The following is a 72,089-nucleotide window of genomic DNA, read 5'->3' on the forward strand; positions in this document are numbered from 1 at the left end:
TGTGGCAAGTAGTTGAACAGTTTTTAACAAATTCATTTATTCAAAAATGAAGGAGCAGCAAGAGAGAGAGAGTGAGCTAGCTATATTTCCTTGTATTTTTTTTCTCTTTCACTTTCACTTGCAGTTAGCTAGTTTAGCCTACTGAAACACCCGGCTCAAACAAAGGGATGCTATGTTAGCTAGCTGGCTATGGCTATCCAACACTGGAACTCTTCCAAGTCAAGGTAAGCTTTTATGTTTTATGAATTTATTGCCACCGGGGTCACCGGTGTAACTGCTGAACTGCTACACTGTACTGCATGATTGTAGCGGGTTTACTAACACGTTAGTTCTGTTAGCTATGTTGATGATGACAACGATGTAGGCTGTGTGTAGACGTTAGCAGTTATGATATGAAGGTTTGGCTTGGAAAGGTTTTTCGCCTGGTCACAGACAGCTGATGTGTTGTGCACTGTGAAGTCCACAAGTGAAGGGAAATGGTGAGAGGAGGACAGCACGTAGATGCGAGAAGGAATTATATATACAATGAGCAAAGTGATCATGCTGTTTGTATGTGGCTGCTATGAAAGTGAACTGTGTTTGACTGTGATCAGGGGTGTATTCATTCTCCCGAATCTGTTGAAAAACATTTCTTAAACAGTCTCCATATATAATTCCATTAATTTTTTCAACTGGTACTGGGGGACCTTCAGAGGAGTCTTGTGAGGCCTGTGGGCGTCCTAGAGCAAAGAGTCTCACCTTTGCACAGAGGGGTCATATTAGTGTGTAGCCCAAATGGTTCGGACGCTACAGACGATTTTGTGAAAAGACTGATTTTAGGGACGTCTCATGGTCTGACAAACACAGCTCTAGCGCTGTCACCTTTCACCGCAGATGCGGAAGTGCGACCGACATAGGCAGATGCGGTGGATTGAGGCGCATCCAACAGATGTCTAGCTTAAACTGATGGATTTTGATGGGGATATTTTTATTATGCTCATTAGATTTCTGTGGGGAATAAAATCTGAACAATACCTGAATTTGTTCAACAGAAACTCTAATTTGCAACTTTTGGACTAATGATTACACCCTAGATCAGCTAGATGCAGGGCGGTATTGAACGTGTCACTGTCTGTACCTTGATTACTACACATTTTCTCTCGACCTGTGCACCGACATTGTAAACTTTTATTCATAGGCTAGGGTGTAGCATGGGTATAGGGAAAATGTGAGTATCATGTAGTAGCCTAAACCTATCGATGTTACATTGAGCTGGGTGAAGGGAATATGAATTATGAATGGCAGTCATCCAATATGCTGTAATAGAAATAAGGCCATGCTCATAAAAAAAAAATTTGTGCGCCCTCATCTTAAACGGCACCGACCACCACTGTTCTTGACCTCTACTGCACAACAATGTTTGGGATGCATTGTTTGTGTTTCTGCAGTGAAGTTGCCCCTAGACACTGATCTTGAGTCAGTTATGCATTTTCCCCACTAATTGTAAAGGTTAGGATTAGGGGAGGGGAAGCTGATCCTAGATCCATACATAGGGGAAACTTACCCCAGAGCTGTTTCTGCAGATAAACTGCTTGTTCGACAAAAGGCTACATTTATTTTTATCTTGGTATATTTGTGGGTTTGTGTGTTGAGAATTCATTACTGCAAAGTAAAATATATATATATATAGACCTTGTTAGGTATTTTGTTATTCCAAATATTCTAGTGACAAAATATCAACACATTACATTACATTATATTTATTCACAAACAGGCTGTAATAAAATGTCCAACAAATTCATATATTCATAAAATGTTTTACAATGTCAACCTCATGATATGTTATCAGATAACATTAATGGATAGGGAAAATATTTCAAGTTTACTCTTCTGAGTCCACTTTCTCGTAATGGAGTAATGAATAATATTGCTTTGTCCTTGTTTGTCCGTGAAGAAGTAATACAACATTATAGATTTCCCTGGAAGATCGATATATTTTCCGTGTTGACCTCAAAGGAAATAGTATACTGTATATGAGCTCCTCTTCCACCAGCAAATGTTCTGTTCCATAGGCATCTTGTCCTTGAGGCCTGAATGGGGACAACGCTGCAGCTGCGCCACAGAGCATTGAGGCCCCTTGGCGAGCTGCGCCTCAGTGACTTCACCCAGTTTTGCCCTCTCACAACAAGACCTCAGAGAATCTCCACTGTCCATCTTTGGTTGGGTTTGTTTGGATCAAACATGTTGAGAATCACCTGTTTTTTGTCGTAGTTTTGTCCACCTGTTAAGATAGACAAAAGGTTTGAGTTGGGCGTTATTCCATGACCATAAAATGCATCCTTCCTCCCTTCCTTGAGGCAATCACTTATCGGTCAAGGTTGGATCAGTGAAAGCAACAAAGTGGAAACCTTGCCTTCACTTATCCAATCACTTACAAATAAGTGATTACCTCAAGTAAGCGAGAAAGGAGGGCCACATTTTTAGGGTATTCAAACCCTTTCCGTCTCTAAACTTGACACAATACTGAATCCAGCTTTTTCAAGATCAAACGGGACAGGAGATATGCTTGTTCAAAGTTTGGAATTTCAGTTGATTACTATAGCTCCACCCTTGGGCCAATCAGTGTAATTTTGTAAATGCCAGATCTCTATGGCAAGATGCATAATTCACCCAAGTTTCGTGCCAGTGGTTTCTGAGATATCGTGTGTGACTAACTAACGTGCGTACATATTAACGTACGAATGGGCTGAGACAGATCCATAGTCCCCCCTCCGGTTTCATCGTGGGGGACAGTGAAATGAAACCAGTGAATAATAACTTACACTGACACACAAACTAGATTCTGTATTCCAAATGGACGCCTAGACCACTACAGCCTAGGCACTTTCTCTTGCCTTCTGATTGGCTGGGTGGAAATGTTGTCATATTGCTTCTACCTATCCAATCCTCTCAGATCTACAGGAGTGGCTGGGGAGTAAGGGCTGGGGGTCGATTTGGAATTCAGCAAACATGGGTCATATTCATCAGTGCACACTGTAGCCTAGTGAATATGACCCTGGTAATCCATGTCTGTTGTTGTTTCTGCCTCACCTTTGACCTCCAGGAGCAGGTTGGGTGTGGCGGTATAGCGGATGAGGCCGTCAGGAGTGATGTTCCAGCAGGAATGTTGTTTGGCAGGCTCAGGGGACACGCCCATGCGACTGCCTGCCATGGCCACGCTACTGCATGGAACCACACAGCAATACTCAAGCATCTGGACAAACAGGGACATAGACAGAGAGTAGATTAGATTGGAAAACTTGATTACGCTCTAAAGAGGAAATCATTTGTGCAGCATACATACCAAAACTACAGACAGTAAATCACACACTTAAAAAAATGGGCCTGCTCACTCAAAAGTTATTCTACACCCAAAAAATGGATGGATGCTGGATCCTGGTCCATAATCCATGATTATCCTGGTCAATAACTTCAATTTATGTGAAGTTACAAGGCCACGTTCTTCTCTGGAAGTATAAAGTATAAGGACTGAAGGTGCAACCCACGACCGAGACATAGACTACTAGATAGGTAGAATACTTAACAAATCTCCAAAGGGAAAATGTATTACCCAAGAACTGGGTCTGACACCCACTTTTGCGCAAACCCTACAGTGATGGTTCTAGTGCAGGGATATTCAAATCTGGACCTCGAATCAGGTTCCACTGCTGATTTTTATTCTTCCCCTCTAATCAAAGACTGATTAGACCTCGAATACCAGGTGGGTGCAATTAATTATCAGGTAGAACAGAAAACCAGCAGTACTCCAGCCTCAGATTGAAATACCCCTGCTCAAGTGCTTGTTATGCCACAGCACTAAATGTAGGGCTTTCCTGGCCTGTCCACCTGCACCTCTAAACACCCCGTTGCCATGACAATTGTCCCTAGCCATACCTTGCAGTGGAGATGTCCATCCTGATAGAACCAGATCTGTTCGACTCCGCCCGTCTCCTCCGTTGCCTGGATACGCATCAGCTTGACGTCGTCCATATCCCCGGTGACGGACATCAAAAGGCCCGCCTCCTGGCTCCTCAACCGGAAGTGCACCCGTCGCTGCTCAGGTAACACACACATGGACATGCATGGATACACACACATGCATATACACACACACACACACACACACACACACACACACACACACACACACACACACACACACACACACACACACACACACACACACACACACACACACACACACACACACACACACACACACACACACACACACACACACACACACACACAGACAGGCACACAGACAGGCACACACACACACAGACAGGCACACACACACTGGATTAGGGCCTCTGTTTACTGTCTATAAACCACAGATAGTTCTCAGTACAAAGTGCTCTCAATGTACACTAAATATACAAAAGTATGTGGACACCCCTTCAAATGTGTGGATTCGGTTATTTCAGCTACACCCATTGCTGACAGGTGTATAAAATTAAGCACACAGCCATGCAATCTTCATAGACAAACATTGGCAGTAGAATGGCCTTACTGAAGAGCTCAGTGACTTTCAACGTGGCACGTCATAGGATGCCACCTTTCCAACAAGTCAGTTCGTCAAATTTCTGCCCTGCTAGTGTGGCCCCGGTCAACTGTAAGTGCTGTTATTGTGAAGTGGAAACGTCTAGAAGCAACAACGGCTTAGCCGCGAAATGATAGGCCACACAAGCTCACAGAACGGGACCGCCGAGTGCTGAAGCGTGTAGTGCGGAAAAAACGTCTGTCCTCGGTTGCAACACTCACTACCGAGTTCCAAACTGCCTCTGGAAGCAACTTCAGCACAAGAACTGTTGGTCGGGAGATTAATTAAATGGGTTTTCATGGCTGAGCAGCCGCACACAAGCCTAAGATCACCATGCACAATGCCAAGCGTCGGCTGGAGTGGTGTAAAGCTTGCAGCCATTGGACTCTGGAGCAGTGGAAACTCGTTCTCTGGAGTGATGAATCACGCATCACCATCAGGCAGTCCGACGGACGAATCTGGTTTGACGGATGCCAGGAGAACGCTACCTGCCTGAATGCATAGTGCCAACTGTAAAGTTTGGTAGAGGAAGAATAATGGTCTGTTGCTGTTTTTCATGGATTGGGCAAGGCCCCTTAGTTCCAGTGAAGGGAAATCTTAACGCTACAGCAGAAAATGACATTCTAGACGATTATGTGCTTCCAACTTTGTGGCAAAAGTTTGGGGAAGGCCCTTTCCTGTTTCAGCATGACAAGGCCCCCGTGCACAAAGTGAGGTCCATACAGAAATGGTTTGTCGTGATTGGTGTGGAAGAACTTAACTGGCCTGCAGAGAGCCCTGACCTCAACCCCATCGAACACCTTTGGGCTTAGGCAGGGATTCAATCCTAGGCCTGTTACAGAGCAGTGCACTAGAGAGCTGAAAAAGCACCTTTAAAAATGCTTTTTCCCTGACTTGTAGAGCTCACATTTTGGCTCAAGTGTAAATTCCATTTAAAAGTCTGTTATAGTGCGCAGCTCTATTGACGTGCCTTGGATTGAATCCCGGCCTCAATCTCTGTGCGCCCACATAATCACGTAATCACATTTGAGATGGCTTTTCACCTGGATCAGTGGGCGCAGGGATCCGATTCGCTGCCAGCTACTGAACGTGCGCCAATCAGGCACCTCGCCGGGCTTCAGCAGAATCTGAGCACCACGGTAGTTGATCCCCTCATACAGCATCCACCTGTCAATCAAAGAAGTAAAGGGTCAATCAAAACCGAGTGTGACTCAAAACCCAAGTGTTAGTCATAGTCAAGTATCAATCAAAACCAAGTGTCAATTAAACTCACGTGTCAATAAAAAAGTAACAATACACCCTAGCAAAGCTTGGTATCTCACATATTACATTTGACTGAAATTATTTCTTACAGTGTCAATCAAAGACAAGGTAAAAACACAGTTACCAAACTAGGTGTCTCACATGTCATTTTAAGAAACTATTCCTTTGCCTTTTCACTCACTCAATCCCCATAAAAACACATCAACACAGTAACATGTGTCTGTGCGTTTGGGCCTTTGCTAATTTTATCGCTTTATCTGGAATCAAAAGCTCCATTCTCTCCCTGCAAGAATGTCCCACTCTTGAGTTATAGACCCTGCCGGGTCCCCTTGTGTTCCCGTGTGTTCCAGAGGTGAGTCCACACCTCCAGTCTGAATATCACACACAATCAATAATTTTCCACCGGTCCTGGACCAGACCTCATCTCACCGACATTTCCCTTCCCTCTTCCCATGATGCCTCGATTTGAGATTCCTACTTCCTGCTGACCTTGCGTTCGACACTAACCTCGTTCCCAGTCTAAATTGCTTCGGAGAGAGACGGCTGGTAGACAAGATTAGTTCTACACTAAACTTGATGCCCCATTTCCATAACTGTGAACTGTGCAATAATAGGTCTGTAGTCACCTCACTAAACTATCTATGCAATAATAGCTACAACTATAATTCCCACACAGGCACCTTGTGTGAAGTGCATTGTGTTCTATGTTTACAAAAGGTTGATGAACTGTTCTGGGGGTGTTAATGGCAAGTGACAGTGGCAGTGAAGTTGTGCTATGACATGAGATACCTTTGGGTTTGTTTAATACATTGATGAATTCCCAAATTTTCCCCAGACATGCCACTATGCAAATCTTATGCCGAACATGTAGTCCATATTGCTTTTTTAAATACCAATATTGAAATTATTTAAAACATTATGTTTTATTTCGCAGTCACAATTGGGACCAATGGGAACAAAGTGCTCTGCCTATAATACAATAAAATTACATTTACCTCCATTCCTTAGCCCCAAAATCTACATACAGTGCATTCGGAAAGTCTTCAGATCCTTTGACTTTCTGCACATTTTGTTATGTTACAGCCTTATTCTAAAATGGATTAAATCAGTGTTTTTTCTTCATCAATCTACACACAATACCCCATAATGACAAAGCAAAATCACATTTTTAGAAAGGTTTGCAAATGTATTTGAAATATTACATTTACATAAGTATTCAGACCCTTTACTCAGTACTTTGTTGAAGCACCTTTGGCAGCGATTACAGCCTCAAGTATTCTTGGGTATGGCACTACAAGCTTGACACACCTGTATTTGAGGAGTTTCTCCCATTATTCTCTGCAGATCCTCTCAATCTCTGTCAGGTTGGATGGGGAGCGTCAGAGATGTTCGACTGGGTTCAAGTCCGGGCTCTGGTTGGGCCACTCAAGGACATTCAGAGACTTGTCCCGAAGCCACTCCTGCGTTGTCTTTGCTGTGTGCTTAGGGTCGTTGTCCTGTTGGAAGGTGAACCTTCGCCCCCAGTCTGAGGACCTGAGCGCTCTGGAGCAGGTTTTCATCAAGGATCTCTCTGTACTTTGCTCCGTTCATCTTTCCCTCGATACTGACTAGTCTCCCAGTCCCTGCCAGGTTTCCTCTAGATGTGACGCTTGGCATTCAGGCCAAAGAGTTCAATCTTGGTTTTATCAGACCAGATAATCTTGTTTGTCATGGTCTGAAAGTCCTTTAGGTGCCTTTTGGCAACCTCCAAGCGGGCTGTCATGTGCCTTTTACTGAGGAGTGGCTTCCATCTGGCCACTCTACCATAAAGGCCTGATTGGTGGAGTGCCGCAGAGATGGTTGTCCTTCTGGAAGGTTCTCCCATCTCCACAGAGGAACTCTGGAGCTCTGTCAGAGTGACCATCGGGTTCTTGGTCACCTCCCTGACCAAGGCCCTTCTCCTCCGATTGCTCAGTTTGGCCGGGCGGCCAGCTGTAGGAAGAGTCTTGGTGGTTCCAAACTTCTTCCATTTAAGAATGATGGAGGCCATTTTGTTCTTGGGGACCTTCAATGCTGCAGACATTTTGTGGTACCCTTCCCCAGATCTGTTTCTCGACAAAATCCTATCTCGGAGCTCTACGGACAACCCCTTTGACCTCATGGCTAGGTTTTTGCTCTGACATGCACTGTCAACTATGGGACCTTATGTAGACAGGTATGTGCCTTTCCGAATCATGTAAAATCAATTGAATTTACCACAGGTGGACTCCAATCAAGTTTTAGAAACATCTCAAGGATGATCAATGGAAACAGGATGCACCTGAGCTCAATTTTGAGTCTATAATATTTATGCAAATACGGTATTTCAGTTATTTCATTTTTTTATTATTTTTTATTATTTTTATTTTGAAAACCTGTTTCGCTTTGTCATTATGGGGTATTGTGTGTAGATTGATGAGTGGAAATAATAATTTAAGCAATTTTAGAATAAGGCTGTAAAGTAACAAAATGTGGAAAAATGGAAGGGGTCTGAATACTTTCTGAATGTAAGCACACACACCTAAACCCAGTTACCCACATACCCCAGCCCTGTTACCCTCATGCCCTAACCCTAACACCCACATGCCAATACCCTAATATTGATACATTCAAGTACAGGTACACCCATATACTAGCACTAAATGCCCTATTTGTTACTCATATGACTCTAGTTCCTTTGCCAATTCACCTCATCCCTGTTACTTGCCGATCGCAGCCATGTTTTTTTTTAAGGGGGTAGATCAGCTTTCATATTGCAGATAGATTGTAACTTCCATCAATCTAATTGTCTGCATCACTTCCAATCCCCCATATGTTTTTTTTCTCTCGCAAAAATACAGTTGAAGTCGGAAGTTTACATACACTTAGGTTGGAGTCATTAAAACTTGTTTTTCAACCATTCCACAAATTTCTTGTTAACAAACTATAGTTTTGGCAAGTCGGTTAGGACATCTACTTTGTGCAAGACACAAGTAATTTTTCCAACAATTGTTTACAGACAGATTATTTCACTTATAATTCACTGTATCACCATTCCAGTGGGTCAGAAGTTTACATACACTAAGTAGACTGTGCCTTTAAACAGCTTGGAAAATTCCAGAGTAAAACAAGGAATTGCAAATAAATTCATTAAAAATCCTACAATGTGATTTTCTGGATTTTTTTTCTCAATTTGTCTGTCATAGTTGACGTGTACCTATGATGAAAATTACAGGCCTCTCTCATCTTTTTAAGTGGGAGAACTTGCACAATTGGTGGCTGACTAAATACTTTTTTTCCCCACTGTATATACATTTTATGGACACAGTCAATTTAACAATAATTATATTTTGTTTGTTTTTACTCCTGAACTTCCTCTACCCTCAACCTCTCTGATCATTTTCATGATGTTTGCCTCTGTATGCCATATCTTTCTAACTGTGCTCTTTCACAAAAGCTCTCAACCTATAACCCATATACTTATTATGGACTCAGTATGCTTTACATTAGTTATCCTGTTGTTATTAGTTGTTGTTAGTTGTTATTAGTCCCATCCTTCAGCTCCATTCAACACCTCCCATCTATCTCTTAACACCATCCATATTGGATTTCTATTTGCCATATATTTTTCAACTGTACTGTGATGTTTCACAAAAGTTCTGAACCCTTCTATTCTCATTGTAAATTGAAAATAAACATTTTTGCTAAAAGTATTATTATATTATTGATCGATTGACTATGACTTTTCAGATCACCCAGTAGTGCTATCTGCAGGGTTAGCTCCAGGTAAATATTGCAATCCTTCAGCCATTCCTGGACCTTTGACCAAAAACAAGCTACAAATGGACAGTACCAAAACAAATTATCTAATGATTCTGTCTCTTCGCAGCAAAATCTGCAGAGCTGGAAGATTGTATCCCCCATATAAATAACGTTCTATTGGTAGCAAGAATTTTGGCCGCCCAACAACCTGCCCGCTTGACCCCATCCCCTCCTCTCTTCTCCAGACCATCTCCGGTGACCTTCTCCCCTACCTCACCTCGCTGATCAACTCATCCTTGACCGCTGGCTATGTCCCTTCCGTCTTCAAGAGAGCGAGAGTTGCACCCCTTCTCAAAAAACCAACACTCGATCCCACTGATGTCAACAACTACAGACCAGTATCCCTTCTTTCTTTTCTTTCCAAAACTATTGAGCGTGCCGTCTTTAGCCAACTCTCTTGCTATCTCTCTCAGAATGACCTTCTTGATCCAAACCAGTCAGGTTTCAGGACTGGTCATTCAACTGAGACTGCTCTTCTCTGTGTCACGGAGGCTCTCCGCACTGCTAAAGCTAACTCTCTCTCCTCTGCTCTTGTCCTTCTAGACCTGTCTGCTGCCTTTGATACTGTGAACCATCAGATCCTCCTCTCCACCCTCTCCGAGCTGGGCATCTCCGGCGCGGCTCACTCCTGGATTGCGTCCTACCTGACCGGTCGCTCCTACCAAGTGGCGTGGCGAGAAGCTGTCTCCGCACCACGTGCTCTCACCACTGGTGTCCCCCAGGGCTCAGTTCTAGGCCCTCTCCTATTCTCCCTATACACCAAGTCACTTGGCTCTGTCATATCCTCACATGGCCTCTCCTATCACTGCTACGCTGACGATACACAACTAATCTTCTCCTTTCCCACTTCTGATAACCAGGTGGCGAATCGCATTTCTGCATGTCTGGCAGACATATCAGTATGGATGACGGATCACCACCTCAAGCTGAACCCTGGCAAGACGGAGCTGCACTTCCTCCCGGGGAAGGACTGCCCGTTCCATGATCTCGCCATCACGGTTGACAACTCCGTTGTGTCCTCCTCCCAGAGTGCGAAGAGCCTTGGCGTGACCCTGGACAACACCCTGTCGTATCCGCTAACATCAAGGCGGTGACCCGATCCTGCAGGTTCATGCTCTACAACATTCGGAGAGTACGACCCTGCCTTACACAGGAAGCGGCACAGGTCCTAATCCAGGCACTTGTCATCTCCCGTCTGGATTACTGCAACTCGCTGTTGGCTGGGCTCCCTGCCTGTGCCATTAAACCCCTACAACTCATCCAGAATGCCGCAGCCCGTCTGGTGTTCAACCTTCCCAAGTTCTCTCACGTCACCCCGCTCCTCCGCACACTCCACTTGCTTCCAGTTGAAGCTCGCATCTGTTACAAGACCATGGTGCTTGCCTATGGAGCTGTGAGGGGATCGGCACCTCTGTACCTTCAGGCTCTTATCAGTCCCTACACCCAAACGAGGGCATTGCGTTCATCCACCTCTGGCCTGCTGGCTCTCCTTCCTCTGCGGAAGCATAGTTCCCGCTCAGCCCAGTCAAAACTGTTCGCTGCTCTGGCACCCCAATGGTGGAACAAGCTCCCTCACGACGCCAGGACAGCGGAGTCACTCACCACCTTCCGGAGACATTTGAAACCCCACCTCTTTAAGGAATACCTGGGATAGGATAAAGTCATCCTTCTACCCCCCTGAATTTTTTTTTAAATAATAATAATACAAAATATATTTAAAAAAAACATATTGTAAAGTGGTTATCCCACTGGCTATAGGGTGAATGCACCAATTTGTAAGTCGCTCTGGATAAGAGCGTCTGCTAAATGACGTAAATGAAATGTAAATGTAATAATAATTGAAATTGAAAAATTCTAAGTTTTGAATCTGCGTCATTTTGCGTATCCATTCATAAACACTATGCCATGGAATCGGTACGTCAAAATCTCTTCCCAACTATTTTGCAATCTATATGGGACGGCTGTCAATCCTTTGGTCCTTAAATGAAACTGGTATACTTTCTTATTTATCACAATTTTCTTTAACCAGTTATGTTCTTTAATGCAGGGCCGACAAACAAGTTTCTTTCTTTTTCCCCCTTCCACTTTCCTCTTCCATTTTTGCATTAGTGCTGCAATTATTTGGTTGTAATTTTGGGTAGCGCAGACATTTCCATGATATAATTTACGAAGATTAAACTTTTTTTTTTACAATCAAAAAGTAATGTTTTTTTTTTAATCAATTAGTATATTTGAGTTTAACCACAATATTTGATGCATTATTTGTTCTGTCGTCCTGGAAGATTAAATTGAAATTGCAACAAACTTTCTATGGCTTGTTTTAGAAATAGTGATATTTGGGAGATGATTTCCTTTTCAAATAACTGAAAGTAAGAGGTTGTAATCTGAATAAAGGGGAAAAGGCCATTCTTGAAAATGGGGTGAGACAATCTTACTAATTTGGTAGAGAACCAGTTTGGATTTAAGTATAACTTTTGTATGACTGAAGCTTTTAGTGATAGGTCTAATTTTTTAATATTTAATAATTTCTGTCCTCCGAATTCATATTCATTATATAAATAGGCCCGTTTAATTTTGTCTGGCTTGCCGTTCCAAATAAAATGGAATCTTTTTGTGTCAAATAATTAAAAAAACTGTTCGCTAGGCGTAGGCAAGACCATAAGCAAATAGGTAAACTGGGATAATACTAAAGAGTTAATCAGGGTGATTTTTCCACAAATAGACAGGTATTTGTGGTCCCGTGTATCTCAGTTGGTAGAGCATGGCGCTTGCAACGCCAGGGTTGTGGGTTTGATTCCCATGGGGGACCAGTACAAAAATGTATGCACTCACTACTGTAAGTCGCTCTGGATAAGAGTGTCTGCTAAATGACAAAATGTAAACTGTATTTACCTTTCCATGGTAGCAAGATCTTATCTATTTTTGCTAACTTTCTATTGAAATGTATTGGAGTGTGATATTATTGTTGGATCTGATTTTAATAGCTAACATTTCAATGGCCATAATAAATAGATATGCTGATAATGGACAACCTTGTTTTACTCCTCTTGACAGTTTAAAACTTTTTGAGAAATAGACATGATTTACTATTTTACACCTAGGGTTACTATACATGATTTTAACCCATTTTATAAGAGATTCTCCAAAATTGAAATGCTCCAGGCATTTATATATAAACTCCAGTCGTACTTGATCCCTTTTCAAAGTCTGCTATGAATAGCAGGACTGGTTTACCAGATTTTTCATAGTGTTCTTTTGTTTCCAGTACTTGCCTTATATTATCTCCAATGTATCGTTAATGTAAAAAACCTGTCTGATTAGAATGAATAATGTCCGACAATACCTTTTAAATTCTATGCGCTATACATTTTGCTAGAATTTTTGCATCACAACACTGTGGCGCCAGAGAAGATGGCTGCCATTTTACAGCCCTCTAACCAATTGTACTATTATGTGTGTTTTTCCGCGTTATTTGTAATTTATTTTGTACATAATGTTTCTGCCATCGTCTCTTATAACCAAAAAGAGCTTCTGGATATCAGGACAGCGATTACTCACCTCGTATTGGACGAATATTTTTTCTTCAACGAGGCGGCCGCGAACGATATCCTACAGACACCCGACAAGGCCCAAATCCCCGTCATTCGCATTAGGAAGAGACAGAGATATCGTGGACGTAGGTCGGGGTGCCTTGTAAGGATCCGACGGCGAGCGAGTAAACTGCCTCTCCCATCAATCCTATTAGCCAATCTTCAATCATTTGAGAATAAATGGGATGACCTAAGATTACGGTTATCCTACCAATGGGACATTAAAAACTATAATATCTTATGTTTCACCGAGTCGTGGCTGAACGATGACATGGACAACATACAGCTAGTGGGCTATACGCTACATCGGCAGGATAGAATGGCTGACTCCGGTAAAACAAGGGGTGGCGGTCTGTGTATATGTGTAAACAACAGCTGGTGCATAAAATCAAATACTAAGGAAGTCTCGAGGTTTTGCTCGCCTGAGTTAGAGTATCTTATGATAAGCTGTAGACCACACTATTTACCAAGAGAGTTTTCATCTATATTTTTCATAGCTGTCTATTTACCACCACAAACCAATGCTGGCATTAAGATTGCACTGAATGAGCTGTATAAGGCCATAAGTCAACAGGAAAATGCTCATCCAGAGGCTGCGCTCCTAGTGGCCGGGGACTTTAATGCAGGGAAACTTAAATCCGTTCTACCTAATTTCTACCAGCATGTTAAATGTGCAACCAGAGGGGGAAAAAAAACTCTAGACCACCTTTAATCCACACACAGAGACTCATACAAAGCTCTCCCTCGCCCTCCATTTGGCAAATCTGACCATCTATCCTCCTGATTCCTGCTAAAAACTAAAGCAGGAAGCACCAGTGACTCGGTTAATAAAAAAGTGATTCTTCAGATAGCATTGAGGAGTACACCACATCTCTCACTGGCTTCATCAATAAGTGCATTGATGATGTCGTCCCCACAGTGACCGTACATACATACCCCAACCAGAAGCCATGGATTACAGGAAACATCCGCACTGAGCTAAAGGGTAGAGCTGCCGCTTTCAAGGAGCGGGACTCTAACCCGGACGCTTATAAGAAATCCCGCTATGCCCTCCGACGAACCATCAAACAGGCAAAGAGTCAATACAGGACTAAGATTGAATCGTACTACACCGGCTCTGACACTCGTCGGATGTGGCAGGGCTTGAAAACTATTACAGACTACAAAGGGAAGCACAGCCGCGAGCTGCCCAGTGACACAAGACTTCCAGACGAGCTAAACCACTTCTATGCTCGCTTCGAGGCAAGCAACACTGAAGCATGCATGAGAGCACCAGCTGTTCCGGATGACTATGTGATCACGCTCTCCGTAGCCGATGTGAGTAAGAGTTTTAAGTAGGTCAACATTCACAAGGCCGCAGGGCCAGACGGATTACCAGGACGTGTACTCTGAGCATGTGCTGACCAACTGGCAAGTGTCTTCACTGACATTTTCAACATGTCCCTGACTGAGTCTGTAATACCAAAATGTTTCAAGCAGACCACCATAGTCCCCGTGCCCAAGGACACTAAGATAACCTGCTTAAATGACTACCGACCCATAGCACTGACGTCTGTAGCCATGAAGTGCTTTGAAAGGCTGGTCATGGCTCACATCAACACCATTATCCCAGAAACCCTAGACCCACTCCAATTTGCATACCGCCCCAACAGATCCACAGATGATGCAATCTCTATTGCACTCCACACTGTCCTTTCCCACCTGGACAAGAGGAACACCTACGTGAGTATGCTATTCATTGACTACAGCTCAGCATTCAACACCATAGTGCCCTCAAAGCTCATCACTAAGCTAAGGATCCTGGGACTAAACACCTCCCTCTGCAACTGGATCCTGGACTTCCTGACGGGCCGCCCCCAGGTGGTAAAGGTAGGTAACAACACATCTGCCACACTGATCCTCAACACAGGGGCCCCTCAGGGGTGTGTGCTCAGTCCCCTCCTATACTCCCTGTTCGCCCATGACTGCATGGCCAGGCACGACTCCAACACCATCATTAAGTTTGCCGACGACACAACAGTGGTAGGCCTGATCCCCGACAACGATGAGACAGCCTATAGGGAGGAGGTCAGAGACCTGGCCGTGTGGTGCCAGGATAACAACCTCTCCCTCAACGTGACCAAGACAAAGGAGATGATTGTGGACTACAGGAAAAAAAAGAGGACTGAGCACGCCCCCATTCTCATCGACGGGGCTGTAGTGGAACAGGTTGAAGCTTCAAGTTCCTTGGTGTCCATATCACCAACAAACTATTATGGTCCAAACACACCAATACAGTCATGAAGAGGGCACGACAAAGCCTATTCCCCCTCAGGAGACTGCACCATCGAGAGCATCCTGACTGGTTGCATCACCACCTGGTATGGCAACTGCTTGGCCCCCGACCGCAAGGCACTACAGAGGGTAGTGTGTACGAATACCTGTCTATTTGTGTACTGGCTCTATACCAGGCGGTGTCAGAGGAAGGCCCTCAAAATTGTCAAAGACTCCAGCCACCCTAGTCATAGACTGTTCTCTCTGTTACGGCATTGGCAAGCGGTACCGGAGTGCCAAGTCTAGGTCCAAAATACTTCTCAACAGCTTCTACCCCCAAGCCATAAGACTCCTGAACAGCTAATCATGGCTACCCGGACTATTTGCACTGCCCCCCACCAACACCCCCCACCCCATCTTTTTACGCTGCTGCTACTCTGTTAATTATTCATGCATAGTCACTTTAACTCTACCCACATGTACATATTACTTCAACTACCTCAACTAGCTGGTGCCCCCGCACATTGACTCTGCACCGGTACCCCCTGTATATATAGCCTCCCTACTGTTATTTTATTTTACTTCTGCTCTTTTTTTCTCAACACTTTTTTTGTTGTTGTTTTATTTCACTTTTTTTATTAAAAATAAATGCACTGTTGGTTAAGGGCTGTAAGTAGGCATTTCACTGTAATGTCTGCACCTGTTGTATTCCAATAAAATTTGATTTGATTTGACGTGTAAGGGGCCTCCAATTTTTTTAATGAACTGGATCTTTATATTTCCCACTTGTATCCTGTTTCAGTAGTAATGAAATTAGACCTTCTTCTTGAGTGTCTGATAATCCATCATTTACATAGGAGTGGTTAAAACATGCAAATAACGGTCCTCTGAGTATATCAAAAAAGGTTTGGTATACCTGTACTGGTGTGCCATCCAACCCTGGAGTTTTCCTGGACTTAAATTATTTAATTGCATCCAGAAGTTCCACCTCTGTAATTTAACCTTCACATTAGTCTTTCTGTATGGCTGTTAATTTTACGTTATCAATAAAATAAAATAAACTACAATTAGCTTCAGTTAGAGGAGATGGAGGCGACTGAAATGAAAACATATGCTTAAAGTACTTTGCTTCTTCCTTCAAAATATCATTTGGGGAATCATGGGTGACTCCGTCATTTGAAACCAGTTTCAGTAAATTATTTTTGGTAGCATTTCTATGTTGAAGATTTAAAAAGAATTTGGTGCAATTTTCCCCATATTCCATCCAGTTTGCTTTATTTTTATAATATGTTACACTTGATCTTTCTCGAATAAGTTTCTCCATTTCTTTTAGTTTTTCCTCTAATGTATTCTGAGCCTCTATGTTACAGTTTTTATTGCTATCTATCTGTTCTGTTAGACCTTCTATTTGCTTTGTTAGTATGGACTCTTTTGACCTAAATTGCTTTTGTTTTCGAGTACTGAATTGCATGGCCTCTAAAGGCACATTTAAAAGTGTCCCATACAATAAGGGGATTTACTGTACCTATGTTATGTCGGAAAAAATCAGTTATAAATTCCTCTGTCCTAGTTAAAAACAAGTTATCATCCAATAGGCTTTGATTACATTTCCAATATCCTCGCCCACGTGGAAATTCAGTAAGAGTAATGTATATGCCAATTATATGATGGTCCGGCCGCATTCTGTTCCCTATCAACACTTTTTAAACTTTTGGTGCCAACGAGAATGACATAAGAAAGAAGTCAAGACGACTAGCTGGATTCAGTCTCCGCCATGTATATCTCACTAGGTCAGGATATTTAGGCCTCTATATATCTACTAGTTCTAATGTATCCATGACATTCATGATTTCCTTAAGAGCATGAGGGTGATAGTTTGTAGTGTGATTTCTTTTACGGTCCATTGAGCTATTTAAAACAGTATTATAATCACCATAATAATAGAGTCTTGTATTGCTTGCAGGGTTGATAATTTATTATATATATTGTCAAAGTGTGGATCATCCTTATTTGCTCCGTAAAGGTTAATGAGCCATATCTGTTTATGGTCCAATAACATATTTAAAATAATCTGTCTACCTTGCTGATCTGTTTGGACAGTTTGCACATTCGGATCGAAATTACTGTTAATTAATATCATCACCCCTTTTGAGTTTCTTTGCCCATGGGAGAAGTATATTTGCCCCCCCCAGGTCCTTTTTCCACACAACTTCATCTAGAATTGTTGAATGAGTTTCCTGTAAACAATATATATTATATTCCTTCTCTTTGAGTCATGTAAATATTGTTCTTCTTTTGTTATTATCTGCTAAGACATTACAATCAGCCCAGTTACCCATTTCCTAGGTCACCAACAGTAACTATCCAGCTATTCGCTGCACACCCCAACCTTGTTATTTGCATATCTTAGTCCTGTGACCTCTGAGCTGTATACGCTAATCATTTAATAGATCAACTCATAGTACAGTGGTATAACACATGTACCCCAGCCCCATTCACTTTTTTCCTACCTCAAACTTGTTGCCAGGATTTGAATGGGCAATAGACATCCATCCGGACCAATTACCTGTACTAGCCTTGTGTTTCCTTACACCCCATTACTCATATAAACCAGGTGTTAGGTTCAAAACTAACCGAGTAAAACTCACGGACGATTAGTAAAGCTCAACCAAGTTTATTCACCCACTGGGTCCCACAGCTGCATAAGACATGTTTCCACCAGCACAAGTATATATACCCCAATTTGGGTGAAGTATTCTCCCTTCCCTCTAAACATTACGTGTTTATTGCTAGGCAGGAAGTTAAGTGATGTGGGCAATAAACTGTTCCTTCTACCTTAATGTGACCTGGCCTGACCTCACTCCTCACTGATCCACAGCTATCCACCCTTATCAGTGACTGCAACCATGTGATTGCCTCCACCATACACTTTCCTCCTACAGATAACCATTAACTTCTGGTGTAGAACCAAGACCACGGCACTCCTCATTTCCATAGGATACTTGATAATTACCAATAACATGTTCTGTCAGTACTTACACGTCCTGCATTCCTCTCCCTCCCTCTGTGACATGATTAAGGATATTTCTAGTTTATAAGTCAGAAACCATCACAGGTAAATCCATGGGCATGCTCATATAAAACAGGTCTACCCCAGTGCCCAAGCCTCAACATTCATACAAACCAGGTCTACACCTGTACTTCAGCTCCAAATTACATACCTACAGAGTGTGCACATGTGCTTGAACCCAATTAGTCAACTAAGCCAGGTCTAAATATGTGCCGAAGCCTGAACACTCATAAACTGTAAACCAGGTCTGTATGGACTGTAAGGAAATAAAGATCTTGTTTCCTGGGGAACCCTGTACGATTCTCTTAGACAAAAGCGCATGTACGCACACATGCATGCACGCACGCACACACTCCCTCCCAAGCAACACACCCACACACAGAGCTCTGTCTGCGGTTAGGAGGGGCCCCATCACTTTGTCCACATGCTTGAGCGCACAGCTTGGGGAGGAGTGTCTGGTGCGCGAGACTAGGAGGCTGCATGCATACAAACATATGACCTCGGACAGACAGACAGGCAGGTAGGCAGAAAGACAAGCAGGCAAGCATGTAGGCAGACATAAAGGCAGACAGACAAACAAACAGACAGAGACATAAAGATGGACTGTAATGTGTGTACTCACATCCCTCCCTCCACCAGGACAGACTGGACCCGGCTGCAGCCTCCGGCCAGCTGCAGGTTGATCGAGCCGGCGGACAGAACCACCCTCTTTCCCCGCAGACCTGACCTCTCAAACAGGGTGACCGAGGGCAGAGAAAACTCCTATGAGGAGAGAGAGAGAGCGAGAGAGAGAGAGAGAGAGAGGAATACCAACGTTATTTTGAGTAAGTTTGAGGTTTTTAAGGTTATTATGTCCCCTGATAACCTCATGAAGAACAATCACTCTTTCCATGTCTGGTGACCTTTTTATTGTTTGAATGACTAAACATTTTCATACATTTAAATATCATGAGATACCGACCTTAAACATTCCACTAACTAAATCACCTCGACTCAACCTACTCAAACATCTCCCTAGCCAAGCAGCATATATCGAGATAGACTCTGCCACTATTCCTATTGGTTACCCTTTACACCAAACAATTGTCCAAAAACAATGACTTTTTGGGATTAATGAGTCATGTGATTTGTGGGACCAAAATGTATTGGATGAAATACTGGAAAAAGCAGTTTTTTCTTTCTGCCATTTATACATTACATTATTATTTGTGCCATGGAGGATTGACAGAATGTCTAAAATGGCCCCATATTCCAAGCAGTGCACCATAAAGGTAATAGGGTTCCATTTGGAACACAACCAGATAGATAATAGACACGGTACTCACAAAGCCAGTGGTCTGCATGGACAGGACAGAGGAGTTGGGCCCCACACACCCCATGGCCCTCAGATCAGGGTAGTCCCCCTCCTCTAACACATACTTCCTCTCAGTGAAGCGCTGGCCCTCGAACGCCAGCCAGCTGGAACACACACAAGCACACATGTGCACACACACACACAAACAGAAAGAGGAGACAATTTGTCAATCAGGTATTATTTTTCTCCATTACATCATCATAATGTTCCAACAGCAAATGTACAAAGTACTAGTATTTACTAAATGTAGATATACATTACTTTGGGCACAAGTCCCTTAATCTAGCAAATTATGTAGCTAATGGTAAAGGAAAGATACTATAAATGTTACTAAATGCATCTATGGAACAGTATTATGGAACAGTGTAGAACTTTGGAGGAATAACATGCTGTAAGTGCTGTACTCACCTGCCAGCCAGCACCCTGCAGGAACCCAGGGAGAACCCGTGTGGCAGGGCAGGAACACTGTCCTCTAGAACCTGGACAGAACCCTGGAACCCAGGCTCCGAGAACAACTGTATCTGAGATACACAACAGATACAAAGTCAGATTCTGTCAAATATGTGGCTTTCATGGAGTGGTTTCCAAAATGACAAAGACATGTAGGTTGGTTCTGTTGTTTTTAGTTGACTTACCTTAAAATTGGCTGATTTTCCCAGATTATCCTAAAAATAAACCACAAATGAGGGCATTATTAAGAGAACTGAGGAAATGATTTTACAGTTCTTGGATCAGCCTATTGGTCATAGATTACTTTGTTATTTTCACTGGGTGTCCCAAGTGGCACACTGTTCCCTATAAAGTGCACTACTCCCACTCCATAGATTACTTTGTAATTATCATTATCTCTTTGTCCATCATCCATACGGTATGGCCCATGTCAATCCTCCCACGTTGCCCCCCTTCCAAAAGGAGGTAACTGATTCGAGTATATTTCAATTGTATTTCAATTATTTTATAAAGTTAATCATTTAAATTTGCAATATTAATACTTTATAATATGAATAATGTATAATTATAATACACAGTACAAGTCAAAAGTTTGGACACACCTACTCATTCCAGGGTTTTTCTTTATTTTTACTATTTTCTACATTGTAGAATAATAGTGAAGACATCAAAACTACGAAATAACACATATGGAATCATGTAGTAATAAATAAAGTGTTAAACAAATCAAAATATATTTTAGATTTTAGATTCTTCAAAGTAGCCACCTTTTGCCTTGACAGCTTTGCACACTCTTGGCATTCTCTCAACCAGCTTCATGAGGAATGCTTTTCCAACAGTCTTGAAGGAGTTCCCACATATGCTGAGCCCTTGTTGGTTGCTTTTCCTTCACTCTGTGGTCCAACTCATCCCAAACCATCTCAATTGGGTTGAGGTCGAGTGATTGTGGAGGCCAGGTCATCTGATGCAGCACTCCATCACTCTCCTTCTTGGTCAAATAGCCCTTACACAGCCTGGAGGTGTGTTTTGGGTCATTGTCCTGTTGAAAAACTAATTATTTTCCCACTAAGGGCAAACCAGATGGGATGGCGTATCGCTGCAGAATGCTGTGGTAGCCATGCTGGTTAAGTGTGCCTTGAATTCTAAATAAATCACAGACAGTGTCACCAGCAAAGCACCCCCACACCATCATACCTTCTCCATGTTCACGGTGGGAACTACACATGCATAGATCATCCATTCACCTACTCTACATCTCACAAAGACATGGCGGTTGGAACCAAAAATCTCAAATTTGGACTCATCAGACCAAAGGACAGATTTCCACCAGTCTAATGTCCATTGATCGTGTTTCTTGGCCCAAGCAAGTCTCTCTTCTTATTGGTGTCCTTTATTAGTGGTTTCTTTGCAGCAATTCGACCATGAAGACCTGATTCACACAGTCTCCTCTGAACAGTTGATGTTGAGACGTGTCTGTGACTTGAACTCTGTGAAGCATTTATTTGGTCTGCAATCTGTGGTGCAGTTAACTCTAATGAACTTATCCTCTGCAGCAGAGGTAACTCTGGGTCTTCCTTTCCTGTGGCGGTCCACATGAGAGCCAGTTTCATCATAGCGACTGCACTTTAAAAGTTCTTGAAATTTTACGGATCGACTGACCTTCATGTCTTAAAGTAATGATGCACTGTCGTTTCTCTTTGCTTATTTGAGCTGTTCTTGCCATAATATGGACTTTTACCAAATAGGGCTATCTTCTGTATACCACCCCTACCTTGTCACAACACAACTGATTGGCTCAAACGCATTAAGAGGGAAAGACATTCCTCAAATTAACTTTTAACAAGGCACAACTGTTAATTAAAATGCATTCCAGGTAACTACCTCATGAAGCTGGTTGAAAGAATGCCAAGAGTTTGCAAAGCTGTCATCAAGGCAAAGGGTGGCTACTTTGAACAATCTAAAATATATTTTGATTTGTTTAACACTTTTTTGGTTACTACATGATTCTATATGTGTTATTTCATAGTTTTGATGTCTTCGCTATTATTCTACAATGTAGAAAATAGTAAAAATAAAGAAAAACCCTTGAATGAGTAGGTGTGTCCAAACTTCTTTACTGGTACTGTACATTATTTACCAGAATGACGGGCATGATGGAGCTGATTTTGGAGCTAAGGGCCCCCCAGTCCTCCGGGCTTCCGTAGAGGCCTTTCTCCAACACATACACCTTTCCAGAGAACCCTGCCTCCTCGAACACCACCCACCTAGGTGGGACACATGGGGGCCATATTCATTAGGGCACAACATATCAAAACATTTTGCAAGTTCAGTTAGTCCCTCGATGTTTCAGTCCGAGGGCCAACATTTTGGTGAACAATTGGCAGTGAGCAGTGAGCAAAATAACAATATAATTTCTAACAGAAGTTCCAAAGATTGCAACATGTGGTTGCATCGCATGCATCCACGAATCACACAGTTGACTAAATTCAAGTACGTTTTCCAAACTTCCCAGGCTTTCCAGAAATCCCGGTTGGAGGATTCCTGGAATCAGGACGGAATAAGCAGGAAATCCGGAATCCTCCAAGCAGGATCTCTGGAAATCCGGGGAATTTAGGGAAAGTTACCAGAATTTGGCAAACCTAAACACACACACCATTAGAGAAAAATTTCAGATTAAACTGTGCTGCACATTATGAGTTTTATTTTTATTTTTTACAGATCTGTGCTCTTTAGATGGATGTCACCCGAAGACACAATCTATGGCAACTGAATAGATAGCAAGACGTATCTAAGAAGTATCTAATTAATGTAATAAAACCAAGGTTAATATTTTACATTAACATTGACATTTCAGATCAAACATGTAGATAAGATTAGCTCTTACGTTCCCATGCACACTTTTAATTAATGTTGTCTTTGATTAAAGTATCTTTGATGGCTGTGTGTGTGTGTGTGTGTGTGTGTGTGTGTGTGTGTGTGTGTGTGTGTGTGTGTGTGTGTGTGTGTGTGTGTGTGTGTGTGTGTGTGTGTGTGCGTACAGGATAGAAAAGACCACAGCAGAAGCTGAGGAGAGTGAGAGAGAGTGTGAGAGCGTGAGAGAGCGAGAGCGAGATAAATAGTGTGTGTGTCTGTGTGTGCGTGCATGCCTGCATGTGTGTGTGTGTGTGTTGAAGACCACAGACAAGTCTCTATCTGCTGGGTTGAGTCAACAGGTTGAATCACAGAGTTTAGTTAGAACTTCACAAACGGAAGAAGCACGACAATGATGAGGTTGTACAGTACACTATAATAACAGGGTAACAGGGTTCACAACACATTAACATAACCAGAGATGTACCTCCAAAAGCAAGGCAAAGTGTTCCGCTGCACATACAATACACCACCATTTTGTGAGCTATACGGCAATGAATTCCAAGTACTGTAGATACATTTTATGTCTACTTTCTTCTACCAAAAACGAAATGTTCAGCATGTCAATAAAGTAATCAATAATATGATAATATCAAATTTGCAACAAAAAAAGGAAATACAAGGTATGATTTATGATTTGTCAATACAAGAAAACAGGCCTAGTCTGTAAACAAAACTTGGGATAGGTAAAATAAAGCCCAAACATGAATTTAGCCCAACTTGCCGCTGATAACTTCAAAACTCCACAAGTCATTCACAAGCATTTAACCTGGTTAGCCCTTTATCCCAAAACATTGAACCAGAAAGCTTAGTAAATCCTTGTATAAGACAACACTGTTACAGTTGTAATTGAAAGGATTATTATATTGTCATTCAGCTAACTCTGACCGCCTGTGACTTATTTCAGTACTCCTGCACCACCTTGTTCCCACGCTTATGCCCTCTGGCCATTGACACAGGGATGTGGGCTGGTTACATGACCAACTGACAGATAGACACAGGAAATTAGGTGTGGACTGAACTGAACATCTGAGGCGGTTTGGCGCCCTGTCTCAACGTGTTGAGGCGGGGAGTGGCAGCCAGCCTACAGTCAGCTCTACAACTACAATCATGTTTATTAGGGACAAAACGTACAAAAACGGAGTGAAACATGTAGGGACTACCTGAACTTGTCCAATGAGAAACGCTTGTTTTTGTTTCCTTTTTAAAACCCCTACTGAACTCAACCCTACTGAACTAGACCCTGAGCTGGAGAGAATGAACTTTATACTGTACATGAATGAACGCGTTAGACATATAGTGAGAAACAATTAGCTAGCACAGGCACATTTGTAATAGTGTTAAGGCTGTGGTCCTCTATATCTCAGCTGGTAGAGCACGGCGCGTGTAACGCCAGGGTAGTGGGTTCGATCCCCGGGACCACCCATACACAAAAATGTATGCACGCATGACTGTAAGTCGCTTTGGATAAAAGCGTCTGCTAAATGGCATATTATATTATATAAATATTATTATAGAGGGCTGCACATGCTGTAAGATAGTATGTGTCAATCTCTAGGCTCACTTATAACTTGCATATCTTTAAACTGAGACTGTGATATGACATTGCCACGAGCAGCGCAGCAGACGATGCACTCCCAGCGTATTCACAGAGTATCTGTGCATGTGCACGGGTGTGCTTCAATAGCTACAACCTGATATCTGCGGGACCAAAAAAGCAGAGAAGTTTACACTCGTGCTTCAACGCTCCTTTCCTTTCCTTTCTTAGTTGTTGCAAAAATCGTCCCAATATTGCTGTTTACTTCGCTGACTCTACCTTTAACTAGGTTCAAATATGCTTTCAGAAGCTACACTGTTTGGCTAGTCAGCTAACTTTTTCACAGCTAGCAGGAAACTAACTTCTTTTTATTAGAACACTAAGATTTCCGGTTTTGTCAGTCAGGTAGTACACATGCCACTATAGCACACCTACACAGGTAGGCAGGAAGTTAACTCACGGAAGTCAACTGTTCAGATGCAGTGATAATAATTAAACTTGCCTGACCTCTGACCCCTGACCTCAGCTACATAAGCTCACTGGAGTATTTAAATCAGGACAGTAAATGAGTGGGTTACAGTTTGTCTCATTACATTCAAACTGAATAGCAGAGCACCGTCCTGGCATTCTCTATTCAACTAACTGGTCATTTTCCTATTAAACAAAAAGACCTGGCAAGGGAGACTTAAAGCCACAATCTAATATTCCCTGCTGTTAAAAGGTCATTTCAATTAATGGTCATGGATCAATAGGTATTTTTGAATTTGAAAGTGGTTATATTTCCCCAGCCCTATCCCTAAACTTACCAAAGAAAGTGGCATGGTCAAGTTGTTGAAATTGAAGATTGCAGCTTTAACAGTGCACATCAGAGGTGGAAACAGAGAAAGAAAATGAGATATCAGACTTACACTCCGCCCATAACGTGGAGAGACTGCGTCTTCAGCCCGTAGCCAATCTCCTCCATATTGATGATAGGTTCTATGAGGTCGATGTTACCGCCCAACTCGCCAAAGTCTCTCTCGCTGAACATTTTGATGTGCGGGGACATGAAATCCTGTCATGGGAAAAAAATTATGAACAACAATATATGCCATTTAGCAGACGCTTTTATCCAAAGCAACTTATAGTCATGCTTGCATACATTTTACATATGGGTGGCCCCAGGAATCAAACCCACAACCCTGGCAGTGCAAGCGCCATGCTCTACCAACTGAGACACACAGGACCACAAGTCATTTGGCACACCCATAGAAGTAGAATTACTAGAACGTACAAAACCCCTCACCCCACAGCAATTTGAATGGTACCAGAGAGGAAGAGGCGAAGCGAGAGGTTTTACAATGTCCATGAAAATAAGCCCATGAAGTGAGGAATTGTTGTATGGAGATCAATGAGAGAGTGCTGAATTTGGTCAACAAAAAATTGAATTGCTAATTTGCTACATCAGGCTTATTTGATCAAATATACGTTTTGTAATGGTTAGGTTGTTACGAATGCACTGATATAAGTGGATGCACGTGGCATTTTGGCAACATTGAAAAAGATGACTTTACAGTGAGGGAAAAAAGTATTTGATCCCCTGCTGATTTTGTATGTTTGCCCACTGATAAAGACATGATCAGTGTATAATTTTAATGGTAGGTTTATTTGAACAGTGAGATACAGAATAACAACAAAGCAACCCAGAAAGACGCATGTCAAAAATGTTATGAATTGATTTGCATTTTAATGAGGGAAATAAGTATTTGACCCCTCTGCAAAACATGACTTACTTGACTTGGTGGCAAAACCCTTGTTGGCAATCACAGAGGTCAGACGTTTCTTGTAGTTGGCCACCAGGTTTGCACACATCTCAGGAGGGATTTTGTCCCACTCCTCTTTGCAGATCTTTTCCAAGTCATTAAGGTTTCGAGGCTGATGTTTGATGCGGTGAAGTTGTCCTGTCCCCTTAGCAGAAAAACACCCCCAAAGCATAATGTTTCCACCTCCATGTTTGACGGTGGGGATGGTGTTCTTGGGGTCATAGGCAGCATTCCTCCTCCTTCAAACACGGCGAGTTGAGTTGATGCCAAAGAGCTCAATTTTAGTCTCATCTGACCACAACACTTTCACCCAGTTCTCCTCTGAATCATTCAGATGTTCATTGGCAAACTTCAGACGGGCCTGTATATGTGCTTTCTTGAGCAGGGGGACCTTGCGGGCGCTGCAGGATTTCAGTCCTTCACGGCGTAGTGTTTTACCAATTGTTTTCTTGGTGACTATGGTCCCAGCTGCCTTGAGATCATTGACAAGATCCCCCCGTGTAGTTCTGGGCTGATTCCTCACCGTTCTCATGATCATTACAACTCCATGAGGTGAGATCTTGCGTTGAGCCCCAGGCCGAGGGAGATTGACAGTTATTTTGTGTTTCTTCCATTTGCGAATGGAACCAACTGTTGTCACCTTCTCACCAAGCTGCTTGGCAATGGTCTTGTAGCCCATTCCAGCCTTGTGTAGGTCTACAATCTTGTCCCTGACATCCTTGGAGAGCTCTTTGGTCTTGGCCATGGTGGAGAGTTTGGAATCTGATTGATTGATTGCTTCTGTGGACATGTGTCTTTTATACAGGTAACAAACTGAGATTAGGAGCACTCCCTTTAAGAGTGTGCTCCTAATCTCAGCTCGTTACCTGTATAAAAGACACCTGGGAGCCAGAAATCTTTCTGATTGAGAGGGGGTCAAATACTTATTTCCCTCATTAAAATGCAAATCAATTTATAACATTTTTGACATGCGTTTTTCTGGATTTTTTTGTTGTTATTCTGTCTCTCACTGTTCAAATAAACCTACCATTAAAATTATAGACTGATAATTTATTTGTCAGTGGGCAAACGTACAAAATCAGCAGGGGATCAAATACTTTTTTCCCTCACTGTATATCAGAGTTGTGCCCGTTGTCATAGAGATAGATAGAGCACCCATCATGGATAAAACCCATTTTAGCATAGACATTGCCATTGAGGGCTTCCACCATTTTAAAGTAGTCAACTGGGTGTGGATTCCAATGAGTTGGGAGCAATCAGCCAATGATAAGAGCATGGCGTTTGCAACGCCAGGGTTGTGGGTTCGATTCCCACGGGGGGCCAGTATAAAAAAATATGTATTCACTAAATGTAAGTCGCTCTGGATAAGAGCGTCTGCTAAATGACTAAAATGTAATGTAAATGTAAGAAAATTGACTACTTTAAAATGGAGATAGCCTCAATGGTGCTGCCCATGCTTCCACAGACTCTATATTGGCACAGATACAAAGATGAGTCCTCTATCTCTATGGCCCGTTGTTCGCAAGTGTGTCTGCCCTCTCATTGGCTAGAATGGTCCCACCTGATCTCTCCTCCTCCCGGCTGCCTTCCATCTTTGAGGGCATGCATTTCCATTGTTAGAGCGTTCACTCGAATATCTCGTCAGTATAATAGACAAGCTTTGGTGGTACACTCAGGAGTGTCCAACCTTCGTCCTTCCTGCAGGCTTTAGCTACATCCCTAATCTAACACATAACATGTGTTTATAAAACGTGCTGATCTAGGATCTAGGACCAGGGCATGTATTCAAAAAGCATCTCAGAATAGGAGTTCTGTTCTAGGAGCAGTTTTGCCTTTTAGATCATAATGAATAAGGTTTCATGGACAGGGGGGGACCAGATCCTACATCAGCAGTCCCACTCTGAGATGCTTTGTGAATACGGCCCAGGTCCCCCCTGTCCATGTAATCTTATTAATTATTCATGATCTAAACAGCAAAACGAATACTAGATCAGCACTTTTGTCAATACGGGCCCTGATTTTACTAACCAGCTGCTCCCCAGAACCTTGATTAGCCGAATCAGTTGTGTTTGTGTTGGGCAGGAGCAAAAGCCTACATACATAGTAGCTCTCCAGGAGGAGGATTGGTCACCCCTGCCATAAATAAAATGCTAATGCATCGCTCATACATGTGTTATTTATGGATTATTATGGATTATTATTAATGTGCTATGTTGTCCCTATGTAGATACTATTCAAGTAAATGTTGCACAATTCAGTTAAACGTCATAGTATGATACCTACAGCCAGTACAGGACGTATGGACAGCAGCTGATCAGTCCCTCCTCCCCAATCCCTCCAGTCCAGGTACTCTCCCTCCTCTAGGACATGCTGGTGACCCTCAAACCCTGGCTGGTCATACCCCACCCAGCTAGGACAGCAGATAAAAGGGCATTAGGCAATGTCTACATTGTAAAGACTGTATATTATATCATATGTATGTTACTGTAACACAGTGATCCTAAACTCATGCTACTGGAGAGCTTCAGTACTTCAGGTTTTTGTTCCAGGGCAGCAGTGAAACAACTGACTCACGTTATCAAGGTGTTGAAGATCAGTTAGTTGAATCAGGTGGAATGGTTTGAACCTGGGACAAGTCTCCAGTACTGTGGCTCTCCAGGAGCAGGATTGAGGGTCACTGATGGTAACATTTTGTAACACTGTCTATTTGTTTATTGTGTATTGTCATATTGACCAGTAATAAGGTATTATATATATATTAACGTTTTGAGAGATATAGGGACTTTTTTGCACAGAGATATATAACTTACAGTCCTCCAAGGATCTTCACAGAGCCCACTGACTTCAGTCTGTTTGAATCCAGGTTCGATGCCTCTCCCTCTCCGTCTCCTCCATCTCCAAAACAGAACACGTCCCCATCGATCTCTAGACAGAATCCCTCGAAGCCAGGCTGCTCATACACCACAGCCTGAGGAGACCAAGGTCATAGGTAAGAGGGAGCAGTTCAGATGGTGGTCAACCCCTGATTGACCCCAAGGCCTAACAGTAATGATTAATGTTGTTGTTTTTCCATGTGTTTCCCTAATCAGGCTTATGATACATGTTAGCCGACAACATGCTAAAATAGTACATTAATTAATATATGTACACTACCGTTCAAAAGTTTTGGGTCACTTAGAAATGTCCTTGTTTTCGAAAGAAAAGCAATTTCTTTGTCCATTAAAATAACATCAAATTGATCAGAAATACAGTGTAGACATTGTTAATGTTGTAAATGGCTATTGTAGCTGGAAACGGCTGATTTCTTATGGAATATCTACATAGGCGTACAGATGCCCATTATCAGCAACCATCAGTCCTGTGTTCCAATGGCACGTTGTGTTTGCTAATCCAAGTTGATCATTTTAAAAGGCTAATTGATCATTAGAAAACCCTTTTGCAATTATGTTAGCACAGCTGAAAACTGATAAAGAAGCAATAAAACTGGCTTTCTTGAGACTAGTTGAGTATCTGGAGCATCAGCAATTGTGGGTTCGATTATAGGCTCAAAATGGCCAGAAACAAATAACTTTCTTCTAAAACTCGTCAGTCTATTCTTGTTCGGACAAATGAAGGCTATTCCTTACGAGAAATTGCCAAGAAACTGAAGATCTCGTACAACGCTGTGCACTACTCCCTTCACAGAACAGTGCAAAATGGCTCTAACCAGAATAGAAAGAGGAGTGGGAGGCCCCGGTGCACAACTGAGCAAGAGGACAAATACATTAGAGTGTATAGTTTGAGAAACAGACGCCTCACAGGTCCTCAACTGGCAGCTTCATTAAATAGTACCTGCAAAACACCAGTCTCAACGTCAACAGTGAAGAGGCGACTCCGGGATGCTGACCTTCTAGGCAGATTTGCAAAGAAAAAGCCATATCTTAGACTGGCTAAGATTGGGAAAAAGTGTCATGGACAGACAAATCGAAGTCTGAGGTGTTTGGATGACAAAGAAGAACATTTGTGAGACGCATACCAAATGAAAAGATGCTGGAGGAGTGCTTGATGACATCTGTCAAGCATGGTGGAGGCAATATGATTGTCTGGGGGTGCTTTGGTGGTGGTAAAGTGGGAAATTTGTACAGGGTAAAAGGGATCTTGAAGAAGGAAGGCTATCACTCCATTTTGCAACGCCATGCCATACCCTGTGGAGTTAATTTCCTCCTACAACAGGACAATGACCCAAAGCACAGCTCCAAACTATGCAATAACTATTTAGGGAAGAAGCAGTCAGCTGGTATTCTGTCTATAATGGAGTGGCCAGCACAGTCACCGGATCTCAACCCTTATTGAGTTGTTGTGGGAGCAGCTTGACCGTATGGTCAGATCGCAGTTGTAAATGAGAACTTGTTCTCAACTGGCTTACCTGGTTAAATAAAGGTGAAAAAATAATAATAAAATGGTGCGTAAGAAGTGCCCATCAAGCCAATCAAACTTGTGGGAGGTGCTTCAGGAAGCATGGGGTGAAATCTATTCAGATTACCTCAACAAATTGACAACTAGAATGCCAAAGGTCTGCAAGGGTGTAATTGCTGCAAATGTAGAATTCTTTGACGAAAGCAAAGTTTGAAGGACACAATTATTATTTCAATTAAAAATCATTATTTCTAACCTTGTCAATGACTACATTTCCTATTCATTTTGCTATATTTCCTATTCAAACTTATTTCATGTATGTTTTCATGGAAAACAAGGACATTTCTAAGTGACCCCAAACTTTTGAACGGTAGTGTACATATATACATATATACAGTACAAGTCAAAGTGTGCAAAGCTCTCATCAACACAAAGGGTGGCTATTTGAAGAATCTCAAATATAAAATATAGTTAGATTTGTTTCACACTTTTTTGGTAACTACATGATTCCGTATGTGTTATTTCATAGTTTTGATGTCTTCACTATTATTCTACAATGTAAAAAAGAGTAAGAATAAAGAAAAACCCTTGAATGAGTAGGTGTGTCCAAACTTTTGACTGGTAGTGTGTGTGTATATATATATATATACAGTGGGGAAAAAAGTATTTAGTCAGCCACCAATTGTGTAAGTTCTCCCACTTAAAAAGATGAGAGAGGCCTGTGATTTTCATCATAGGTACAGGTCAACAATGACAGACAAAATGAGAAAAACAATTCCAGAAAATCACATTGTAGGATTTTTAATGAATATATTTGCAAATTATGGTGGAAAATAAGTATTTGGTCAATAACAAAAGTTTCTCAATACTTTGTTATATACCCTTTGTTGGCAATGACACAGGTCAAACGTTTTCTGTAAGTCTTCACAAGGTTTTCACACACTGTTGCTGGTATTTTGGCCCATTCCTCCATGCAGATCTCCTCTAGAGCAGTGATGTTTTGGGGCTGTCGCTGGGCAACACGGACTTTCAACTCCCTCCAAAGATTTTCTATGGGGTTGAGATCTGGAAACTGGCTAGGCCACTCCAGGACCTTGAAATGCTTCTTACGAAGCCACTCCTTCGTTGTCATGCTGAAAGACCCAGCCACATTTCATCTTCAATGCCCTTGCTGATGGAAGGAGGTTTTCATTCAAAATCTCACGATACATGGCCCCATTCTTTCCTTTACACGGATCAGTCGTCCTGGTCCCTTTGCAGAAAAACAGCCCCAAAGCATGATGTTTCCACCCCCATGCTTCACAGTAGGTATGGTGTTCTTTGGATGCAACTCAGCATTCTTTGTCCTCCAAACACGACGAGTTGAGTGTTTACCAAAAAGTTCTATTTTGGTTTCATCTGACCATATGACATTCTCCCAATCCTCTTCTGGATCATCCAAATGCACTCTAGCAAACTTCAGACAGGCCTGGACATGTACTGGCTTAAGCAGGGGGACACGTCTGGCACTGCAGGATTTGAGTCCCTGGCAGCGTAGTGTATTACTGATGGTAGGCTTTGTTATTTTGGTCCCAGCTCTCTGCAGGTCATTCACTAGGTCCCCCCGTGTGGTTCTGGGATTTTTGCTCACCGTTCTTGTGATCATTTTGACCCCTTGGGGTGAGATCTTGCGTGGAGCCCCAGATCGAGGGAGATTATCAGTGGTCTTGTATGTCTTCCATTTCCTAATAATTGCTCCCACAGTTGATTTCTTCAAACCAAGCTGCTTACCTATTGCAGATTCAGTCTTCCCAGCCTGGTGCAGGTCTACAATTTTGTTTATGGTGTCCTTTGACAGCTCTTTGGTCTTGGCCATAGTGGAGTTTGGAGTGTGACTGTTTGAGGTTGTGGACAGGTGTCTTTTATACTGATAACAAGTTCAAACAGGTGCCATTAATACAGGTAACGAGTGGAGGACAGAGGAGCCTCTTAAAGAAGAAGTTACAGGTCTGTGAGAACCAGAAATCTTTCTTGTTTGTAGGTGACCAAATACTTATTTTCCACCATAATTAGCAAATACATTCATTAAAAATCCTACAATGTGATTTTCTGGATTTTTCTTCTTCTCAATTTGTCTGTCATAGTTGACGTGTACCTATGATGAAAATTACAGGCCTCTCTCATCTTTTTAAGTGGGTGAACTTGCACAATTGGTGGCTGACTAAATACTTTTTTCCCCACTGATATATATATATATATATATATATATATATATATATATATAGTGGGGTCAGAAATTATTGACACCCTTGAAAAAGATGAGCTATATTGTATGCTAAAATTAAAAAATATATATTAATATTTTGCTTAGAGAAGGAGATTTTGTTTTTCAATTAACATTAATTTTCCTCAAAAAGGTAGTGGTCAAAATGATTGACACCCCTGTTTTCAATACCTTTCAATACCTCACCTTGCGAGGATAACGGCACTGAGCATTTTTCTAAATTGTTTTATGAGTTGGAGAACACATTGTTAGGGATCTTAGACCAGTCCTCCATACATAATCATTCCAGAGCATTGATATCCTTCTTCTGTGCTTATGGACTGCCCTCTTCAATTCAAAGCTTTTCTACGGGTTTCAAGTCTGGAGACTGAGATGGCCATTGCAAAAGGTTGATTTTGTGGATAATTAACAATTTCTTGGTGGATATTATGTGTGCTTGGGGTTATTGTCTTGCTGGAAGATTCACCAACGTCCAAGTTTCAGCCTCCTGGCAGAGGCAACCAGGTTTTTGGTTAAAATGTCCTGGTACTGGGTAAAGTTCATGATGCCGTTGACCTTAACGAGGGCCCCAGAACCAGTGGATGCAAAATATCCCCACAACATCAAAGATCCATCACCATATTTTATAGTATGTATGGGGTTATTTTCTGCTCATGCATTATCATTTTGATGCCAAACCCACCGCTGGTGTGTGTGGCCAAAGAGCTATATTTTCATGTCATCTGACCAAAGCTAAATAAAGCTCTTTGGCCACACACACCAGTGGTGAGTTTGGTGTCGAAATGAGAATGCATAAGCAGGAAAAAAAAACATACCTCCTGTAAAATATGGTGGTGGATCTTTGATGTTATGATGCTATTTTGCTTCCACCGGTCCTGGGGCAATGGCATCATGAAATGTATCCAGTACCAGGACATTTTAGCCGAAAACCTGGTTGCCTCTGGCAGGAGGCTGAAACTTTCCGCATGTGGATCTTCCATCAAGACAATAACCCCGAGCACACATCAACAGGGGTGTCAATAATTTGTACCCCTACCTTTTTTGAGAAAAATAAAAATGTGACTTGTTTAACAAAATCTCTTCTTTACAAGGGTGTCAATCATTTAGGACCACACTGTATACAGTGCATTCGGAAAGTATTCAGACCCCTTCACCTTTTCCACATTTTGTTACGTTACAGCCTTATTCTAAAACTGATGAAATTGTTTTTTAAATGACAAAGCAAAAACAGGTTTTTGTAAATTTTTGTAATAAAAATAAAATAACGGAAATATCACATTTACATAAGTATTCAGACCCTTTACTCAGGACTTTGTTGAAGCACCTTTGGCAGCGATTACAGCCTCAATTCTTCTTGGGTATGACGCTACAAGCTTGGCACACCTGTATTTGGGGAGTTTCTCCCATTCTTCTCTGCAGATCCTCTCAAGCTCTGTCAGGTTGGATGGGGAGCATTGCTACACAGCTATTTTCAGGTCTCTCCAGAGATGTTAGATCGGGTTGAAGTCCGGGCTCTGGTTGGGCCACTCAAGTACATTCAGAGACTTATACCGAAGCCACTTCTGTGTTGTCTTGGCTGTGTTCTTAGGTCATTGTCCTGTTGGAAGGTGAACCTTTGCCCCAGTCTGAGGTCCTGAGCGCTCTGGAGAAGGTTTTCATCAAGGATCTCTCTGTACTTTGCTCCGTTCATCTTTCCCTCGATCCTGACTAGTCTCCCAGTCCCTGCCACTGAAAAACATCCCCACAGCATGATGCTGTCACCACCATGCTTCACCGTAGGGACGGTGCAAGGTTTCCTCCAGACGTGACGCTTGGCATCCAGGCAAAAGAGTTCAATCTTGGTTTCATCAGACCAGATAATCTTGTTTCTCATGGTCTGAGAGTCCTTTAGGTGCCTTTTGGCAAACTCCAAGCGGGCTGTTATGTGCCTTTTACTGAGGAGTGGCTTCTGTCTGGCCACTCTACCATAAAGGCCTGATTGGTGGAGCGCTGCAGAGATGGTCGCCCATCTCCACAGAGGAACTCTGGAGCTCTGTCAGAGTGACCATCGGGTTCTTGGTCACCTCCCTGACCAAGGCCCTTCTCCCCTGATTGCTCAGTTTGGCTGGGCGGCCAGCTCTAGGTGGTTCCAAATTTCTTCCATTTAAGAATGATGGAGGCCACTGTGTTCTTGGGGACCTTCAATGCTGCAAAATAATTTTGGTACCCTTCCCCAGATATGTGCCTCGACACAATCCTGTCTCGGAGCTCTACGGACAATTCCTTCGACCTCATGGCTTGGTGTTTGCTCTGACATGCACTGTCAACAGACAGGTGTGTGCCTTTCCAAATCATGTTCAATCAATTGAATTTACCACATATGGACTCCAATCAAGTTGAGGAAACATCTCAAGGATGATAAATGGAAACAGGATGCATCTGAGCTCAATTTCGAGTCTCATTGGAAAAGGTCTGAATACTTATGTAAATAAGGTATTTCTGTTTTCTTTTTTATAAATGTGCAAAAAAGTCTAACAACCTGTTTTCGCATTGTCATTATGGGGTATTGTTTGTAGATTGATGAGGATTTTTTTTATTTAATCCATTTTAGAATAAGGCTGTAACGTAACAAAATGTGGAAAAAGGGAAAGGGTCTGAATACTTTCCAAGTGCACTGTATACTTTTTCTTAAAATATGAAAAAGTATATACTCTCTGGAAGCATGTTCCTCAGCTGTGCAATAAACAATAATTATCCTGTTTTCGCTTTGTCATTATGTGGTATTGTGTGTAGATTGATGAGGATTTTTATTTATTTAAAACATTTTAGAAATAGGGAAGGGGTCTGAATACTTTCCAAATGCACATGTAAACCAGACCTAGGTTCAAATAGCATATGTTTTCCTTCAAATACTTTAATCGTTTGACTGAGCCTGCCTGGTGTGCCAGAAGGGTTTGTCCTTTTGGGACTATTCTATTAACTCCATTGTACCAGGCAAGGTCAATAAGGTGCAGCTAAAGTATTTAAAAGAAAACAAATACTATTTGAACCCAGGTCTGAAGTGAACCACCCAAGACTGCCCTAACCCTAGAAAACTGATGTACCTTGACTTCATTAGGATTCTCCACCTTAAAGCCACCCTGCAACACACAGAGAGAATATTTCACAACCACACTATGTTCCACTAATTAAAAGCACACAGTGTCAAGATGGAAGTCAGCAGTATGCAAATTATGCAATTTCCACACATATCATAATGAACTGCGACACTGCTGGAGACAGATACCGAGAGAAGGAGAGATAGTGAGATACTGCATCGCCAGAGACTGGAAATGCCTCAATTCATTTGAATGAGTGCATTCTGCCTGAGAATAATTAGTAATTTGGTACGACAGTGATTCATCCTTTGTATGTACTGTTCCTCTGCCTTGGGCCAGATTTGCTCAATGTTTGTACCTGTGTTTGAAAAGGGAATTCAACATTGAGAACAGAACAAAAAGGTAAAAGAAAAGGTTTAGGAGAAAGATAAAAACGTAAAGGTCCATTGTAAATCAACACAAGCTGTGTCTGTTGCTCATTGTCCTTCCTTCTTCCATGTATTTTATGGAAATTAAGTTTAATCCATGTATTTCATGCACAGTAATACAGTTGTTTGAGATGCTGCAGCACCCACCATTTTGAGAGGTCTGAGGGATCCGATGAAGGGTGTGGGGAACCCCCAGGCCTCGGGACAGGGGTACTCTCCCTTCTCCAACACCGCAAGGAGGCCCTGGAACCCTGGGTCACTGAACATTAACCACCTGTGTTGGGGAGGGACAGGAATCACTCACCATTATGTACATACTAATGGGTCATGTATCTGTTCTTCTAACCAGGGCTGGAGTACCTCCCTTTCCAATTCAGAAAACTCAGCAGCGATCTTATCTCAGAAACCCAGAACTAAAGTCTTGCATAATTGCGTCAGATTCTCCATTAAGTTCTGGGGGAGATACTAACAAGAGTAGAGAAGTCTCCACCCTCCAAAATTGGCGCTCCGGGAACAAAGTTCCTTGTTAGTCGGCACATCCCACAGTCTGTTGACAGATGCTACAATATTACTCTATGTTACATGCGTCTGACCACAAGAGACTAGCAGCGGGCCAATCCAGACTTGAGATCTGCTCGCTTACATCAATGAATAATTTTTGTGAATGTCCAAGTTGTCTTAACTTTGAATCGGTCTGCAGGTTAACTGAGATTAGATTTAAATAATGGCCAATTTTGAAATCATGGATTTATTTTCAATTTATCGCCTGAATTTACTAATCTGAAATGCTATGTTATTGATGCCAATCCTGGTTCTTCTTATGTCTGTGTACCACACATAAAACATCAGTGATATATTTACAGCTAAACTCTATTCTCTATCCAATGGTTTGAAAGCTTATTTTCCCCCCATACTGCACGATGCCAACTAACCCTGAGTGACGCTAAGGAAAGAAATACTGTACATGTGCTACCAAGACATTCCATGTATGAGTCAGACAAGGCACCACAGCAGGAGTTGCTAAGACAACACAGGCCAAAGTAAACCAGCCATTAGTAGCAGTTCGACGACGTAAGGGGAAATGGTCTATTGCGGTCTACGTCTGCTAGGAGCCGGGTCACACAATGTCCTGAAACGTGCCTCCTACGTGGAATAACAAACCTTTAAAATCTTTCCCAGATTCTCTATTTAAAAAATAAAAAATCTCTCTCTACCTCAGTCTTTGTCTCCCCACTTTTACCAGTTTCTTCCCATCATGTTGTTTTCATTTGTCAAACTGAGGAGGTTTACAACTACAGCCAAGCAGCACACTAAACAAACTAAAGAGGTACCATAGACATTTGGAGGTGCCATTTAGGAGGAGGACCACAGACACTGACCACCCACAGTGGATCAAAGAGGTACCATTTTCATTTAAAGATGTAGCATTTAGGAGAAGCATAGATGCACTTACACCCTAGAGTGGACTGAAGAGGTACCATAGGCATTTCGCGGCAACATGTAAATAAAACAACCATATACAGGCTTACACCCCAGAGTGGACTTTGATGGAAGCTGTGTTCTGTGGGATACCGAAGGAGCCGATCTCTACTGTTTCGTCATGGTATTGTGCTAGCCTTCCGTGACCCTCTGGTTCAGTGAACAGGTCAATATGGGGGATGCTGTAGTCCTACAGAGGGGAACACAGACCCAGGAACAGTCACTTCACTGTGGAGGGAGAATTATGACTGATTTCATTGTGATAACACTTTATTTAAAGCTGACAGGCATAATGCTTTATAACTTGTTATAAGCATGTTTTAGCTTTTATTATGTCTTAATATAAGGTTTATAATATGTTATGTCTCTCTATGTAGAAAATGTTATAGCAAGGAGTGGACACTCACCCATACTGCCAGTCGGATGGAGCCGATGACAATTGGTGGGTCGACGTGGGGGTGTGAACCTGGTGGCCCTGCATCTGCCCAGACATTGGTCAGCTCAATAGGCCCCTCCTCTAGAGCAATCAAACGCCCCTCGAACCCAGGCCTCTCGTAAAGCACCCAGCTGCAACGACAAATAGTAACAGGTAAACAAACATAAAACATGAATCTTGGAAATAGACTAATTGGGACAATATGATGAATAAATGATCTATGTCTCAGTTTCTTTTAATTTAACTTTCTCTGGACTTTGGACTAGTTTATTGTTTGTGCGTGTCCCACTAGCATGTCGGTCAGTAACTTTAACCTAGGGTTAGGGTTGATTCATAAAAATGAACTCATATGACTGATAAACAGCCAATAAAATTGTTATCATGTTCATGCATTTTATTTCCTGGCATAAGTCATCAGATGGGATGGTATTTGAACCCATCTAATGACTCAGTTAGGCATGACAGATATTCTCTGCTAAGTACGAGGCTGCAAGTTATCTAATATGCTGTCTTCAGATGCCAGACAGAGCATAAAAAGCAGTGTGTGTTTTTGGCAAACTGGCTATTCCTATTCCAAACCTTGATTGAAATTAGAAAACAGAACATTTTCTCAGTAGGGAATATGAGCCAGTTCAGGCTCTGTGACTCACCATCCTCTCACCACCTTCACATAAATCATAGGAGACAGTTGGAGCTGGGTGGCATCGACCACGTCTCTGAAGACTTCATAGGTCTGGCCGCTAAACTGGGCATTCTCAAACAACACCATCTAAATCATAGGAACAGTGAGGCCATTTTGTAATTTCAAAACATCAAGAGAAAAATAAGCTCTGAGAAACTCTGACGAAGGCTGGGAGACCGTAAGCTCAATAAACTAAAGTGATACTGACAAGGTGCAGTGTGTGTGTTTTTATTTTCTTGAAGAATACATCAAGAGAAAAGGAAATGCTCGAACAACACCATCTAACATGAGAAAACCATGTGTCATTTCAAAGCATCAAGAGAAAAAGAAAAATGCTGTCGCTGCCTCGTTTTCAAACGTGTTGATTTGATCTATTTTTGAAGAAGCAAACTTCCATTATCCTACTACCAACACGAATTGTCTTCAAAACATCAAGAGAAGGAAGTACATTAATTCTCACTCTCTGAATCAGATGTTGATATTCCATCACATCGTATGACTCAGTGGGTGACTCATTATATTACTAAGTTGGTGGAGCTATCATGAGAGTTTGTTTGAATGTTTCATTCCATTCACTTCTAATTCTAGTCTTCAAGTATTATATAACCTCACAAAATACCAAGAGAGAGGTTGCCTCCCAAATGGGAACACTATTCCCTTTATAGTGCACTACTTTTGACCAGGGCCAATAGGGATTCCACAATGCACAGAGCTCTTGCCAGTACAGAATAGCTTGTTCTTAAACATATCCAGCTGTAGATTTGTATAGATCCTTTCGCTCACAACTCCGTTTGCCCTCGATACCAAGCCATACGAAGTAGATGTCTTCGACAACACAATGGCAACATCCCAAAAGGAACCCTATTCTCTACAGCCCTATGGGCCACGGTCAAAAGTAGTGCACTACATAGGGATTAAGGTGTAATTTGGGACACAGACATTAGCTTCTTCTTCCATCCAGCTCATTCTTTCAATTCTGTCTTCAGTCTTTCAAAATATTTGTGTGAAGCTGTGCCTACCTTTCCTGGGCGTCTGTGGAATCCGATTATAGCCTCTCTCTGAAACACAAAAGCCACATGAATACTGTAATATCAAATCAAATGTTATTTGTCACATGCTTCTTAAACAACAGGTGTAGATTAATTGTGAAATGCTTCCTTACCGGCCCTTCCCAACAATGCAGGGAGAAAAATATAAAAAGAATAGAAAGATAATAACACAAGGAATAAATACATAATGAGTAACAATACCGTGGCTATATAATAATAATAATATGCCATTTAGCAGACGCTTTTATCCAAAGTGACTTACAGTCATACATTTTTACGTATGGGTGGTCCCTGGGATCGAACCCACTACCCTGGTGTTACAAGCGCAATGCTCTACCAATTGAGCTACAGAGGACCACATATACATGGGGTACCAGTACTGAGTCGATGTGCAGAGGTATGAGGTAATTTGAGGCAGATATGTACAGTTGAAGTCGGAAGAATACATACACCTTAGCCAAATACATTTAAACTCAGTTTTTCACAATTCCTGACATTTAATCCTAGTAATAATTACCTGTGTTAGGTCAGTTAGGATCACCACTTTATTTGAAATATCAGCATAATAGTAGAGAGGATGATTTATTTCAGCTTTCATCACATTCCCAGTGGGTCAGAAGTTTACATACACTCAATTAGTATTTGGTAGCATTGCCTTTAAATTGTTTAACTTGGGTCAAACATTTCGGGTAGCCTTCTACAAGCTTCCCACAATAAGTTGGGTGAATTTTGGCCCATTCCTCCTGACAGAGCTGGTGTAACTGAGTCAGGTTTGTAGGCCTCCTTGCTCGCAAACGCTTTTTCAGTTCTGCCCACACATTTTCTATAGGATTGAGGTCAAGGCTTTGTGATGGCCACTCCAATACCTTGACTTTGTTGTCCTAAAGCCATTTTGCCACAACTTTGGAAGTATGCTTGGGGTCATTGTCCATTTGGAAGACCCATTTGCGACCAAGCTTTAACTTCCTGACTGATGTCTTGAGATGTTGCTTCAATATAGCCACATCATTTTCCTTCCTCATGATGCCATCTATTTTGGGAAGTGCACCAGTCCCTCCTGCAGCAAAGCACCCCCACAGCATGATGCTGCCACCCCCATGCTTCACGGTTGGGATGGTGTTCTTCGGCTTGCAAGCGACCCCCTTTTTCCTCCGAACATAACGATGGTCATTATGGCCAAACATTTCTATTTTTGTTTAATCAGACCAGAGGACATTTCTCCAAAAAGTACGATCTTTGTCCCCATGTGCAGTTGCAAACCGTAGTCTGGCTTTTTTATGGCGGTTTTGGAGCAGTGGCTTCTTCCTTGCTGAGCGGCTTTTCAGGTCATGTCGATATAGGACTTGTTTTACTGTGGATATAGATACTTTTGTACCTGTTTCCCCCAGCATCTTCACAAGGTCCTTTGCTGTTGTTCTGGGATTGATTTGCACTTTTCGCACCAAAGTACGTTCATCTCTAAGAGACAGAACGCATCTCCTTCCTGAGTGGTATGACGGCTTCGTGGGCCCATGGTGTTTATACTTCCGTACTATTGTTTGTACAGATGAACGTGGTACCTTCAGGCGTTTGGAAATTGCTCCCAAGGATGAACCAGACTTGTGGAGGTCTGCAATTTTTTTCTGAGGTCTTGGCTGATTTCTTTTGATTTTCCCATGATGTCAAGCAAAGAGGCACTGAGTTGGAAGGTAGGCCTTGAAATACATCCACAGGTACACCTCCAATTGACTCAAATGATGTCAAATAGCCTATCAGAAGCTTCTAAAGCCATGACATCCTTTTCTGGAATTTTCCAAGCTATTTAAAGGCACAGTCAACTTAATGTATATAAACTTCTGACCCACTGGAATTGTGATGCAGTGAATTATAAGTGAAATAATCTGTCTGAAAAAATTACTTGTGTCATGCACAAAGTAGATGTCCTAACCGACTTGCCAAAACTGTAGTTTGTTAACAAGAAATTTGTGGAGTGGTTGAAAAACAAGTTTTAATGACTCCAACCTAAGTGTATGTAAACTTCCAACTTCAACTGTACATATGGGTAGGGGTAAAGTCACTAAGCAACAGGATAGATAATAAACAGTAGCAGCAGTGTATGTGATGAGTCAAAACAGTTAGTCCAAAGGGGGGGATGGGGGTGCTTGGGGGTAGAAGCTGTTCAGGGTCCTGTTGGTTCCAGACTTGGTGCATCGGTACCTCTTGGCGTGCAGTGGTTGGAGTCTTTGTCAATGTTTAGGGCCTTCATCTGACACGGCCTGGTATAGAGAGGTCCTGGATAGCAGGGAGCTTGGCCCCAGTGATGCAATGGGCCATATGTACTACCCTCTGTAGCGCCTTGCAGTCGGATGCCAAGCAATTGCCATTTGCAAGTGATGCAGCCAGTCAAGATGCTCTCAGTGGTGCAGCTGTATAACTTTTTGAGGATCTGAGGACCCATGCCAAATAGTTTCAGCCTCCTGAAGGGAAGGAGGTGTTGTCGTATCTTCTTGATGACTGTGTTGGTGTGTGTGGACCAAGGCAATTCCTTAGTGATGTGGACACCGAGGAACTTGATGCTCTCGACCCGCTCCACTACAGCCCCGTCGATGTGGATGGGGCGTCCTCGGCCCTCAGTTTCCTGTAGTCCACAATCAGCTCCTTTGTCTTGCTGACGTTGAGGGAAAGGTTGATGTCCTGGCACCACACTGCCAGGTCACTGACCTCCTCCCTATGGGCTGTTTCATCATCGTTTGTGATCAGGCCTACCACCGTCGTCAGCAAACTTAATGATGGTGTTGGAGTCATGCAGTCGTGGGTGAACAGGGATTACAGGAGGGGACTAAGCACGCACACCCCCGCCAGGAAGTTCAGGATCCAGTTGCAGAGGGAAGTGTTCAGTCCCAGGGTCCTGATCTTAGTGTTGAGCTTGGAGGGCACTATGGTGTTGAACGCTAAACTGTAGTCAATGAGATCACACAGTCATCCGGAACAGCTGGTGCTCTCATGCATGGTTCAGTGTTGCTCGAAGCGAGCAGAGAAGGCATTTAGCTGATAAGCTCGCATCACTGGGCATCTAGCGGCTGGGTTTCCCTTTGTAATCCGTGATTGTTTGCAACCCCTGCCACATCCGACAAGCGTCAGTAAGATTCGATCTTAGTCCTTTATTGACACTTTGCTTGTTTGATGGGTCATCAGAGTTCTTAGCGGGATTTATAAGCTTCGGGATTAGTGTCCCGCTCCTTGAAAGCGTCAGCTCTAGCCTTTAGCGCAGTGCGGATGTTGCCTGTAACCCATGGGTTCTGGTGGGGGTATGTACGTATGGTCACTGTGGGGATGACATCATCAATGCTAACAAAACAGTCCTGTGACATGTTCTCCAGATTGTTATCTTCAGTGTCATAAAATCCAGATTCAAGAGCTGCTTGTCAGTGTTTGTTTTAATGTTCTAAACTTGTTTGTGAGCCAGGCGTTTCTAACTCACGGTTAGAATTTGGTTTGTTTCATTTACATGTTTAAGATAATTAATTTAACTGTTTTATATAACACACACCCCCACACACTATACTCACCCCCCCCCCACCACACAAATACACACATGTGTACCCCCTCTACCCACCTCCACCCCGCACACACACCCCTCCCACACACACTCACATGGTCAGCACAAGTCCCTATTGGGCCAGCCAGAGGGGGCTGGACCTCGGGTAGTGAGGATGGAGGAACCAGAGAAAGACTCATAGGTCTTCCATCCAGCGTTATTAGTCCAGGCCTGATATTCAAGCCTCCACCACCACTTCCTCCAAGTGGCTTCATCCCTCCCTGTTATAACCCAAAAAATAACAATTAAAAACCCATCAGATAAAGGTCAATATATAAGGCAGTTAGATAGGCTTCTCTGTAAAAAACCTACTGAAATACAAAAAACGGACTGAAATAGGGTAACCTGTTTAAACACGGAACAGAACATCTACGTTCTGTGAGAATGTCCTCTGATCAACGGGCAATGAATACATTATGATTCTTATCATTGTCCAATAACTTTGCTGCTTGTTAGCACTTGTGAGATTAACTTGTATGGTACTGTACATACAGTACTGCTTGCATTTCACACCATGCAAACAAGGTTGATCTCTCACTCTATAGCTTTTGAACATCTCAATGTCAGTTTTTCCCCAAAGAATCTCCACAAGTAGCCCCAGCCGTTCCACTTATTTGGTCTATGCCAGTACTCACACATCTGTAAGGTTAAGCATCCGAAGAGAGGTTTGGGAACAACTGCAATTGAGATGTTTAAAAGCTTTAGATTAAACATGTGGTGTATGATGCAAGCACTACTCAATAGAATTGAGAGTTGTGTAGAAAACTGACCTCAGAGTTGAGCGATTCCTGCCCTATGCTCATCTCTAATCTTGCAGCAGGCTCCCGGGGAGAAAGGTACTTCTCTAAATAATCCGGCAGCTTGATGTCATTAAAGGAGGGGAGTGGAGAAAAGGAGGGGAGAGGAGGACCTGAGTCACTGACCACAGCAGCATGGGTAGTGGGTCTGTTCCCCAGGTTAGGAGGACTCTGGATGGTAGCCTCCCCAGAGGAAGTGGGGGTAGTCTGGGGTGGCTTAGTGACTGGTGAAAGGCTGGGTTGGAGGTGAGGGGCCTCTGTGGGCGACATCACCCCACCTGGAGTGATGTCCTTCTGGGGTTGGGCTCCGGGCCTCTTGCCCCGGGTGGAGGAGCTGATCAGGGTACTGAGAATACAGCTCCCCTCCAAGCGTGACATAAGAGGTTTCACCACCTTCCCCTGCTCCTCTTTCTTCTCCTCCTCCTCGCCCTCTGCCATGGTGGTCTTCTCCCTCTCCAAGAGGAGCCTGGAATGGGTGTCAAGGCTCTTGAGCAGCATGCTGCCCCTGTCCAGGTCCGTGATGCTGGCCCTGGCCGGCTTTAGCTCCCCTTTGACCTCACTTCTCTGGAGACTAGCCAGAAGACTCTGGCTCGTCTCCACAGAGAACTCCCTCTTCCTCCTCAGGCTGAACTGGAACTCGTCAGGGTCAAAGGGCTTCTCAAAGCGGTCCTCCCGGATGGCTGGCATAGTGAAGGGTGGCTTGGGATGATGGTGGTGGTGGTTCTTCCGTGGTGGCAACGAGAAAGGCACACCAAGGCGTTTGATGTTTTCGATGAAGTCGTCGTCGTCCAGTTCTCCGGAATTGTCCAAGAGGTCGCTCTCGCTGACCGACGAGCTGAGCTTGGGTTCGGGGGGGCGGAGGAGCTTCGGCTTGGGGAAGCGATGGTCCACATCTAGCCAGCTGGAAGGTGTGTCCCGTTGGGGGGACAAGCCACCGCCACCGCCTCCCAGTAAGGCAAGCTTATTCAGGGATGGATGCTGGGGATAGACTAGGCTCTGTTTAGTGGTTTCAGTAGAAGAGGGTATCTTCTGAGCTTTGTCTGGACTGGGGGGAAAGGTTCCTTTCTCAGTGGCTGTCTGGGGCTGTGTTACCGGGCGGATCTCATCATTCACAACAGGAGGAGGCTTTGTTACCACAATTTCTGGCTTGTCACCAGCTGACCTTTCTACCACAGTAGTAGTAGTAGATGACTTTTGCTGTGGTGCCTCCCCTATACCCTCTGCCAACTTTCCATAGGGCAATGTCACTGTATTTTCTCTGTCCTCACTCTGTGATTGGCTTGGCAGAGCTTTCCTCTCCTTCACATCCTCAGATTTTTTTACCTCTGGGGCTATAGTCTTTACAGTGGAGCTCTCCTTCCCAACATCCAGCCCTAGACCCTCACTGCTCTTTGTGTTTGGTGCCGGTAAAGGCCTCTTCACTTGGACCAGAGGTTCTTTCTCCCTCTGACCCCTTGTCTGTCCTGAGGCTTTGGTGTCCGAAAACTTCTGGGTAGAACCCAATGAAGGTTTTGAAGCATTGGTTTCTGCTTTTACAGTGGGGTCCTTCCCTGCTACTGGCACTGTAATACTAGGCTTCGAGGGGGTCAGTTCTGGGGTAAGGCTCACTCCCTGTGTCGGTGTGTCATTGCTAGGTTTATCTGTTTTAGCCTCAGATGACTTTACGGACTGTGGTTGCTTTGAGGCCTTGGTTTGCTGCTTTTTTAATACAGGGTCCTGATGGTTAGATTTAGTTTTCTGCTCAGGCACATGTGTAGATGACCCTTCCTTAGGAGGCTCGACTACACATTTATCATTGTCCTTTCCCTTTGCTGACTTATCAATTTGGGTGACTACACTACCGACAGTTTTATCTGACTGAAAAGAGGTCTGGCTGACGGGCTGTGTGGGAGCCTGTAGTGAGGCTGGAGGTTTAATAGGAGTTACAGAGGGTTGGACAGCTGGATCTGTCTGTTTCAACACTGATTTGGATGTGACTAGCTCTGTAATGAGCTTGGTGTCCTCTTTGCTCTTAACATTGCTAGCGGCTGTCTCCGGGGTGTCATGTCTAGTGCCTGAAGGCAAATCTGTCTTTGTATCTGTCTTTTTATTAAGCTGCTTTGCCATTTCTGCTGCTTTCTTTTCAGGCTGCTTTGGTTTGTTGTCGACTTGAGTGTGTGGGACAGGTGAGCCTTGCTCCACAGGAGTGGGGTATGGAACAGGAGGCTGTTCTTTCTTAGGCAAATGTGAGGGCAGAGAGGTTTTGTTATTTTCCTTGGGAACATTTTGATTTGTCTTAACCGTAGAGGTCTCCCCAGAGCTTCCCCCCTCTGCCTTCTCTCCCTTAGAACTCTGTGAGGGTAGAATGTCTACAGTTTTAATATTGGGCTCTTTTCTTACACTGATAGGATCAGAGGTAGCCATTTTATTGTCTTTGTTGACATTTGGAGGTGTGAGTGATTCTGTCTTTTCCTTTAACAGTTTGTTAGAATCGCCTTTTTCAACTGACAATGACACTATCAACTCGTTTGAGGTCGCTGGCTTTTTACTGACTGCTTGATGGCTGTTTTCTCTAACTGACTCTTTTTTAAAATCTAATTTAACATCTACAGATTGACTAGATTGTGGCGATGTGACTATCTTCACTTCCTGCTCAGATGCAGCAGACATTTTATTTTTTGTGCCTGTCTCTTCTTGTTTACCTTCAGTTTTACTGTCTGTTTGCTGGCTGTTTTGACTGACAGATTGTTTTTCAACATCTGACTTAACACCTACAGATTGTCTAGATTGTGGCGATGTGACTGTCTTAATTTCCTGCTCAGAGGCAGTGGCCATTTTCTTTGTGGTGCCTGCCTCTTCCTGTTTGCTGTTGACCACTTCCTGTTCAGTGTTTGACACTTCCTGTTTGATGTCGATGCTCGGCCTCAGGGGATTGGCTGCCTCCCCTCCTTTGCTTTTCTGTCTCTTGGACCTGGAGTTTTGTTTGCCGTGGACTTTGGGCTGGAGGCTGACGTTATTGGTTGAGTCCACCTGAGGGGTCAGCTGGCTTAAATAATTTAGTTCAATATTGGTAGGTCTGTTTAGTAGCTCCACTGTTTTAGTAGCCTCTTTGTCCTTTGGTTTAGAGTCTGTCTGATCTGCTTTAGGAACTGGTATGACGGATACTGTGGTGGTATCTGGCTCTGCTGGTTTTGATGTTATCTCTTTCTTCGGGGAGGTCCGATTAGGAGTCTTTTCTGCGCTGGCCAGTTTTCCCTGAATGTCCTGTTTAGTTGTCTTTGACACAGCATAAGTGGGAGAAGCGGTAGCATTTTGGGACATTCCAGCCATACCAGAGGACTTGTGAGTCAGCTTTGTTTTATCCTCCATGTTTTGAGCCTCTGCAAAATTCCTTGCCCACTCCTGGACCGTCGTTAATTTCTCTGGAACAGGGGGGGTCGAGCTGGAACTGGCGTTGCCACGTTCCACCAATTTCGCCCGCTGATCTGGCAACCCGAGCTCTTTGTTTACATCTGTTCTTGGCCGCTCTATGACGTCTGCACTTCTGGGGTTGGACTTACTGGGACTGGCAACCCCTGTCGCTCTTCCCTCGAACAGGCTGATCCTATCTGCGATCCGCACGATAGGCTGAGTGGTCTTGGGTTCATCGTCCACTTTCTTCAGATCAGGTGGTCTGTGAACAATGAAAACAAAGAAGCATGTTGGAATATATTTTAAATGTGAACGCAAACCTTGATATTCAATGTATCTAGCTGTAAATGCACTGTATTTGCTTTATTTCACACACAACAGTAACAATATCTCAATGGATTTAGTGTTTTGACAATACTTTAATCTTGTACATCAGCTAAATGGAGATTGGAGTTAAAATGGCAACAAACGTAGGAGGTATTTTGATTTACAGATAGTTTTCCCTTTACAGATACAGTGGCTTGCAAAAGTAATCACCCCCCTTGGCATTTTTCCTATTTTGTTGCCTTACAACCTGGATTTGAAAAAAAAAATTGGGGGGTTTGTATCATTTGATTTACACAATATACATACCTCTTTGAAGATGCAAAATATTTTTTATTGTGAAACAAACAATAAATAAGACAAGAAAACAGAAAACTTGAATGTGCATAACTATTCACCCCCCCGAAGTCAATATTTTGTAGAGCCAATTTTTGCAGCAATTACAGCTGGTCCAAACACACAAAGACAGTCATGAAGAGGGCACGACAAAGCATATTCCCCCTCAGGAGACTGAAAATATTTGGCATGGGTCCTCAAAAGGTTATACAGCTGCACCATCGAGAGCATCCTGACTGGTTTCATCACCGCCTGGTATGGCAACTGCTCGGCCTCCGACCGCAAGGCACTACAGAGGGTAGTGCGTACGGCCCAGTACATCACTGGGGCCAAGCTTCCTGCCATCCAGGACCTCTATATCAGGTGGTGTCAGAGGAAGGCCCTCAAAATGGTCAAAGACTCCAGCCACCCTAGTCATAGACTGTTCTCTCTGCTACCGCACGGCAAGCGGTACCGGAGCGCCAAGTCTAGGTCCAAAAGGCTTCTCAGCAGCTTCTACCCCCAAGCCATAAGACTCCTGAACTGCTAATCATGGCTACCCGGACTATTTGCACACCCACCCCATCTTTTTACGCTGCTGCTACTCTGTTAATGATTTATGCATAGTCACTTTAACTCTACCCACATGTACATATTACCTCAACTACCTCAACTAGCCGGTCCCCCGCACATTGACTCTGCATCGGTACCCCCCTGTATATAGCCTCCCTATTGTTATTTTATTTTACTTCGCTCTTTTTTTCTCAACACTTTTTTGTTGTTTTATTTTACTTTTTTATTAAGAAATAAATGCATTGTTGGTTAAGGGCTGTAAGTAAGCATTTCACGGTAATGTCTACACCTGTTGTATTCAGCGCATGTGGCAAATAAAAATTGATTTGATTTGAAATCTCTTGGGGTATGTCTCTATAAGCTTGGCACATCTAGCCACTGGGATTTTTGCCCATTCTTCAAGGAAAATCTGCTCCAGCTCCTTCAAGTTGGATGGGTTCCGCTGGTGTACAGCAATCTTTAAGTCATACCACAGATTCTCAATTGGATTGAGGTCTGGGCTTTGACTAGGCCATTCCAAGACATTTAAATGTTTCCCCTTAAACCCCTCGAGTGTTGCTTTAGCAGTATGCTTAGGATAATTTTCCTGCTGGGAGGTGAACCTCTGTCCCAGTCTCAAATCTCTGGAAGACTGAAACAGGTTTCCCTCAAGAATTTCCCTGTATTTAGCGCCATCCATCATTCCTTCAATTCTGACCAGTTTCCCAGTCCCTGCCGATGAAAAACATCCCCACAGCATGATGCTGCCACCACCATGCTTCACTGTGGGGATGGTGTTCTCGGGTGATGAGAGGTGTTGGGTTTGCGCCAGACATAGCGTTTTCCTTGATGGCCAGAAAGCTCAATTTTAGTCTCATCTGACCAGAGTACCTTCTTCCATATGTTTGGGGAGTCTCCCACATGCCTTTTGGTGAACACCAAAAGTGTTTGCTTATTTTTTTCTTTAAGCAATGGCTTTTTTCTGGCCACTCTTCCGTAAAGCCCAGCTCTGTGGAGTGTACGGCTTAAAGTGGTCCTAGGACAGATACTCCAATCTCCGCTGTGGAGCTTTGCAGCTCCTTCAAGGTTATCTTTGGTCTCTTTGTTGCCTCTCTGATTATTGCCCTCCTTGCCTGGTCCGTGAGTTTTGGTGGGCGGCCCTCTCTTGGCAGGTTTGTGGTGGTGCCATATTCTTTAAATTTTTTATAATGGATTTAATCTTGCTCCGTGGGATGTTTAAAGTGTCGTATAATTTTTTAGAACCCAACCCCGATTTGTACTTCTCCACAACTTTGTCCCTGATCTGTTTGGAGAGCTCCTTGGTCTTCATGATGCCGCTTGCTTGGTGGTGCCCCTTGCTTAGTAGTGTTGCAGACTCTGGGGCCTTTCAGAACAGGTGTATATATATATATACTGAGATCATGTGACAGATCATGTGACACTTAGATTGCACACAGGTGAACTTTATTTAACTAATGATGTGACTTCTGAAGGTAATTGGTTGCATCAGATCTTATTTAGGGGCTTCATAGCAAAGGAGGTGAATACATATGCACGCATCACTTTTACGTTATTTATCTTTTAGAATTTTTTGAAATAAGTTATTTTTTTCATTTCACTTCACCAATTTGGACTATTTTGTGTATGTCCATTACTTGAAATCCAAATAAAAATCCATTTAAATTACAGGTTGTAATGCAACAAAATAGGAAAACGGCAAGGGGAATGAATACTTTTGCAAGGCACTGTACAATATCATTCTCTCTTTTTCACTATAAACAGAGGTCTTTGCAATTATTTAAATGACATATGTGATTCATAAACAGAGAAGTCAGGAAGTAGGTTATCTAACAATACAGCAATCTAGTAATCAACCTACATGTAAAAACGAACAACTCACCTCTTTTTCACCTCGGGCTTCACCTTTCCCTTATCCGTATCCTTATCCTCTGTATCCTTCTCTGGGTTCACCATCACTTTCTTCGCAAAAAACTTCACCTCACTGTGTGATACCTTTATGCTCAGCCGTTTGGACTCTGCGCTCTCTGTGCGCCTCTCCAGCCGGCACTGGCTAGTGTTTTTGAGCATGTGTATGTCCATGTCCCCTTCCCCAGCCGCTAAGATGGCATGTACAGGTGTGTCTTGGTCCTCCTGGGCTTCTTCTACTCCCTTCCTTGTTTCCATTGTAACGCCACTGGAGGTGGTTGACCCCTGCTTACCTGTCTCAGGTGAGATCACTGAGGCATGTTTGTCTTTCGAGGAGGAGGGGGTGGCGTCTCCAGGTGTAGGTGTGTTATTATCTGAGGATGTAGGTGATTTCTCGGCTGCAGTCTGGGGTTTGGTGGGTGTGTTCTCCTGAGAACTGGCTCCTCCTCTGTCTTCGGAGGAGCTCTTCCTGGACCGCCTCCTTGCTGAGTTCTTACGCCCCATCGTGTCTGTGTCTCTGTCTATGTCTATGTCTGTGTCTGTGTCTGTATCTTTGTCTGTGTCGGACTCTTTCTCACCCGAGAGCTCAGAAATAGCCCTCTGTGTCTCTGTGTGCGACTTCAGTGACACTCCTACCAGGGCACTGTAATTGCTATGACCTTTTACCCCGATAGCAGCTTTGAGACAGGTTCTGTCTTTGCGCTGCTCGGACCTCTCCTCTGTATTGGTGTTCTCTGCTGACAAATCAGCACTCTTGGATGACTTCGCTCTGGGAACCACTTGGACGCTTTTCTTCACCCTGGTGGTGGTAGTAAGGAGCACTTCCTGCTTTGTGTAGGTGTACGTTCCACTCTGGCTGACGCTCGTCTCCTCCAGGTACACATGCAACTGCTTGCCTGCCTGGACTTGGGCTTGGGGCTGGGCCTGGGTGTGTGTGTGAGCTTGGGTGTGTTCCTGCCGGTCAGAGTCCTCCCAGGCTCCTCCCTCTTCAGGGGCGGATATAAACACACATGTCAGATGACTGGCATTCCTCTCCGGGGCAGGATTCCTGCTCGCTCCACTGCTTACCTCCTCCTCTCCCTGCGAGGCACTCCACCACTCCTCCTCCTCCCTAGGACCTCCTCCTTCTCCTTCTTCTTCCAGCTCACTGTGGCTGCTGGCTGCAGAGAGGGGGCTGTCCCTGTGGGTAGACGCTCTGGCGTCCGTCTCCTCAAAATCCCTGGAGAGATGCCACTTGGCAGGCTGGGAATTCTGTCCCTCCTCCTGCTGCTCCTCTTCTCCCCTCACAGGGTCTTCCTGGGCCCCCTCTCCTTCTGGCCTGGGGCCTTGGTCACCCGTCAGGGGCAGGGAAGCATAGTCACTGGGACTCCTGGGGCTCCCTCTTCCTCTCCAGGGTGAGAACCAGCTCCCGATCCGGCTCAGGACACCAGTACTGTGCTCCTCTGGTGTCTGAGTAGAGGCAGACAGAAAAATCATTAGACATGTCTCCACACATACCTCAAGACATACTCACCGACTGCCAGTGCCAATACACATGCAGATTCTGTACATGCATAAGCATAAGTGGTAACACTTTACTTAAAATCTGCAGGTATAATGCATTATAACGTGTTATAAGCATGTATGAGCCATTATAATGTCTTATTACAAAGCTATGTTATGTCCCTCTATGTAGGAGATTTCCAATGACTCAAATAGACAGTAATTTAGTCAGGATCATTATGTCATGATTATAAGACAGTACAAGGGGGTCAGATGTGCTTATAGCAAGTCGTACAATGAAGAGGCCTCATGTGGAATGATCTTCAAAAGTCCTTAAAGTGGGTGGAGTTGGTGCCTCTAGGGCAATTCAGGTGGATGTTAGAGGGCCTTTTTACTGAAGAATGTTTGTTTCATATGATTGTGTTTTACTTTTTGTGTTTTGTGTTTGCTTTTCATATATTGTGTAATTGATGTGTATATAGATAGGTATAGTGTAAATGTTGTTTATTGTTGTGTTGTTTATTGATGTGTTTGACAGGTCATCATTGTAAATAAGAATGTGTTCTTAATTGACTTACCTGTATAAATAAAGGTGAAATAAATTATAACAGCATCATAATGCATTATACCTACAGGCTTTAAAAGCTAGAATTATCGAGGGTAGAGGAAGTTCAGCAGTAAAAACAAACAAAATAGAATTATTGTCAAATATATATATTTGCGAGAAGAAAAAAAAACATATGGGGGATTGGAAGTGATGCAGACAATTACATTAATGGAAGTTACAATCTATCTGCAATATTAAAGCTGATCTACCCCCTAAAAAAAAGCTAGAATCCTTAGTTGCTACCTCAATATGTGTACTTGATGATATGAATGATATATACCCATTGATTCTTGAAGAATACAACTTAGTATGCCTTATGAGCTTAGTTCAACTGTTGTACCCCATCACAACCCAAAATATAAACTTGTTTTACACCAATGTGTGTAAACAATGTAAATGTAAACAAACTATGTATAGCCTCAAAACATGGTTAAAACTATATTTTTTATATCATGGATGGTCAGTCCTTGCATCCATAGCTATGTCTATGAATTTGAGAGTGGTTACATTTCTCCAGGTCCATCCCTCAGCTTTTTTACCAAAACAGAAGCAGGGGCACCGCTTTGTTATTGTTTCAACTAAGGATTCTATCTTTAAGTAAGTGTACTGTAAGTTGAATATGGCACAGTCAATATTGCAGAGAGGCGAAAGGATGGAGGGGTCAAGGGTTATTTGGTGTTTGTCAATGTCAGGTTCTGTGCAGCTCTCAACATAATGAACGCATGCAACAGTAGTACTGTACTAATTATTCCTTTGTTATAGGTGCTCAACTCACCCAAGAGCCAAGTACCATACCATACTTTATGCTACTTGTCAACATGGTTTAGGCTTTAAAACATTTAAACCTATAGACCATAAAACAGAATTATAATATATAATCATCCTAATAATAACATCTATTGAGCTCTGTTGCAAATGAACATGCACTTATGCAAATTATTATTATTTGAGAGCATTTCAAACAAGAAAAAAAAATTGGCCTATACATCAAACATTTAAAAGACATAAGAACATGAGGGGCGCTGTTGGAAGCCAAGGATGTAGCACGCGTCTCCCTATCGCTCCTGAGTTAGTGACCAAATTTATATATTTAACTTTGCAAAACTGCATACATTTCTGTTTGCCCAGGCGTCTGAAGAGACCCATAAACAACTCAGTTCAAGTTTAATAAATTTAAATTCGTAATGACATCAACCCGACCAAAAACAGAGTCTGCAAGAGCAGGCCGCAACAAGCCTGCAACTTCTCCCGACTCACCCCCGCCACCGAACGCTACCAATGCCGGCCCCACGGAAACACTGACTGTGGAGATGCTACAATCCGTGATAGGCACCCTCAAAGCCGACATTTTCGGAAAAATTGACTGTCTCTCTACCAACCTCAGGTCAGAGATATCAACGATCAAAGACGAGCTTAAAAAATCTATCGAGAGTATACAGAATAAGCTCGACGCACATGGGGTGACTTTATCGGATTTGGAGCGAGGGCTACAGACCACGGCACTTTCGCATTAGCGAGCTAGAGGCTAGCGTCGGCTCATTGACAACTAGGGTGGCATTCCTCGATAATAGATGCGAAGATATGGAAAGTAGAATGCGGAGGAACAACATTCGTCTACTGGGAATACCGGAGGGAGTGGAGGGCCCAAGACCCACGGAGTACATGGCCCAGCTACTTCAGGAGCTGCTCGGGCTAGAGGAGAAGCCATTGCTAGACCGGGCTCACCGCACTCTGCGTAGCCGACCCAGGGATGGAGAACCCCCACGACCATTTGTCATCAGGGTGCATTTCTTTCACGTCCGCAACGACATACTGAGAAGATCGGGAGAAGCATCCCCTCTTCTACATAAGGGTAAAAGAGTCTCGATATTTGCGGACTACACAACAGCTGTGGCTAAGAGGCGGGCTAGCTTTGGAGCTGTGAACGCCAACTACACACCTGCCCGGGCGTGAAGTTCGGCCTCATCTACCCTGCGGTTTTGAGACTGACTTTACCGGACGGTTCCATGCACAGATTCGAGGACCCGGCTATAGCGGCAGATTTCATCAACAAGAACGTGAAAGCGGCTGTTGTACCGCATGGTTTGTAACAAATGGTTGGCTAGCTGGTCTTCCTAGCAGGCTAGTTAGCAGGCCGAATGGGTGACTAACGAAGCCATCTCTGCTGGGTTCATCGACATATGAATGTCATTCTCTTCTTTATCTTTTTATTTCCAGCCCAGGTTTGCCGCCTCTAATGCCAATATCTGGGGGTCTGCATGGCTGTTTCAGTCTGATTATTTACCATCTGCGTCGAGGTTAAACCTCTCTTAATCGAGGATAGTTTTCCTTAGACTCTATTGGGGACCATTCTATTCATGTTTGGCTTACTCTAGTTAAATGGTCACTAATCTTAGGTAGCACAGAGTAAGAGTTATCATGCTTAGCTCTAAACTTTCTTCGTATTTAGGGTTTTGCTTGCATCTCATTTGGGGAGATGCTTCGGCAAGGGCGGGTGTGAGGGAAGGGTTTGTTCATGTATATAGTTTGTATATGTTTTTTGTGCCTCTTCGTTTGTCTTTGTTTTTTACATTTGCGCTTTTAGGTTCAACTAAGATCTTCAGTTTACATTGTACCTTGTCCTTTACACATCCTCTCTCTCTCTTAAGATATGACTCAGCCTAGTGTAGCCCATACTGCTGGAGGGAATGGCTTTAATTTTCTTACTTGGAACTGCAGGGGCATAAATAACCCAGTTAAACGTAGTAAGGTACTACACCATCTTCATCATTTGAAAGCTCACATCATCTTTCTCCAAGAAACTCATCTGAAGGTATCACAACACTCAAGTCTTAGGTGCAGATGGGTGGGTCAGGTGTTCCATTCCTCATTTCAGAGTAAGGCGAGAGGGGTGGCTATTTTACTTCACAGATCGGTACCTTTTACATGTTCTAAGGTGATCGCAGATCCCCATGGTAGATATATAATTGTCAGTGGTAGGCTGCTCAATACAAAGGTTCTTCTTGTTAATATCTATGCTCCTAATTGGGACAACGGTGATTTTTTCAAATCGGTTTTCTCTACACTCCCAGATATGTCCACCCATATGTTGATTTTAGGAGGTGACTTTAACTGTTGGTTAGACCCACAATTGGATCGATCCTCCACTAAACCTACCACCCTATCAACCTCAGCTAGAGTTGTTCGAACCTTTATGTCTGAATTCGCAGTCTCAGATCCTTGGAGAATGGTTAATCCAGCTGGGAAAGCATACTCTTTTTTCTCATCGGTCCACCACACTTTTACGCGCATAGACTACTTCCTTGTTGATGACCGGCTCCTCCACTCCATAACTTCATGTTCATATAACCCAATTGTTGTATCTGACCACGCCCCTGTTACTATGGAAGTAGCTTTTCAAAATGTTGACAATCAGCGACCGCCTTGGCGACTAAAAAACCCAACTGCTCAGTAATGAACACTTTGTCAACTTTGTTTTGAGTCAAATCGACTTTTTCATGATTACAAATAGAACCCCAAACATCTCTCGTCTACTCTCTGGGAAACTTTGAAAGCTTATATCAGAGGTGAAATTATCTCCTACACCGCACATGAGAACAAATTGAAAAGGAATAGGTTATCTATGCTAACACGCTGTATTGCCCAATTAGATGACATTTATGCCGTTTCACCATCCCCAGATATTTATAAGGAACGTTTAACTCTGCAAGCAGAATTTGACACACTATTAACAGACCAGGTTACTGAAATGCTTGTCAAGTCTAGGAGCACTTACTATGAACAAGGAGAGAAAGCCAGTAAATTATTAGCTCACAAGTTACGTCAACAATCATCATCATCTCAGATTACAAAAATTCGTACATCATCTGGGATATCATTAGATCCTGGGGGGATCAATGAGGAGTTCAAGAGATTTTACCAGTCTCTATATACCTCTGAAAGTAAAGCGGATACACTGGAATTGGATAATTTCTTCCACTCACTATCTGTGCCTTCGGTCGGCCGGGATTTGGTAAAAAAATTAGAGCAGCCGATCACTGTTGAAGAACTGTCTAACGCTGTCAAATCCCTTCAATCTGGGAGAAGCCCAGGGCCTGATGGCTACCCGACAGAGTTTTATAAAAAGTTTATCACCAAAATAGCCCCTATTCTAATTGAAATGTACAATGATGCATTTGTAAATGGTGCTCTCCCACATACTCTCACTCAAGCAACCATTTGTGTTATTCTTAAAAAAAAACAAAGACCCTCTTGACTGTGCATCATACCGTCCAATTAGCCTGCTAAATGTGGACTATAAAATTCTAGCCAAAATTCTGGCAACGCGGCTAGAAACAGTCCTCCCATCAATTATCTCTCCGGATCAAACAGGATTTATAAAAAATAGACACTCATTCTTCAATCTCCGAAGATTATTTAATATTATATACAATCCTTCTGTCAACAATACCTCTGAAGCCATTATATCCCTGGACGCGGAGAAAGCGTTTGATCGGGTGGAATGGAAATACCTTTTTTACACTCTAAATAAATTTGGCTTTGGCTCCAAATTCATGACCTGGATAAAACTTCTGTACTCATCCCCCAAGCCTCTGTCAGGACTAATAACACTCAATCAGATCGCTTCCCTCTGCAAAGATCGACACGTCAGGGTTGCCCTTTAAGTCCCTTACTGTTTGCCCTCGCCATAGAGCCACTTGCAATAGCACTTCGCTCCAACCCCCTCATCAAAGGCATAGTCAGATACGGGCACGAACACAAACTGTCTTTATATGCAGATGATTTATTAATATACACATCCAATCTTTCTGTCTCTGTCCCTGCTGCCCTTGCCACTTCGCATCCTTCGGTCACATATCAGGGTATAAACTAAATCTCAGTAAAAGTGAATTGATGCCACTTAACATGGCTGCAAAAAAATCCCCTTTACATAACTTGCCATTTAAAATAGCACACAGCAGTTTTATTTATCTCGGGTACATGTCACAATTAGGTTTGAAAACCTTTTTCAAGCCAACTTTGCTCCTCTCTTAACCCGTACTAAGGACGATTTGGAACGGTGGTCTTTGCTACACCTCTCCTTAGTTGCTAGAATTAACTCTATTAAAATGAATACTCTCCCTAAATTCTTATACCTCTATCAGTGCCTTCCAATATTTCTACCCAATACATTTTTCAAAAAAGATCGACGGCCTAATTCTACCCTTTATATGGGACAAAAAGCCTCCTAGGATGCGAAAACAGCTCTTGCAGAGGCCCAAACCAGACGGCGGTCTAGCTCTACCAGATTTCAGATTCTATTATTGGGCCGCTAACCTTAGGATCATTCAGTACTGGTTGCAGAGCAGAGTAATATTCCCACCCCAACTTGGCTGGAGATGGAGGCTGCCTCGTCTACACCGGCATCACTGTCTTCCCTCGCTCACTCCTCTATTACAGGCCCTTACTCCTCCTTCACCAACAATACATGTGTCAAAACAACATTGAAGATCTGGAATCAATTTAGGCGCCACTTTGGGTTTCAAACAACCTCTTCCTTGGCTCCGGTAGCCTCAAACCCAGCTTTTTCCCCCATCTATGATTGATGGTGCTTTCTCAACATGGTCTAATCTCGGTATTAAAAGATTCAGAGATCTGTATACTAACAATACATTTAGTACGTTTCAACAACTATCAGCTAAATTTGGTCTCCCCAGACATCATTTTTTTAGATTCTTACAAGTCCGGAGTTACATCCGCAGCATAGATCCAGGATTCCCCAACCTTTCTAGTGGAACACAGTTCGACACATTTCTCACCCCTCTTCCTAATCAGAAAGGCACAATGTCAATAATCTATAGTCAAATTTGCTCACTACAAGCCATCTCATTAAACAATATCAAATCCTCTTGGGAGGAGGAACTGGGTGAGGAAATATCTGATGAACTATGGGAAGAGGCACTCAAAAGGGTACATAGCTCTTTTATTTGCGCTCGACACGGCCTCATCCAATGCAAACTCATTCATAGGGCCCACTGGACCAAAGCAAGACTATCAAAAATTTACAAGGATGTGAACCCTAATTGTGTTCGATGTAACCAGTCCCCTGCTAATCATGTGCACATGTTTTGGTGCTGCCCATCTCTGGTTGGTTTCTGGAAAGACATCTTTAACACACTCTCAGAATTAAGCGGCACACAGATCGAGCCAGACCCTCTCATTGCATTATTTGGAGTTTCCTTACCCACAATACAATTGACCAAAATGAATAAGGATGTAATTGCCTTTGTCACGTTGTTAGCGAGACGATTAATTTTACTTAGATGGAAATCCTCTGCAGCCCCTTCTCATGCTCTTTGGATTAAATCTATTTTGAATTGCATAAAGTTGGAGAAAATAAAACAGACACTCAATGGGTCTGTAGACAAATTTTATGCAAAGTGGGCTCCCCTTCTTTTCTTATGTCAAAAGAATACATTTCCCTGCAGTTCCAGAGTGATGTATATTTATATATTGGTGATGTAAGAAGCCTGGTATGTGCATATACGACATCTCGGATGTTAAGGACGGTAATAACTGTGCTAGCTGACCTATAACAACTGGATCAAAACAGATATTCTTCCTTTTTATTTTATTTTTTTATTTTATTTTTTATTTTTTTTTTATTTTTTTTGTGTTTTATCTTATTTATGTACTTAATGTCTATTTTTTCTTTCATGTCTGTCTCTCCATGTTTTGCTGTATCGTTGTCTTCAAATTGTTGTTCCATATTCATACCAAATAACTTTCAAGTGCAATTATTTACTAAATGCTGGTACTGAAAATTCAATAAACAAAGTATATATAAAAAAAAAAAAAAGACATAAGAACATGATAGATATCAGACCTCACTTTTTCGACAGAAAAGTCTAAAGAACAACTTACCTGAAATTACAGAGAAAAACTTTTCTCCCATTCCAAAGTGTTAAACCCTAAATTAACAGCTGTCAAGTCTAAGTACAGAATAGGACAGTCTCATAATTCCGTCAGAAGTATGCAAAAGTGACTTAAAGAAAAAAACTTGTTGTAAAAGTATTTTCCATGTATGTCAACAGAGGAAGCATGAAGAACAATAACGTGCATGCGGGAGATGACTTGACAGCAGAATCAGAGATATGTGTGCGGGCTGAGTTGAAGTTGGTTAATTATTTATGTGTGAACAGCGCGCACACGCAGCCTAGTGGTAAAATATCCATCACAAGTTTTCTTCGGGAATGCATTGGACTTGCCTGCACAAGGCCCAGTCTAGTGTCAAAGAGTTTACCAACCACTGTAGGTGGGCTGCTCAAGTCAGTTTTTTCATAAAGCGGTTAAGGACTAGGCTAATGAACCTTTAAAATAACTGGCTGTCTCAGGATAACATACCGTTTTTGTTTGTCTGTTTGTCTTTTCTATTTGTTTGTCTATTTGTGAATAGAATTACCATATAGCCACAAGGCACATTAACAAATATTTACAAATTGCCTAATTTATTTTTTCCACTTTTATGGAGTCCGATAGAATTGTTGTGGGTCAAATGGTCATTAGCCTAGTCGGCAATATTAATACTGTTTTTGTCGCAGGTTAGCGTTTTTCGTCATGAATCTTGTTCTGGCACAGCCACAAAGTCATAAAATCTGATTTTAACCCTAACATTAACCACACTTCTAACCCTAAAGCCCAACCCTAATCTTAAATTAAGACCAAAAAGCAACATTTATTTTAATTGTTTTATTCATGTATTTTTACAATATAGCCAACGTTGACTTTGCACCTGGCCCATCTAGCAGAAATCGTTCTGCCTCATGGACAAGACGCATCCCAATAAAACATCAACCTGCGTTTTAAGTCAGTCAAATATCATAATCATAGGATAGTTATTTCCTACACTCAATACAATAATATAATAGAATGTAATAGAAGCCTAAATAAAAGTTAGTAGAACAGACGATTTATATATCACTCAGAAAGATAAACCAAGTCGAACAGATGCATTCCCTAGGCCTACTTCAAGTATTTACAGTGCCCTTTATAAAAGCTTGGCGTGCAACAGGCAGCTAATCCTGAAACAGTCTACCAAAATGTCAGTGGCATTCCTTTATTTTTGCCTCATTTAACACGCCCAGTTCATTTGTTAGACAAATTCACAAGTTCAGGCATGGCTTCTGCCATACCCTAATTATGGTTAAAGACGATCGTTAGAGAGGGAGATCTTACCATGATAACGCCTCCGTTTTTAAATCCTTTCCAAATATCCCATGAATCGGTTCAGATGGAACTCGCCGGGGTGACTATGAGAAAGAGCCGGTGAAAATAACTCTCACTCGGCCACCGCCTCTCTGAGGTGAGGTAATGTCTGAAGCAGCACTTTTTCCTACAACCTAATACCTAAGAAATTCATTATATGAGTCCAAATGTCCTTGTCAAGTGTTGAGAGACAACTTTTGAATGAAGCCAATAACATCGCATCATCCATGTCATTTGAGTGGTTTTCTCAGAGGAGGGCTGAGGAACAGGTGGAATCTTCCCAGCTCAGGTAACACCCCAGGGAGAAAGACTGGTGACACAGTATGACATTTATGGAGGTCTGTTGTACACTTTCAGTCGAACACAAACATAAACACACTCTCAAAGACACAAGCACGAGACACACACACACAGGGTGAACGCACGCACATACACACACATGGGTGCGCGCACACACACAAATGGGCGCACGCAAGCACCCACCCCCCCCCCACCCACACACACACACACACACACACAACACACACACACCTATTGATACCCCACCTCCCCCCTGATTAATTATTGATCTATTGCAGTTGAAATCTGCCTCTCTCCAACCCTATTAAACATTTAAACACTGTTTTGCATAAACGTCCTTATACTAACGCTGGTGGGATCCAAAAACACAGGCCTTTAATTAACATGTACAATAATTTAGAAAATACATGTAGACACATCCCAGAAAAACTGGTTATTCACAGTCATTAAAGGCTAATATTTTTTACTTAGAAATAGACAGATACTGTAGGACACTATTTGGGATATTTACTGACTACACGGAGTGACCTAGAATGTGAGGATTAGAACAAATAACAAGAGAGAGGTTACGTCCCAAAATAATACCACCCAATCCCATCACTCCACATTGTCAATATAAAGGTAACATTGTTGATTAAATCTTTTCTGCTCCCCTATAAACCCAAGAGAAAGTAAAAGGCTATAATCACTGGTTTAACCTTTACCTAATGCCACGTTTGGTTGGTTTCCTGTCACTGTTTCTTTAAAGATAGTTGGTCAAAGTGATGGCAGACAGTAGTCCCCTTATTAGGGGTTCACAGTGAAGCTGTGAAACCCATTGTTTTTCTTAGATAATTGTTTTCCTTGACATGGTCAAATAACTCAAGCACAGATTGGTAACTATTTTTCAAATTTTGGCACACAGAAACTAGAGGCCATGAGTCCTTGGTAAAAAAGAATGGCACCAATTGGCCTATAGATGGCGCTGTTATAAGCAGTCTCACTTAAACCCTCATATCCGCTGCCCCGTTTGACCTAGAGACTTGAAACTTTGTATGTAGGGTTTTTTCCTCATGCTGAACAAATTCACTTCAAGGACCCATAAGGTCCATCGAGATAGATTTTCCTCCATCTTGGAAATGTTTGAAAAACTTTGAAAGCTTCTTCTCATGAACCATAAGTCCAAATAACACCAAATTGTATGTAGGCCCATGGTACATCACTTAACTTAGTTTGAGAAAAGCTAAGGGATTGGTTAAGAGATGGCTGAGTTATTAAATGTCAATTTAAATCCTATGTAAATCCACTTCACAATGGCCTATCAACTTGAAACTTTTAGGGTCATCAAAGACATTACCATGATGAACCATGTTAAGTTTAGCATTGATATCTTAAAAATAAGGATACTATTAACAATTCATTTTTTTTAAATGTCTTAGATAATTTTTTTCCCTTTGACAATCTTTTTTTGGGAGATGTAGGGTTATCACATATCCGGTTGTGAAACTTCCTTTCCGGAGGTAAAGTCATTAATATCCGTCAAGTGATTGGTTGAGGCTTCTTGGGTGTGTGACGTCAATCCGAGCCCTTACCAAAACACCAAACATGGCGGACAGTGTCTCTCGCCATCTGAAACCAGTAGTAACCACTAACTTCAATTACAGTTCAGTAAAAATGTATAGACGCTTAGCATTCAGGCCAAAGAGTTCAATCTTGGATTCATCAGACCAGAGAATCTTGTTTCTCGTGGTCTGAGAGTCTTTAGGTGCATTTTGGCAAACTCCAAGCGGGCTGTCATGTGCCTTTTACTGAGGAGTGGCACAGGTGGTTGTCCTTCTGGAAGGTTCTCACATCTCCACAGAGGAACTCTAGAGCTCTGTCAGAGTGACCATTGGGTTCTTGGTCACTTCCCTGACCAAGGACCTTCTCCCCCAATTGCTCAGTTTGGCCGGGCAGCCAGCTCTAGGAAGAGTCTTGGTGGTACCAAACTTCTTCCATTTAAGAATGATGGATGTCACTGTGTTCTTGGGGACCTTCAATGCTGCTTTTTGATACGCTTCCCCAGATCTGTGCCTTTTCACAATCCTGTCTCTGAGCTCTACGGACAATTCCTTCGACCTCATGGCTTGGTTTTTGCTCTGACATGCACTGTCAACTGTGGGACCTTATATAGACAGGTGTGTGCCTTTCCAAATCATGTCCAATCAATTGAATTTACCACAGGTGGACTCCAATCAAGTTGTAGGAACAGCTCAAGGATGATCAATGGAAACAGGATGCACCTGAGGTCAGTTTCGAGTCTCATATCAAAGGGTCTGAATACTTATGTAAATAAGGTATTTCTGCATATACGTTTTAATACATTTGCAAAATCTCAAAAAAATCTGTTTTCGCTTTGTCATTATGGGGTATTGTGTGGAGATTGCTGAGGATTTATTTTAATTTTATTCCATTTTAGAATAAGGCTGTAACGTAACAAAATGTGGAAAAAGTCAAGGGGTCTGAATACTTTCCGAACACACTGTATATGCCAATTATTTCATGGTCCGACCGCATTCTGTCCCCTATCAACACTTTTTTAACTTTTGGTGCCAGCGAGAATTACATAAGAAAGTAGTCAAGACGACTAAATTGATTGAGCCTCCGCCATGTACAATATATCTCATTAGGTCAGGATATTTAAGCCTCCATACATCAGCTGGTTCCAATATGTCCATGATATTCGTGATTTCCTTAAGTCCATGAGGGTGATACCTTGTAGTGTGATATCCTTTACGGTCCATTGAGGTATTTAAAACCGTAATATAATCTCCCACCATAATAGTAGTCTTGTATTGCTTGTAGGCTTGATACATTATTCTATATATTTTCAAAGAGGCGTGGATCATCATTATTTGCACCGTATAGTTTAATGAGCCAAATCTGTTTATGGTCCAATAACATATTTAAAATAATCCATCTACTTTGCGGATCTGTTTGGACAATTTGCACATTCGGAACAAAATTATTGCTAATTAATATCATCACCTCTTTTGATTTTATTTGCCCATGGGAGAAGTATATTTTGCCCCCCCCCCCTCCCCCCCAGTCCTTTTTCAACACAACTGAATATAAAAATGTTGAATGAGTTTCCTGTAAACAATATAAATTATATTCATTCTCTTTTAGCCAGGTAAATACTGATTGTCTTTTATTATTATCTGCTAAGCCATTACAATTATAACTGGCTATACTTATTTCACATTTTACCACAATGAGAGACAAGTTTCAATTATATTTATCATAATGTATGTTTGTAAACTTACCATTAAAAAGTACCATAATGATTGAGTGTCTGTATAGCTGTACCATGATATTTGCACTGCTACTGAGTAAACCTCCAATTGTTCTTCGCTCTTCCACCCGCTAAAACCTCCCCCCATCCCAAGTTGTCATGAACGTTAGCTATGTGGTCAAATAGGCCTTCTTCCTCAAAGTTTTTTTGATCTTTGATTAATGAACACTGTTGCACTCTTGTATAATTTCCTGATAACATTCCTAGCATTGAAGTATGCTGTTGATCAAGTGTTCTATACAGTGGAAGTCACACTGTTCCTGTAGTTTGATTGATAATGCAATGACCAACCCACCACGGTTTCATTGCATTCCCATTAATCTCATAGCCATCATCTTGTCACTATGTCTCATTCTCTTTCACTGAATCGCTGCTGTCGACATACCAAGGTGTTAACTCATTCAACAGACTGTCATCCATATTGGTAAACAAGAACTCTGTGTAGGAGTTACCCTTTATGCACAGGTCTAGGATCAGACTACCTTCCCTGAATTCGAACCTTAACCATTTGGGTGGAATACACAAAATTGATGTCAGATCTGCAACTAGGGGCAACTTCCTACTTTGTAAACCATAATTAGTACTACTCCACTGCCCCACCCTCTGGTAATGCATGGTCATTACACCTTCAAGGACCACACTCCTCAATGGAAGCAGGACTAGGGGGCAAAGTTGTCCCTAGACACTGATCTTGGGTCAGTTTAGCATTTCCCCCACTAATTGTTAAGGTAAGGATTGGGGTAGGGGAAGCTGATTGTAGATCTGTACCTAGGGTAAACATCACCCTGAAGCATGGAAGCAAATGGTCAACATGCAGGATGGAAAGACATAGTCATTATAACAAAAGCAGGCATTCATGTTTCTAATGTGGAAATTCTAGTCTGTGTCAGAGTACCGCAATACATTTTATGAATAGAGTATTTATGCAATGAGGACAAGGGTCTCTCTCTCTCTCTCTCTCTCTCTCTCTCTCTCTCTCTCTCTCTCTCTCTCTCTCTCTCTCTCTCTCTCTCTCTCTCTCTCTCTCTCTCTCTCTCTCTCTCTCTCTCTCTCTCTCTCTCTCTCTCTCTCTCTCTCTCTCTCTCTGTGTGTGTGTGTTTGTGCACTTGAGTGTGTGTGTACAGAATGTGAGTCAGTGAACAGTCACTAGTAACCACCCACCATCTTCCATCCATTCATTGATTGGGTTTCCAGATTGGATTCTGCTTTGCTGACCTAACAGAACATTGCTTTGGGAGAGGACGAAGACTGTGTCCCAAATGGCACTATATTCCCTTTATAATGCACTCATTTTGACCAGAACACTATGGGTGCCATTTAAGATGCATCCGAAGGCTGATGGAACACTTCGTTCAGAGGAGATGTAAGAACGCATAATTCCGTCCCTCCCACTCAGTCCGGAGTTGCCATAGAGACATTCTTTCTCCAACGATAAACACAGTGATTCGTTCTCAACTTCTGCATTTATGTAACAGAGAGAGCAAGTGCCACAGGCTACTCTGTATACAGTTTAAATAAATCAGTCACAACACCAAATGGATGTGTTCTTGCTGTGAAACTTTCAGTTCAGTTTTCAAAGTCAAGTTGCATATGTAAACCGACTGTTAGCTTGTGATTACATTATAAAAAATCAATAGTTTTGGCATTTTAATTTTAAAAACTCAAATACTGGGTAACAAATTTGAGGCACCGCTGGGATACGAATCCAAGGCCTGTCCGTCTTCATAAAAGACGGACAGGCCTTTATGATTAAAAGGATCAGTTGATCCTTTTAATCATTATGAATAACAGTATATGAACAGGTGTGAACTGATACTAGATCAGCTTCATGAATACAGTCCCTGGTTGTGGGTTCGATTCCCAGGGCCACCCATACGTAAAATGTATGAATGCATGTCACTTTGGATAAAAGCGTCTGCTAAATGGCATATATATATTTTTCTTATTATATACTAAAAGCAATATATAATAATTATTTCCAATTAATTGTTCAGTATCTAATATGCAGAAGGGATGCAGTGGCAAATACATTTTGCTAAGTGTCTCAACAATGTTAGCTACCCTATAACACCTAACCGTATGCTAACAGGACTTCGAGAGAGAGTGTTAGAGAGAGAACACGATGAAATACTTAAAAAAATGTCCATCAAGGTAAGCAGTAATGTATAAATGTCTCTGTCACCGCAGACTTTTCAAGAAAACAAATGATACCTGTCTCCTGTTTATGAGAACATTAGATTTGTCAAGGGACAATGGTGGACGGCAGATTTAGTGTTCGACAAATTACCTCCCTTGGCAGAGAAACAAATTAATGGACTGTGTTTGTCAGCATCCAGTCTCCTCATTTGAATGCATTTACTTGTAGTCACCACACACCTCTTAGTTGTATCCCCAACGGCACACTATTCCCTATATAGTGCACTACCCTATATACACTGCTCAAAAAAATAAAGGGAACACTAAAATAACACATCCTAGATCTGAATGAATGAAATAATCTTATTAAATACTTTTTTCTTTACATAGTTGAATGTGCTGACAACAAAATCACACATAAATGATCAATGGAAATCAAATGTATCAACCCATGGAGGTCTGGATTAGGAGTCACCCTCAAAATTAAAGTGGAAAACCACACTACAGGCTGATCCAACTTTGATGTAATGTCCTTAAAACAAGTCAAAATGAGGCTCAGTAGTGTGTGTGGCCTCCACGTGCCTGTATGACCTCCCTACAACGCCTGGGCATGCTCCTGATGAGGTGGCGGATGGTCTGCTGAGGGATCTCCTCCCAGGCCTGGACTAAAGCATCCGCCAACTCCTGGACAGTCTGTGGTGCAACGTGGCGTTGGTGGATGGAGCGAGACATGATGTCCCAGATGTGCTCAATTGGATTCAGGTCTGGGGAACGGGCGGGCCAGTCCATTGCATCAATGCCTTCCTCTTGCAGGAACTGCTGACACACTCCAGCCACATTAGGTCTAGCATTGTCTTGCATTAGGAGGAACCCAGGGCCAACCGCACCAGCATATGGTATCACAAGGGGTCTGAGGATCTCATCTCGGTACCTAATGGCAGTCAGGCTACCTCTGGCGAGCACATGGAGGGCTGTGCAGCCCCCCAAAGAAATGCCACCCACACCATGACTGACCCACCGCCAAACCGGTCATGCTGGAGGATGTTGCAGGCAGCAGAACATTCTCCACGGCATCTCCAGACTCTGTCACGTCTGTCACATGTGCTCAGTGTGAACCTGCTTTCATCTGTGAAGAGCACAGGGCGCCAGTGGCGAATTTGCCAATCTTGGTGTTCTCTGGCAAATGCCAAACATCCTGCACGGTGTTTGGCTGTAAGCCCAACCCCCACCTGTGGACGTCGGGCCCTCATACCACCCTCATGGAGTCTGTTTCTGACCGTTTGAGCAGACACATGCACATTTGTGGCCTGCTGGAGGTCATTTTGCAGGGCTCTGGCAGTGCTCCTCCTGCTCCTCCTTGCACAAAGGCAGAGGTAGCAGTCCTGCTGCTGTGTTGTTGCCCTCCTACGGCCTCCTCCATGTCTCCTGATGTACTGGCCTGTCTCCTGGTAGCGCCTCCATGCTCTGGACACTACACTGACAGACACAGCAAACCTTCTTGCCACAGCTCGCATTGATGTGCCATCCTGGATGAGGTACACTACCTGAGCCACTTGTGTGGGTTGTAGACTCCGTCTCATGCTACCACTAGAGTGAAAGCACTGCCAGCATTCAAAAGTGACCAAAACATCAGCCAGGAAGCATAGGAACTGAGAAGTGGTCTGTGGTCACCACCTGCAAAACCAGTCCTTTATTGGGGGTGTCTTGCTAATTGCCTATAATTTCCACCTGTTGTCTATTCCATTTGCACAACAGCATGTGAAATGTATTGTCAATCAGTGTTGCTTCCTAAGTGGACAGTTTGATTTCACAGAAGCGTGATTGACTTGGAGTTACATTGTGTTGTTTAAGTGTTCCCTTAATTTTTTTGAGCAGTGTAGTTCTCTGGTCAAAAGTAGGGCACTATAGGGATTAGGGTGCCATTTGGGACGCAAGATTTTTAAGGTGAATGCAGCTTCAAGTAATCTCCTATTCAATTTACAATGAGACAATCTCCTTGTATCTCATAGATACTGTATGTATGAGGACAACTTCCAATATTCCCCGTTGTCATCTAGATATGTGATTGACTAATGTGTTTGTATGATGAAACATATTAGTCAATCACAAAGATTAATTCAAGGAAATGGAGATTAGATTAGATGCAGCTGCATGTTCTGAAGCTTGCCTAGGACTTTTATTTGCTGTTTACATTATGCAAATGTCATTTACCAACACAAAAGAAACTCAAAGGCGCAGATGCGTTCAAATAGTATTTGTCTCCATTCAAATACTTTGAGTGTCTGATAACGCCTGCCTAAGGTACAAGATGGGCAGGGTATGCACTTTTGGGACTATTCCATTGGTTCCATTGAGCCATGCAAGCTAAATCTACACTGCTGTAAGTATTTGTAAAAAAAATGAATACTATTTGAACCCACGTCTGTTTTTGCCATGTTATGCCTTCAGTGAATTTGCACCAAACTGTAAATAGATTATTTGATTATTACCCGAAGCCAAGGCTGTTTATTAGAAAAACAGCAGTACAGGTCATTTTAGGTCTGACCCTTTCAGTTGATCAGAAATGCATTCCCACATAACTGCAGTGTCTTCATGTATAAATAGACATGCCCATACATTTCATCCTTAAGGGGGATTCTACTAAGCTATCATATGGAATTATTTTAAGATGGTCATACCAAGGATAATTTAGCTATTTGACTTTGAATTAGGACCCCTTTAGGTATAAAAAAAATGAAACATTGAATTTGGCCTTACTGCTATTAGCCCATAGAAACGCATTGAATAACAGAATCATACATGGAATAAATCAAAGATAAGTTTGTTCTAAAGTGGCTGTCATATATCTGAGAGTGTGCAAAGCTGTCAAGGGAAAGGGTGGCTACTGTCAAGAATTTCAAATAGAAAATATATTTTGATTTGTTTAACACTTTTTGATTCCATATGTGTTATTTCAGAGTTTTGATGTCTTCACTATTATTTTACAATGTAGAAAATAGTAAAACTAAAGAAAAACCATGGAATGAGCAGGTGTGTCCAAACTTTTGACTGGTACTGTATGTACTGTATACTTGCATTCGTTTTTTTTACTGGTACCGGGCTACCTTCAGACGAGTCTTGTGGGCATCCTAGTGCAAAACAACCGACATGTACGTGTTCATGAGAGTCTCACCTTTTCATATGCAGATCAGTGAAGTTGGCAGATCGTCGGTACCTATTTCAGATGAGTCCTGTGACACTCGCGGGGGCCATAGAGCAAAACGGAGTATACAATTATGTCTGTAAGGTTCTAATCGTTCCGTAGATAGGTTCAGAGGTTCACACGCTACAGACGTTTTCGTGACAAGACCGATTTTTGGGATGTCTCATGTTCTGACAAACACTGCTCTAGCTCGGCCACCTTCCACTGCATATGCGGAAGGCTTAAACAGACGGATTTTGATGGGGACATCGACTCTAGGGGGTTTAATTTATAGCTCAGCACAGAAACACAGAACATCATGAATCGTGCGTAGAGTCTTGCTCAATGAATATAGCGGAGGGCATGCACACATGCGTACTCACGGACAGACTGAGAGACGCAAGGATGGGCCGACAGACAGACAGATAAGCAGGCACACAGGCAAAAACACACACACACCCACCCACCCACACTCACCAGAGACATCAGTCCACACAAGTTCGTAATAATAGGCTATTATATCACAGTTTGCTCTGTGTTTCATGGTTCTGGTAGCCTGGATTCCACACAGAATCCATGCTTTGTTTCAATATTGTGTGGTTTCACTACAGTGTGGTGTGTAGTGAATGGATTGTGCATTCAGTGTGGTGGACTCCAGGCTATGGGACTTTGGTTCCAGAGTCAAAACCATGTGCAGCTTCTTCAACTTCCTCAATAATTTTCACTCTCTCTCCATCTCCATCTCCCTCTCTACCTCCTTCAGTCAGTCCAGTTTCCGCCACCCTCCTTCAGCATCTCTCTCTCTCTCTCTCTCTCTCTCTCTCTCTCTCTCTCTCTCTCTCTCTCTCTCTCTCTCTCTCTCTCTCTCTCTCTCTCTCTCTCTCTCTCTCTCTCTCTCTCTCTCTCTCTCTCTCTCTCTCTCTCTCTAAAAGATACTGGTGGACAAAGTTAGTCACCCCTGAACAAACTGAAACCATGAGACTTTGTGAAAAGTGCTGACTTAAGTCTTGTTTATACCTGGTGCTAAAATAATTCATTTGTCCAGATCTTACCCACATTCAGATTGTGCACACATTGTAGTCATTGCTTTACACATGGAAGTAAAATGTGTCTCCTATCCGTCCACTGTGTCCGCATTGTGACTAGATCTCGTGGTCCCTCCCTGTATGCAAATAATTTGACAGATACAGTTGAAGTCGGAAGTTTACATACACTTAGGTTGGAGTCATTCAAATTAATTGTTCAACCACTCCACACATTTCTTGTTAACAAACTATAGTTTTGGCAAGTCGGTTAGGACACAATTTTTCCAACAATTGTTTACAGACAGATTATTTCACTCATAATTCACTGTATATCAATTCCAGTGGGTCAGAAATGTACTTACACTAAATTGACTGTGCCTTTAAACAGCTTGGACAATTCCAGAAAATGATGTAATGGCTTTAGAAGCTTCTGATAGGCTAATTGACATAATTTCAGTCAATTGGAGGTGTACCTGTGGATGTATTTCAGGGCCTACCTTCA

General features: G+C 42.6%; 1 protein-coding gene across 2 annotated transcripts; it reads right to left on the bottom strand.

Annotated features, from left to right (window-relative positions):
* Positions 1-1,723: 1,723 nt before the first annotated feature.
* On the bottom strand, positions 1,724-51,646 carry LOC121549118 (beta/gamma crystallin domain-containing protein 1). Of its 2 annotated transcripts, XM_041860972.1 has the most exons (21): positions 51,274-51,646; positions 44,766-48,444; positions 44,052-44,216; positions 40,389-40,427; positions 39,338-39,456; positions 38,659-38,818; positions 38,302-38,441; positions 36,920-37,046; positions 36,351-36,386; positions 29,420-29,577; positions 28,893-29,019; positions 25,716-25,861; positions 22,498-22,624; positions 20,546-20,575; positions 20,319-20,431; positions 19,882-20,014; positions 19,179-19,318; positions 5,605-5,728; positions 3,913-4,071; positions 3,070-3,232; positions 1,724-2,260 (listed from the first exon to the last, which is right to left on the bottom strand). In XM_041860972.1, exons 1-21 carry the CDS (start codon positions 51,555-51,557, stop codon positions 2,172-2,174), a joined length of 6,258 nt encoding a protein of 2,085 aa, XP_041716906.1. In that variant the 5' UTR covers positions 51,558-51,646; the 3' UTR covers positions 1,724-2,171. The 2 variants fall into 2 exon arrangements, with proteins under 2 accessions (XP_041716906.1, XP_041716907.1); XM_041860973.1 differs by lacking the exon at positions 44,052-44,216.
* Positions 51,647-72,089: the final 20,443 nt, after the last annotated feature.

This window comes from Coregonus clupeaformis, unplaced genomic scaffold (assembly GCF_020615455.1).
Source record: "Coregonus clupeaformis isolate EN_2021a unplaced genomic scaffold, ASM2061545v1 scaf0104, whole genome shotgun sequence".
Lineage (NCBI taxonomy): Eukaryota > Metazoa > Chordata > Actinopteri > Salmoniformes > Salmonidae > Coregonus > Coregonus clupeaformis.

Bases quoted from the DNA above. Each gene is read 5' to 3' on its own strand.
- LOC121549118 (XM_041860972.1), bottom strand. From the start codon at position 51,557: ATGGAAACAAGGAAGGGAGTAGAAGAAGCCCAGGAGGACCAAGACACA. The intron at 38,819-39,337 runs GTGAGTCACAGA...TTGTCGTTGCAG, and splicing joins GTGAAGGTGGTGAGAGGATG to CTGGGTGCTTTACGAGAGGC. The intron at 22,625-25,715 runs GTAAGTCTGATA...TGTCCCACCTAG, and splicing joins CTCCACGTTATGGGCGGAGT to GTGGGTGGTGTTCGAGGAGG.